The sequence below is a fragment of the Macaca nemestrina genome, chromosome 17, assembly GCF_043159975.1.
Source record: "Macaca nemestrina isolate mMacNem1 chromosome 17, mMacNem.hap1, whole genome shotgun sequence".
NCBI lineage: Eukaryota > Metazoa > Chordata > Mammalia > Primates > Cercopithecidae > Macaca > Macaca nemestrina.
This window is the reverse complement of record NC_092141.1, coordinates 43,342,612-43,414,039: the sequence shown is the minus strand read 5'-3', so window position 1 is coordinate 43,414,039 and position 71,428 is coordinate 43,342,612. Positions and strand designations below refer to the sequence as shown.

Here is a 71,428-nt window from a genome sequence, read left to right as displayed (position 1 = left end):
AAAAAGTGAATTGTGAAGGAGCACTTTGGAGAGATAGGCTTCTGGAACACGGGGGTGCCGAGCGGGGGCTTTGTTCGGGGACACCAAGGCACCAACTCTGTTTTCTACTCTGGGTGAGGATGCGGCTGGGTCAGCTTTAAGAGTCTGGAGTGTCTATGAACAGTCTCTGAAATGAGAGCTCAGAGACTGTCAGGGTCAAGTGTCTGGTTGGTGCCCTCGCATGCAAAAGGGCAGTGCCGTCGCTGGAGTAGGAGGAGGCCTGCCTTTGTGAAGAGGGTCTCCAGCAGCTGTGCGACTGACTAGACATCAGGGTCCAGGGACATGCAAAGCGATGCTGTACCTGCTCTAGCTCTGGATGGCAGTTTAGGTTCCCCACAGTGCACTAGCAGATGTCCCCTTCCTGCCAACCCACAGCTCAGTGAGATGCTGCAAGTCCCTGCTTGCTGCAGAGCTGCAGGTGCTGTTCTGAGCAGATTGCATGGAAGAAGCCATTTAATCTTCGTAAGCCCCCTAGAGGTTGGCACCATTATCTTGATCATACATATGTGGAAACTGAGGCACAGAAAAGTTCCACGCCTTGCCCAAGATCGCAGTGGTGGATGGAGTCAGGAGTAAAATCCCGGCACCCTGATTCCAGAGCCAGAACTCAGAACACCAGACCCGTCGCATTGTGTCTGCGACACATGCTCCAGAAGGTCTTGTGTAATTTAGAAACTTGCATAATTTAGAACAAATCCTGACAAAGGTTGGTAGGTGTTTCTGTTTATCAGCTAAAGTGGCATTGCTGTGCGGTGAGCATGCAGACAAGTGAGTTTACAATTCACTGGACTGCCAGCTTCAACATTCTTCATGCTTAAAAGCAAATGTTTGGGATACATATTATTTCAAATTTTGCATATAAAGTGAGACTTTATTAATATCTTTATATCATAGTGTCAGATTCACATAACGCAAAATCTCATAAAACATGAGGACACTATGACTGCCGAGTGGCTTTGATTTTGATGAGTTTGGGGAGGCTAGACTGTGAGCTGCTCCAGGGAAGGCTGGTATTTATTCAGTGGTGTCCCATGTGCCTAACACGGTGCCTGGCACTCAGCTGCGGGAAGGACCACTCAACAAAAACAATCTAATTCAAAGCAATGCAGTTTGGTTGGCTATGAGTGTTTTTTTTTTTTTTTTGGTGGGGCGGGGCGGGGCTGGGATGGGAGCTACCTTGAAGGTTATACATCTAAATAGTTATGTTCATCCCGAATTTACCCCCTCCTTTTTCTCCCTTAAAAAAGGGACCAGAGGGAAGAGATCTCAGTAGCTGATAATGAAAAAGGGGGGCAGGGGCAGGGAAAAAGCCAAGGATGGGCAGCAGGGCAAGAGCCCCACATTAAAGAAAGAGGACTTCTGTGTCCAGGGAGTGGGAATGACTTATGTATTGGTTGGGGTATTTATCTTTCAACAATGAAAATCAATTCTGGGTAACTTCACAAAAAGGGGATTCAATTTTAGGTTTATGTGTCCTCCCGAGATCAAAATGAGGCTGGGAGGGTAGTCCTGGGGACAGTGTTTAGCGAGGGGGCTACCACAAAGCAGGAAGCCCGGAGATGAAGCAGGGCAGCCTGGTCAGGAGGCTCTACGACGGGTGAGCTTCCAGCCCTGCCCCCAGCACACACAGTGGGGGGGCTTCCTGACAGGGAGGCTGGGTGCTTAAAGGCAGGGGATGTGGCCCCTGGTGTCCTCACTTGCATCACTGAATGGTCAGGTAGCAGGGACAGGGAGGGTCCTGTGTTGCAGATAAGGCATTGAGGCCTTGGCCTCTCTGCAGTAGTGACACAAGCAGGACCAGAGCCTGTCTCCTGGATGCTCTCTCTAGAGGGGGCAGACATGTCTTAACATTTTAAAGGGCCTTCAGAGCACTCTCAGTCTTCATCGTGATAGGCCAAAGGCTCTCCCACCAATACGCCTTGACAGGGCCTCCCTCATTCTCACCCCAATTCTTTCTTAACCCATAGGATGTAGGGTCTGGGACAGTATTGGGAAGTGGAGGGATGGAATTCTGATCAACTCCAGAGGGTGGATGGCACCATTGTACCATGATGGAGGGGTGGTGTATGGGTTGAGGGTACAGGCATGTTGGCCCCTAACCACACCCACCCTGCCATGTTTCTAGGTGAGCAACGAGTAAGATGGTACAATGGCCCTGAAGGGCAAAATAAGGAGAGGAGCTTTCCCAGAAGTGTATAAGCCCTGGACTGGTGTGGGAGGGGTAGTGAGAAGTCATTTTCATCTCCCTTTGTGTGCTTTTGTGCTGCCTGCTTGTGAATATATGGGCCCTTGATAACTGACTGCCTGAGGATATGGCCACAGCCTGCACTTACTAATTCACTGGTCTTCATTCCAGGTAGGGCATAGGAGCAGGGAAGAGAAACTACGATTAACTGAGCACCTACTATGTGCCAGAACTTTGATGTATGTGATCTCATTGGATCCAGTATTTACCCCAACCCCATGAGGCAGTTATGATGACTCAGTCTTACTGGTGAGGAAATCAAGGCTCAGGCAGGTTAAGGGACCGTATAGGCCCTCTCGGCTGAAAAGGGGTATTTTTATTCTGAATAAAGACTACTTTTTCCAGCTTTCCTCACAACTAGGTGTGGCCATATGACCAGGTTCTGGACAATGGAACGAAACCAGAAATGGTTTGTGCAACTTCCAGGAAGCGTCATTAAAGGGAGGAGAGGACCTTCTCTTCTGCTTTTTCCTCCCTGCTGGCTGCAGTGCAGATGTAATGATTAGCACTGCTCCAGCCAGAGGGGGCCACGAGGTGAGGTTAGGGAAGAGGCCATGGAGCAACAAAATGGGTGGAGCTTGAGTCCCTGACACCGAAGGCACCCTGTCAACCCTGGGCTCTCACCTGAAATGTGACAGCTAAGCCCAATTCTGATTTAGGTATGCCAACTTACAATCACAAAATCTGTAAATTTGGAAAGGAGAACTTTATTTCTTGTAAAGGATTGCAACCTGCGGGCCGGGAAGCATAGCCTCCCATAGGGATGGAAAACAGGCACTTAGAGGGAGGGAAGATGTTACAGGAGTTTTCTGCTTGGTAGATTAGCTAGACATACATATTTAATCGGTTATAGGAGGAAGATATGAATATTCATGAGGGAAGTCACGTTCGTGCGGAAAGCAAACATGTATGTTACATACATCCTCTATTTGTTTACTTTGGGGTGGAGACAACATTAAAATGTAGTAAAATTAAGCTGTATACGTCAAAAGGCACAAGGAGGACGCAGAGCACCCTGGACACAGCTTCTGTGAACTGCCAGACCCAGCTTGGGGTTGGTAGTCACTCACAGGGAAGGAATGCTGGCGAGAGGGGAAGGGAGTGGCACCAGGCAGTTGGTTGAAGTCAGCGAAGGACTGAGTCTTCCGTTCTTTGTTTCCAGGGCTGGTTTCTGCTTAACTTTTAGAAAAAAAAGTCTACTGGTGGTTAGCAAGGGACAGGGTATAAAGAGGCAGGACTGACCTGTCTTGTCATGGCTGGAAAACTTAGGTTTTGAGGTTTTTCTGGAATCTTGTTGGCCCAGAGGGCTTCATTCAGTTGGTTGGGAGCTTAAGATTTCATTTGCATCTCACGTGTGACCCCTTCCTTTCTGGGGCTCAGCCTCTCTGGACCTCTGCTGGCTGGACCTCTGCAGTGGGGAGGGGTGACTGGGCAGCAGGGAGATTTCAGATCCAAGGGGACAAAACATGGGAAGGGCCAGGGTCTCAGTTCCTTCAAAAAAGGGAGTTCAGAATTAGCTGTTTGAGAAGAAAATGGTGTAGTGAAGGGGGAGGCGGCATGGGACAGGGTCAGCTCCTGGCCTTGCTACCCACCTGCCAGTCAAGCGCCCTTAAGCAAGTTGCTCCCTCTGAACCTTAGTTTCCTCATTTGTAAAATAGGGACAGTGATACCTACTCCACACCATTGTTGGGACAATCAGAGACAGTGTACAGAAAGGGCCTGTGTGAGACTGGTGCTCCGTGAGTGGTAGCTCTTATTTTTATCATTGGCTGAGAGTCAAGAGATCTAGAATTTTGGGTGTGCCATTGTGATCACGGGGTGAGACACTTAACTTTTCAGACCTTGGTTTGTTTCCAAGTAGAATGGGGGGGACGGTGACAGGTTGGACTCCATGAACTCTGTGGTTCCTTCCAGTCCTGATATTCAGTCTAGTTCACCCTGCCCTCATTTTACAGACAATAAAACTGAGGCCTATGGTGGCAGAGACAACTGGCTGTGCTCCCCTTCCGTGGTGTAGAGTTACTGTTGGGAAGCGGCTGCCCCAAAGGAACTGGATTTTTCCCAGTCTGGTTCTCACCAATAGAACGTGAGCTGACAGGATGTTGTATTATCACTCTGGCCAAGTGTCTTCTCCATCCTCTCTTCTGCTGTCTGCCAGTTGAACATTATGTCCAGGGCCATCTGGGAAGCTACGTGTTGAAGATGACAGAGCCTCTTGCAGCCTGGCTCTATAAATGACACCCTCTCTTTCCTCCATCCCAGTGCAGTTTTGGACTCCAGGTGGTCGAGACACACGCTTGCAGGGAATGAAGGCCCTGGGATTTCAGGGTTTACCTGTGTAGCAGCTAGTGAGATCTTAACAAACACACTCAAGAGGTAGAGTGGGTTGGACAGCATCTGGGCCTCCTCTCTGATGCTTGGTGGCATTCTATGTGACAGTCTAGACCTCTCAATCAGTTTGCCAGGTCTTTGAGAGCCCGGATAGCTGCTCATACTCCTGTAGGCTCATAACAGTGGGCACTGGTCACTTCTCATCCACCCCACAGGAATGACCTGCTGGGACCAGGCACTGACTAATCAAGCCTAGTTAATTTGAACTGGGCATCCACAAGGCACCGCCTGAGGTCTTCCAGGCTGAGAGCTGACCCTGCCCATTGGGTCCCACTCCCATATCCTTGGAGGCACTAGGGTTTGGGAACCGCAAAGCCATGGCCAAGGGAGCAATGGAGTTAAACTCTCAGAAGAGGGTGGGGGTAGAGGAAGGGCAGGAACCAAGGTGATGGGGTCTGGAAGAGGTGTCTTTGAAGTGGAGGCAATGATTCTTCGTGGAATTGGGGCCAAAGCCCTGATCTCAGTCCAGCTCTGCCCCCAACTTGTAGGTGACCCCACACAAGTCTAAGGTCACTGAGGAGTTGGTGGCAGGAATAGAGACCAGAACACAGGCTCTCCACCTCCAGCTACAGATGAGCTATTTCTGGAAACACCATCCTTTCTCTGTCTTCCCTGGAACCTGGGCATCTCTGATTAGGATGCTAATGGAGGGAGGGGAGTGAGGAAGCCAGGGAGCTGCAGAGCCAGAGAAACACCCAGGGACTGGGAAGCCAGTGGCTAATTAAAGGCTCCATGTCAAAGAGGAATGCCAAGTAGGTAATTTCCATGCCATTTGAATAATGGGGAAAATGGTTACCATTTCTCAAGTTTGCTTGTTGAAAAGAGAGAGGGGAAGAATGAAAGGAGAGGGGAGATTGTGGCTGCTGGGATCTCCACTAGCTGTTGAGGAAGCTGGGGAGGGGAGGGGCAGAAGCAGACTTGCTCCAAGAACAGGGAGGAAGGCAGAACCAGAGGGGACGATTTTCTGCCTTCTTCCCAGAAGGTCCTAGGAAGTTCCCTGAAACCTGGGCTAGGGGAGAGAGCAGCCACGCAGAATGGCAGTGATACTAGTTCCCAGGAGAGTTAAGGAAAGCCCTCTTCATGGGTGCACCACACTTCACAGTTTACACAGCTCACATATCTTCTTTGTCTCACTGCATTGCTATGACAAGCTGTGAGGTGAGCAGGGAAGGGATGGTGATCAGGATGATGCTGATGATGATTCTGATCTTAAAGGAGAATCACTGAGCCCCAGAGAGCAGGAGTGAATTGCTCAAGGCCACATTTACTTATTCATTAATTTAACAAAGCTGTTTACTGGGAAGGCCAGACTGAATATCAGGTCTAGTGCCATGTGAGAAAGGCCCAAGGATGATGAAGGCCCAAGGTTGATGAAGACCCAGGATGAATAAGACGCGGTCCTGCCTGGCAGGAACTTGGATTCCACAGGGAGAGACGGAGGAGGTGAAGCCACACATCACTAAGTGCTGTGGGTGCTGGGTTGGAGGGACCTAGCCTGCCTGGAATCATAGAGACTTCCTGGAGGGACTGCCTGCAAGCTGAGGTTTCAATCAGGAATTTGCCAGGTGACAGGGGAGGAGCACATGCCAGGCCAAGGGAATAGCATATGTAGAGCTGGGGAGTCCCGGGAGGGCTTGTCTTGTTCAGGGAATATGAGAGGCCCAGTGAAGAAGACAGGAGAGGTCATGGGCTGGGGCAGGATTGAGAGCTGGGGCTAGAATGCTTGGTGGGAGAGGGATGAGACCACAGAGGCAGGCCCCAGATGGACTATGGCGTTGGGGGGCTCGTGTACTACACTAGGATGTATGGACTTGATCTTCAGGCCAAAGGACCCTAGAGGGTGGCTGCTGAGGAGCTGGTGGAATGGAGATCACACCATGTCCAGGGCTGCTGCTGTCTCTCTGGAGCCAGCCCTAAGAACCCAGCCTCCCACCCCGCTTCCCCTGCCCCCAGCCTCCCCAGCCCAGTCCCTTGAGCCTCAAGTCATGGACTCCCAAGAAGAGGAAGCCAAGCTGTGGGATGGAGGGTCCCTACTGCTCTGGCCTATCTTCCCTTTTTGTTTTCTGTATTTCTGATGCTTTGTGGTCCGGGGCCTGGCTGACCTTGGAGAGACTGCCTCTCCCATTGCCAGCCAATTCCTAGAGGGTGCATTTCCTACGCAAACCAACCCATAGAGAGTCCCTACCCCAACCACCTTCTTTATTATGCTGATATTCCTCTGCCCTAATCACCCCAACTGTAGATGGCCCCTACATCTCAGAGCTCGCTGAAATAATGCAAACCAGCCAATCTTGCTGCTTGCCCTGCCTCACCCACCCTTCTCATAAAGACCACAATAAAGGCATTTGCCCATGTTTTCATCTTGCTCCCTCTGCCTGCCGAATAGCCCTTGCTTCCCATGTGGTCCCTGCATGGCATGGCATGCCCCCTCCCCTTGGGAACTGTAACAAACCATCTTTTCAATGGTAGCCGCTCCTAATCTGTTAGCCTCACCACACCTGAATAATAATGAAATGCACATTTTAAAACACCACCTTGCATTAGTTACCTATTGATGCATAACAAATTACCCCAGAACTGAGTGGCTTAAAAAACAACAAATACTTATTGTCTCTCATAGTTTCTTTGGGTTAGAAATTTGGGAACAGCCGGCTGGGCGCAGTGGCTCATGCCTGTAATCCCAGCACTTTGGGAGGCCAAGGCGGGTGGATCACAAGGTCAGGAGATCGAGACCATCCTGGCTAACACAGTGAAACCCTGTCTCTTCTTAAAAAAAAAAAAAAAAAAAAATTAGCCAGGCGTGGTGGCAGGCGCTTGTAGTCCCAGCTACTGGGGAGGCTGAGGCAGGAGGATGGCATGAACCCAGGAGGTGGAGCTTGCAGTGAGCCAAGATCACGCCACTGCACTCCAGTCTGGGTGACAGAGTGAGACTCCATCTCAAAAGAAAAAAAAAAAAAAATTTGGGAATGGTCTAGCTTGGGGTTTCTCCTGAAGTTACAGTCAAGATGCTGGCCCAGGGCTGCAGTCTTCTGAGGGCTTGATTAGGGCTGGAGAATCTGCCCCAAGATATTCCATTCCAAGATGACTCACTCAATGCCTGGCAAGGTGGTGCTGATACGGTCAGAAGACCTCAGTCCTTTACCACTTGGATCTCTCTATAGCTGCTTGAGTGTCCTCACAACATGGCAGCTGGCTTTCCTGAGTGAGTAAGAGAGAACGAGGTGGAAGTGCAATGACCTAGCCTTGGATGTCACCCACTGTAATTTTGCAATATCTCCTTGGTTACACATTGTGGAAGAGAACCACACAAGGGCATGAATGTCAGGAGGTGAGGATCAGCCAGCCTGTCTTGGAGGCTGGACACCACACCCCTCCTTCCAAGGAAGAGCAGACAGAGGTCCTCCTGTAGCAGGACGGTGAGATAAAGTGGCCTGCTTGGAGGAGGGCAGGGCTTCCTAGGTCGCTAGGACAGGGCAGGTCTCAAATTGCTCTGCCACTAACCTGCTGTGTGCCCATGCTCTTCAGGCCTCTGTTTGCCATCTCTGTGCTGTGGAAAGAACTTGTTCTGCTTTGTGGGGCTGGGAGAGGGATGGAGGATCCAGTTTCTAAGGGAGTGGTCCTGAGATTTGCAAAACATAGTCTTTCCCCCTTTCATTCTTTTTTTTTTTTTTTTTTTTTTTTTTTTTTTGAGACGGAGTCTCACGCTGTTGCCCAGGCTGGAGTGCAGTGGCGCGATCTCGGCTCACTGCAAGCTCCGCCTCCCGGGTTCCCGCCATTCTCCTGCCTCAGCCTCCTGAGTAGCTGGGACTACAGGCGCCCGCCACCGCGCCCGGCTAATTTTTTTTGTATTTTTAGTAGAGACGGGGTTTCACTGTGGTCTCGATCTCCTGACCTTGTGATCCGCCCGCCTCGGCCTCCCAAAGTGCTCTTGTTTCTTCACATAGTCAGATAATCAGTTTCCCTGGAAGTCTTTGCAGCAATCAATTTGCATAACCGCCCAAATAAGCAACATTCTTTCCTTTAAGTTAACTCTTGGCCTATGTTTCCAATTAACTGTGCAACTAAACCAGGGTGAGGCTTTGCTTTCCCACCCCCATGACCATGTCTTTCCTGGATGGCTTGGAGCAGAGGCAGAGGCCTGTATCAGCTCTGCTCACCTCCCCAACATTACCCCACACAGTGCGTGGCCAATGCCCAGGGGTCAGTCTGGGCCAGCTCTCCTCTTCTCTCCTTTTCAGCTTCCCTTGGTGGTGAGGGACTCAGGATGTTGGAGCAAAGAAGGACCTTAGGACCGTCTCGTGTGATCTTACATTTTACAGCTAAGACTCAGAGACGGCCAAGAAGGGGTCAAGGTCACATGGCAAGTTGGTGGCAGTAATACTGGGGCGAGAACCAGGTCTTCTGACTCCCCTCCTGGGCTCTTGTTTTCCCTGCTGGGTATGCCCAGGAGATGCCCAACTGTGGTTGTTCTAGATGGTTCTTGGACCACTGTGGCTTAGACAATCCCGTCTCTCTGTGAAAGGTAGGGCGGGTGCCAGGGTGGTGGGAGGGAGAGTGGAAGGGAAGGGAAGCTGTCAGTATGAAATGGCCAGACCCCACACTTACCTGGTGGAGCGTGTGTATGTGGAAGAGAGGAAGGTTAGGGCGGGGGGCATATATAAGAGAAGGGAAATGTGAACTGAACCCTCTAAGCCTATCGTGCTCAGGGGAGGAATGACAGAGCAGGAAGTGCTCAGAAAGCTAGCGCAGAATGACCCAGCCTCCGTGGGTCTGGAGGCCTGAGAGGCCCTTGAAGTTTGGTTGAAATCTGAGAGGTGCATGTGAAGAGGAGGGTGGGCTCCCAGCCCCCAGCCTCATTCTGCAGGACACAGAAACAGGCCACCCCAGGAAGGGACGAAGAGGCATGGAGCTACTCAGTGGGCCCCCAGCTGCTTCTTCCACCGTGCTAGGGATGGACCTTGTGCTCGTAGCAGGGTGAGAGGACCCTGCTTCTCTCTGGCCTGGGCTGATGACCAGTTGTATGGCCCTTGGTCAGTGAGGCCCAGGGAGGCTCTGATATCCTGCAGGGTGGCCTCCTCCACTCCTCTTCGGGGTCCTTCCACTGCCTACACTGCCCCATGGGGTGGCAGGAGCGGGCCCGCTCCTGGCCAGTTTCACTTAGTAATTTCTAAGTCTTCAATTTTGGCCATTCCTCTCCCCTCAATTATTCTCCATTGTGAACTGAGAAAGGCAAACACGTTTTGATCTTGGCTTGAGTAAAGCTGAATCTCAGTTTAAGAAAAAGAAAAGAAATCTGCTAGAGCTAGGAAAATATCAGCCCAGGTCCCCAAGAGTAAGTGGCTTCTGAATTATTCAAAGACTAAATTTATCTCCCCATTAGACTAGAAACGCTCTGAGGGCAGGGCAGGGTCTGTGTCTGTAACATCGGATGGCTGGGAAGTGGGCAGGAAGCCACATATGTTGAGGGCCTGTTTGTGTCAGGCACATAGTACCTTGGTGGATGGGTGAACGTTCCTGGTGTGGTACCATTTCTGTTTCCATTTTATAGCCAGGGAGCCTGAAGACTAGAGTCACACAAGCCAGTATGTGGCAGAGAGGGTTTTGGAAGCTGGGCTTGGGTGATGTCAAAGCCTAGGTGTTTTTCCCTACACCACGCAGGCAGGCAGAGGTGGCAGTTGGGGTCCCACCCCCATCCCCAAGCCCTGCAGTTGTTAGCCTTGCCAAAACCCTCAAGGAGCTGGCGAGGAGCAGGGCCCCAAGGGAAGCCAGACTTGCCACCTGCATGAGACTGGGTAAAAGCAAAACACTGACACTAATTGGGGAGCAAGAGTCCCAACACCCTTATTTCCTGTCTTGGCTGCTTAGCCCAACAAAAAAGTTTCATGTAAGTTGGCCCAGTGACAGCATCTTGTCATGCTCTTCCTTCCTCCTTCAACCTGGTTCCTTCTTAGATTTTTTTAGTGCTCCTTCCACTCTCTATTGCCATTTGATATAGAGTCATGGACAGGAGACCCGGAGTACTGCCTGGAGGGCCACCAACTTGCTGTGTGATCTTGAGCAAGTTGCTTAACCTCTCTGGGACTCAGTTTCTCCACCTGCAAAATGGGTGGAAGAGGATTGAATTGGATGGTTGCTAAAGTTCTGTGATGACTTTCTTCCCATCTTGAGGACTGGTATTTGGGAGGGCAGCAGAAAGCCAGGGCCAGGCCCACTTCTCAAGCTGCAGAGATGAGAGACATCCTCATGGAAGGGTGTCTTTATCTGATCACAGTCTCATTAGAGAGAAATGCCGTTTGATTATAATTTACACTTTCTTTGAATGTCAAAATGTTGACATACTCACCCCAATTCCTACCTCCCTGCTCCACTTCCTCTCCCACTACCTGCTTTCTACGCCCCGCTGCTGACCAATGTCAGCCCTGGCTTTGTCTTGCTGAGTTGCCTTATTCCAAAAGGATGACTGAGTTCTCCAGGAGGGTCATGCTGGGCCTCAACTGCAGCCCCTGCCTGGCTTTAGAGTAAGACTCAGGTTTGTAGGATCCATGATATGCCTGGAACTGTGCAGTGTGACCCTCATATTCACCATTTCTTTTTTTTTTTTAATTCTTTAAGTTCTAGAGTACATGTGCACAACATGCAGGTTTGTTACATATGTATACATGTGCCATGTTGGTGTACTGCACCCATTAACTCATCATTTATATTAGGTATATCTCCTGATGCTATCCCTCCCGCCTCTCCCCACCCCATGACAGGCCCCGATGTGTAGTGTTCCCCACCCTGTGTCCAAGTGTTCTCATTGTTCAATTCCCACCTATGAGTGAGAACATGCGATGTTTGGTTTTCTGTCCTTGCGATAGTTTGCTGAGAATGATGGTTTCCAGCTTCATCCATGTCCCTACAAAGGACATGAACTCATCCTTTTTTATGGCTGCATAGTATTCCATGGTGTATATGTGCCACATTTTCTTAATCCAATCTGTCACTGATGGACATTTGGGTTGGTTCCAAGTCTTTGCTATTATGAATAGTACCACAATAAACATAAATGTGCATGTGTCTTTATAGCAGCATGATTTATATTCCTTTGGGTATATACCCAGTAATGGGATGGCTGGGTCAAATGGTATTTCTAGTTCTAGATCCTTGAGGAATCGCCACACTGTCTTGCACAATGGTTGAAGTAGTTTACATTCCCACAGACAGTGTAAAAGTGTTCCTATTTCTCCACATCCTCTCCAGCACCTGTTGTTTCCTGCCTTTTAATGATCGCCATTCTAACTGGTGTGAGATGGTATCTCATTGTGGTTTTGATTTGCATTTCTCTGATGGCCAGTGATGATGAGCATTTTTTCATGTGTCTGTTAGCTGCATAAATGTCTTCTTTTGAGAAATGTCTATTCATATCCTTCACCCACTTTTTGATGGGGTTGTTTGATTTTTTCTTGTAAATTTGTTTAAGTTCTTTGTAGATTCTGTATATTAGCCCTTTGTCAGATGGGTAGATTGCAAAAATTTTCTCCTGTTCTGTAGGTTGCCTGTTCACTATGATGGTAGTTTCGTTTGCTGTGCTGAAGCTCTTTAGTTTAATGAGATCCCATTTCTCAATTTTGACTTTTGTTGCTGTTGCTTTGGTGTTTTAGACATGAAGTCCTTGCCCATGCCTATGTCCTGAATGGTATTGCCTAGGTTTTCTTCTAGGATTTCTGTGGTTTTAGGTCTAACATTTAAGTCTAATCTATCTTGAATTAATTTTTCTATAAGGTGAAAGGAAGGGATCCAGTTTCAGCTTACTACATAGGGCTAGCCAGTTTTCCCAGCACCATTTATTAAATAGGGAATCCTTTCCCCATTTCTTGTTTTTATCAGGTTTATCAAAGATCAGATGGTTGTAGATGTGTGGTATTATTTCTGAGGGCTCTGGTCTGTTCCATTGGTCTATATCTCTGTTTTGGTACCAGTACCATGCTGTTTTGGTTACTGTAGCCTTGTAGTATAGTTTGAAGTCAGGTAGCATGATGCCTCCAGGTTTGTTCTTTTGGCTCAGGATTGTCTTGGCAATGTGGGCTCTTTTTTGGTTTCATATGAACTTTAAAGTAGTTTTTTCCAATGAAGAAAGTCATTGGTAGCTTGATAGGGATAGCATTGAATCTATAAATTACCTTGGGCAGTATGGCCATTTTCAAGATATTGATTCTTCCTATCCATGAGCATGGAATGTTCTTCTATTTGTTTGTGTCCTCTTTTATTTCGTTGAGCGGTGGTTTGTAATTCTCCTTGAAGAGGTCCTTCACATCCCTTGTAAGTTGGATTCCTAGGTATTTTATTTTCTTTGAAGCAATTGTGAATGGGAGTTCACTCATTATTTGGTTCTCTGTTTGTCTGTTATTGGTGTATAGGAATGCTTGTGATTTTTGCACATTGATTTTGTATCCTGAGACTTTGCTGAAGTTGCCTACAGCTTAAGGAGATTTTGGGCTGAGGCAATGGGGTTGTCTAAATATACAATCATGTCATCTGTGAACAGGGACAATTTGATTTCTTCTTTTCCTAATTGAATACCCTTGATTTCTTTCTCCTGCCTGATTGCCCTGGCCAGAACTTCCAACACTATGTTGAATAGGAGTGGTGAGAGAGGGCATCCCTGTCTTGTGCCAGTTTTCAAAGGGAATGCTTCCAGTTTTTGCCCATTGAGTATGATATTGGCATGGGTTTGTCATAAATAGCTCTTATTATTTTGAGATATGTCCCATCAATACGTAATTTATTGAGAGTTTTTAGATGAAGGGCTGTTGAATTTTGTCAAAGGCCTCTTCTGCATCTATTGAGATAATCATGTGGTTTTCGTCTTTGGTTCTGTTTATATGATGGATTATGTTTATTGATTTGCCTATATTGAACCAGCCTTGCATCCCAGGGATGAAGCCCACTTGTTCATGGTGGATAAGCTTTTTGATGTGCTGCTGGATTTGGTTTGCCAGTATTTTATTGAGGTTTTTTGCATCGATGTTCATCAGGAATATGGGTCTAAAATTCTGTTTTTTTTGTTGTGTCTCCGTCAGGCTTTGGTATCAGGATTATGTTGGCCTCATAAAATGAGTTAGGGAGGATTCCCTCTTTTTCTATTTATTGGAATAGTTTCAGAAGGAATGGTACCAGCTCCTCTTTGTACCTCTGGTAGAATTTGGCTGTGAATCCATATTCACCATTTCTACAGAAACTGAAGCTCAGAGAGGCTGAGAAACTTGTCCAAATCACACAGTGAAGTGATGGAGTCAGCATTTAAATGTCCATCTATCCATCTCTGAAACCACGCTCCGCTCCCTGCTCCAGGCTGTTCACCTGTTTGGGGATGTGCTTTGGGGCAAGAGCAGTGGCCTGGCCAGAGGTGATGACAATGATGACGGAGACATTACAGTTGGTACTCAAAGTGTGATCGATGGACCAGGAGTGTAGACATTACCTGGGAGCTTTCTGGAAATCAGGCCGCAACCCAGACTCCAATCAGGATCTGCATTTTATCAGGACCCCTGGGAGATTCGAGAGCATATTCAAGGTTGAGAACTGTAGAACTCGTTCTAGCACATTGGCGTCTAGGTTCCAGCCACGGGATGCTTTCTGGAGGCAGAACCTCATGGTATCAAAAGGGCCTTAGAGGTCTTCAGGATGGTGGTTTCATAAACTGCCCGTTGGAGCAGTGGGGCTCTCACAGATGTCTCTGTGGCTTCTCTGGTGTGGAGTTGGGCCAAGTCTAGTAGGAAGGACTCCAGAACTCCCACCACCTGCCACCACATGAACCCTGGATTCGGTTTTATTAACTTCTCATGGGACACAATTTCACTGGGGAGTGGGGTGGGGTTGTTAGGGTTTATTGCCTAAAAAAAGATTTTTAAAAACATGCTCTATTCCATCCTTCTAGTTAGAAGGTAAGGAAATTGATAAAGAGAGCATCAGAGACTTGTCAAAAGTCATAGAGAATGTAGGACCAGAATCCAGGGAGATCAATTAGGATTGTTTTTGGCTGCAAAAGTAACAGCAAACTCACTAACAGAGTCTTAAGCAAGTAAAATTTGTTTCACGCAACAGGAAGCCAGGCATAGACTGATGAGTATTGGTACCTTAGCAGCTCAAGGGTGCATCTCAGGCTCAGAGTCTTCCTCCGTTTCCTTTCTGCCACCCTTAGCCTGGGGCTTTTATCCTCATGGCAGAAGACGGCTGCTACTGCTCCATGTCTTACATCCATGTTCCAGACATGGAGAAGAGGGAAGGATGAATGGACAGAGATCATTCTTCTAGTTAGTTTTGTCTGTTTAATTGAAGGAAGGATGCCCTTCTCAGAGGCTTCTTCCTATTGCTTGTAGTTCTGAATGAATGATCTGGCTACTCCCATCTGGAAGATAGCCAGAAGGGGAATGAGGAACAGGTTTGGGTCAAACACCCTGATGGTGAATGTCTAGGGATCCTGTCCCAGTGTCCTGAAATTCTTCAGGGTCCCAGAATTGCATCTTTTGGGCTGAGATGGGGTATGTCTGGGTCAGACAGGCACCCGCTCAAGGCTCAAGCTTGTATCTCTCATTACCACAATGGTCTTTATGAGAACTGTTTGGTGTGGGCACAGGAGCTTTGCTAAACAAAGACCTACAGACTTGGGGGCTTAGAGAAAGAGGAATTGGATTACAGAGAAAACCACAAGGGCTAATTCTAATTCTCTGAGTATCTCCACTGCTCACAGCCCCTAATGAAAACATGTGTAAGAAACCCGCAGGGTTAATTTTGCCGAGAAAAATTCCAATAAAGCTCCATTAGATTTTCGCATTAAATTAATGTAATGGATGCTTAAAAGCCATGCTAATTAGGCTTTGTTATTAACAGGAATGTCAGGTGGATGGGATCTGGCCCGGAGCTGCTGACATTTTATTCGGGCAACCTATGGGAGACGGATTTGCCAGTGGTCGGGAGACACCACATCATCCGGCCCAGCTCCGACTCCACTCATGCCTTGGAAAGTCTTTAGTCATTTAGGTTCATTTGCCTGGAACTGGCATTGTTTCTCCAGTAAGATGACAGATAACAAACTTCATTTAGTCTTGGCTTTTATTTTTAGTTTTGGATGTTTCCAACTTTCCCATCTTTGTTTCTCTGCTAGGGTCATGGCTCTAACAGGTCACTGCCTTGCTCAGAAACCTTCAATGGCTTCCTGTTTTCTGTCCGATAAGGAGTCTCTGATCTGGTATTCAAACACCTTCTGGGATTTGGCTCCAATGCACCATTTCGGGCTCCCTTATTTCTCTCCATTTATACAGATGGCTGATTCCTCTCTGAGCAGAACCTTTCCAATACCCCTTAGCTTTGGTTATAACTCCCAAACTCTATCACCTCAGCCTTCCAACACTTTTATTACTCTTTCCACTGTGTAAATGAGGAAACAGATGCTCAGACTGTCAGACCCCTGCTCACTCAGACCCCATGCCTCCCGTATGTAAAAGCCCTGGCATGTTTTGGGTGCTCAGGCAATATCTGTCTCCCACTCTTCCTCATTTCCCTCAATCTCCCCACTGGGCCTGGTAGAACACCTTCAGGGTGGCTACCAGTCCTGCACCAGGGCTTGGGAATTCCAAATACCAGAAGGCATTTGGGATGAGGCTCCATTTGGGAAAGAGGACTTTTACAAAGCTAGGGATGAGTAAAAGGGAAGGCCTGGTCCCTCCCCTCCCATCATCCTAGGACTTCTGGCCAGGCTGTGTGTTGGATACTGGAGTGAGTCTGCATGCCTGTGGGAAGATACTGACCCTCCGCCCCAGGCTTGTCTCAGTTTGGACAGGGGAGAGACTGAATCTCAGCAGTCTGGATCTGACTGCCAGCTGTCGGTCGCCCAGCATCGTGGGGTCCTTGGGACCCATGGGAAGTTGCAGGTCAGAGATGGGCTGAGAGAACCACGAGCATTTTAGGAAGCTAACCTCAAGTGCAGCCACCCTGTGGGAAGAAGGGGACCTAGTTTCCAACAGTCCTATTCCTGCATCACAGTCCAACCCCAACCCTGGAGATTTAAGGATATAAACCCTTTCACCAGGGGAACTGGCCTCTCCAGATATGAACTAGGAAGACAGGGAGCTCATTTATGAGACTGCAGGCTATCTACAGCACTAAGGAGACACCTGAGAGAGGTCATTTATTTTTTCTTTTTCTTTTCTTTTTTTTTTTTTTTTTTTTTGAGATGGAGTTTCACTCTTGTTGCCCAGGCTGGAGTGCAATGACACAATCTCGGCTCACCGCAACCTCCACCTCCCGGGTTCAAGCAATTCTCCTGTTTCGGCCTCCTGAGTAGCTGGGATTACAGGCATACGCCACCACGCCCTGCTAATTTTGTATTTTTAGTGGAGATGGGGGTTTCTCTTTGTTGGTCAGGCTGGTCTCAAACTCCCAACCTCAGGTGATCCATCCACCTCGGCCTCCCAAAGTGCTGGGATTACAGGCGTGAGCCACTGCGCCTGGCCTATTTTTTCTTTTTTTTTAAATTTTATTTTTCCACAAGTTATTGGGGGTACAGGTGGTATTTGAGTACACCAGTAAGTTCTTTAGTGGAGATTTGTGAGAACCTGGCACACTCATCACCTGAGCAGTGTCCACTGCACCATATTTGTTGTCTTTTATCCCTTGTTCCCTCCCACTCTTCCCCCCACGTCCCCAAAGTCTTTTGTATCATTCTTATGCCTTTGCATGAGGTCATTTAAACCTCTTCTTTTTCTGTTCTTTGGGATCTGTCATGTTTACATTCAATCCATGGGCCATTTCCCCTTGGGGGGTGAGTCAGATTTTCCCTTTGGGGTCACCATCCGCAAGGTACCCAGATTCAGGGTAAATTCCCTGGCATCTCACAGGAGTAGCCTTTGTTGGGAGAGTGAACAAGTGGCCCATGGCTAGGGTTGGCAGGAGAAGAGAAGACTTGGATCTTGGGAGCCTCATTAATCATCTGAAGGCTTTTTTTTTTTTTTTTTTTTTTTGAGTCCTAACAACTCAGACACAACAAGGAAGAAGGAACAGAAGAGCTCCCTATCCCCTGAGAAGCAGCTGGAGAAGCTTAATACTTTCTAAACCACCCAGAGGCGTTCTAAAAACCCAGCAGCGATGGAGATGGGACAGCACAGGGAAAGTAAATGAGGATCCTCTGGGCCAAACCTCCGGACTAGAGGACTTGCTGGAGGCAGAAATGTTCATGTTCACTGCCATCCAGGGAGCCAGTCAAGTCAAAGGGCCAGCAGGCACTGTGCATGTGTGAGTGTGTGTGTGTGCACGCACCTGTGTGTGGTGTGTGTGGTTAACGCAGGGCTCCCACTGCAGAATAACTTGCCCAACTGACCCAAGGTAGGAGGCACGTTCCTCCTCTCTCTTGCACCATGCAGATCTCTCCGAGACTGAGCTTGTCAGCAACCTTGTCTGAAATGCAAACCTATACTGGCTGTCAGCACATGGCCAGGCCCCAGCACAATGTCAGTGGGGATGACAGGAAAGAAACTCAGGTCTTCCCTTGCTGACCCCATGTACAACCCCCCTCGCATAACTCTTCTTCATTAGGCAGGTCACGTGGCCATGTGGGATTTACCCCTGAGCCTTGCATGACAGGTGGCACCCAGATGGGACCCACCTTGCCTGACACCCTTCTCCTTGAATCTTCTTTAAATGCCTGAGTGACCTCTCTGCCTCACAAATCCTGCCCAGGTGGCAGGAAGGAAGTCCTGGCAAAGGTGTGTGAACCCAGGTGCCCAGTGTCTAAAATAAATGAAGTGAGTGTGAGAGTGTGAGTGTGCATGTGTGCATATTCAAGACAGAGAGATACAAAGAGAGAGAGGCAGGGGTGGCGGGGGGGAGAGAGAGAGAGAGAGAGAGAGAGTCTGGTGGGAATCTAGAAGCAAAGGATATGAATAGCCAGTTTGGGCAAGGATGGAGGGCAGAGGGACCTCATATCATGGAATGTGCCCCATCTGGCTGGGTCCAGGCCATTGCCACTGCCACTTTGGTGCTGGCCTTTGGCACAGGTGGGCAGGGGGTCTCAGAACCTCTCAGAAAGGGGAGCTTGGCCAGTCTAGCCCACCACCTGGGGCCTTGGTGCACAGCTTATGACTGTGAGTTCACTGAACACTGGGGTTAAATAACAAGCACTAAGGAGGCAAAGCTGCAAAGGAAAATGCCCAGGAAACCTTTGCCTTTCTGGTCTGGGAGATGAGTTAGGGGAAGAGAGGACCAAAGGTCAGTCTTTGGGAGAAATTTGTGCCTATGTTATGGGTAGATTAGAGGCCATCCTGCTGGGGAGATTGACCCTTCCCTTTGATTCTTCCCTTCCCTCTCCCCTACCCCCACAGTCAGAGGAAGCATAGGGCATTGAAAAAAGGGGAATGGGGACTAGGTGCGGTGGCTCATGCCTGTAATCCCACCACTTTGGGATGCCAAGGCTGGCAGATCACTGGAGGCCAGGAGTTTGAGACCAGCCTGGCCAACATGGTGAAAACCTGTCTCTACCAAAAATACAAAAATTAGCTGGGTGTGGTGACATGCACCTGTAGTCCCAGATACTTGGGAGACTGAGGCAGGAGAATCTCTTGAACCCAGGAGGTGGAAGTTGCAGTGAGCTGAGATTACACCACTGCACCCCAGCCTGGGTGACTGATTGACACTCCATCTCAAAAAAAAAAAAAAAAAAAAAAAAAAAAAAGAGAGAATGTGGGCTATTTCTGCTCCCTGGACCTCAGACTCTCCATGTGAACAACTGGAACAACCCTAAAGTTTCTGTCCATTGTCTTCCCAACAACCCACTCACCCAATTCTTTCTTGGTATCAGAACTCAGATACCAGCAGCCATATTTTTCAGGGGAGTCTGGGACTCTCCCTACCCCAGGAATGAATCCTGATTTATCTGAAACAAATGTAATAATTCCATTTTGCTTGCTGTGGGGAAGTGGTGCCTGCTAGGAAAAGCTTTCTGAGATCTAAAAAACTGACTTGGCAGAAGTAGTTGCCCCACCCTGCCACCTTTGGATATTGCTGGGTGAGGATGTGATGTCTGGAGTTGTGGCAGCCACATTAGGATTACGGGGCCGGTGGGTGGGGGGTGGGGTGGGTAGATAAGATGCCAAGGAAAGGAGAATAAAGACATAGAAAGAACCTGGTTCCTGGCTGCTATCTCAGGACCCGGCTGAATTAACCACATTCAGAATTGCCTTACTCTTGGACCTGTTATGTGAAATAATAAATACCTTATTTTAAAAACCATTCATACTTGGGTTTTCTATTGTTTGCTTGTGAAAACAGTCAACCTGATCAAATTTCAAAGTCAGGGTAAAATAATTCAGATTCATCTGTCTGCCGTGATTCTTTCCTTGGGGTAATAAAGACATTTTTGAGCTTACTGGAAACTGAGCTTAGCTGGAACTGTTCCCTTTCCTTCTAGGCAAAAGTTGCTGAAGAGTCCAGTTTTGGGGCCAAAAGGACTAGGTTCAAGTGTCAGGGCCTCAGTGCATGCACTGTACGACTTTGTATCAACGATTTAAACCAGGGATTGACAAACTTCTTCCGCAAAGGGCCAGATAGCAAATATTTTAGGTTTGATGAGCCATACGGCCACTAATGCAGCTACTTAATTCTGTCGTTTTAGTTTGAGAGCAAGATATAACACAAAAATAACAAATATTTATTTATAACACATACATAAGTGGCATAGCTGTGTTCTAACAAAATTTTATTTACAAAAATAGGGGGCAGGCTGGATTCAGGCTGTAGATCATGGTTTGCCAACCCTGATTAAACTCTCAGCTTCCTCACCTGAAAAATGAGGCTAATAATTTGTTTTCCTCATGGGGCAAATTTGAGCATCAAATGAGCTGATTTAAAACTATCACCCTGCCGGGCGCGGTGGCTCAAGCCTGTAATCCCAGCACTTTGGGAGGCCGAGACGGGCGGATCACTAGGTCAGGAGATCGAGACCATCCTGGTTAACACGGTGAAACCCCGTCTCTACTAAAAAATACAAAAAACTAGCCGGCCGAGGTGGCGGACGCCTGTAGTCCCAGCTACTCGGGAGGTGGAGGCAGGAGAATGGCGTGAACCCGGGAGGCGGAGCTTGCAGTGAGCTGAGATCCGGCCACTGCACTCCAGCCTGGGTGACAGTGCGAGACTCCGTCTAAAAAAAAAAAAAAAAAAAAACTATCACCCTATAAAATATGATGTACATGTGAGCTGCCCTTTCCCGTGAGAACCAAAGGTCCTGGTGCTCAAGAATGAAATGCTAGATTTTGCCACTTGCTATCACTGTGTGACTTTGGGCAAGTCACTTAACTTCTCTGAGTGTCACTTTTCTCTTCTGTCAAGTGGGGATGCTAATACCTACTTCTGATAATGTTGCAAGGGTTAAGTGAATAATGCACGTAAAGTGCTGCACAGACCAAGTCCTCGGCAAACAATAGTAAGAATAGTAAGAAGAAGAAGAATAAGGAGGAAAGCCCCCTGCTCCTGACCTGTCAGATTCCATCCCATCTCAACCACCTGTGCCTTGACATTTCATAAATCAGTTTCCTCCCTCAGTTCCCAAGGGCCCAGGAGCTCTTGGGGGCTCCAAACCTCCCCCTGCCATGTGAATTCTCTTCCCCCACCACCCACCCAGTGCCCTCCCCACCACACCCGCTTCCCCTTTTAACGGAACGAGTAATTAACAATGTTAATTCTAATCTCATTTGCTAATGAAGGCAGTCTAATTGCACCATAATTGGCAACAGCAGCAGCAGAAAAACACAAAATAAACCCTGCGTGTGTAATTTGGTTTAACTTCATTATAATTACCTTGCAGGCTGGGACTGGGTGGTTGGGGTTGGGACTGGGAGGTTGGAGAATTAAGAGAGCAGGGGAGTCAAGAGCTGAGGGTAGGGGAAGGGGTTAACAAACCCTTTCTCCTACCAGACTCTCCTGATTATCCCAAGACCTCAGAGATGAACCTCCACAGAGAAGTTTCTGGAAGTACTTGGCAGAGGTTCTTGTCTTGCTAACCTGTTCTTTGACCTTGGGTAGCTCCTTCTGTATAGTGAAAGGCTTGTTCTCCATAATTTCTCATTTTCCACCTGCTCTCAGAGTCTAGGACTTTTTGCAATTTCATGGTTGAAATTCTTTTAACATTCTAAATTCCAGGCCTCTCTCTTTTCACCAGAAGTGAAGTTCTGCACCTAAATTTCTTGCACAGCCTTCTCCCAGCTCCACCAGGTAACCTTACTCTGATGTGGAAGATCCTGAAAAAATAAGTAAACATCTTCTCTAAACCTTAATTTAATGTCTCCCACATCTTACCCAAGTAAGCACTACTTCAATAGCTTCCCCTGCCCAGTTTTGGAAAGAAATGAGCGCCCAAGGTATTTGTTCTGTTTATACGTATAATCATTTCCATAGCAACCAGCTGAGATTTACGATAAGCTACAAACTGCTTTTGGTTAAGGGGTGGTAGGTGAGGAAATTTTGCGTCTTATGTCTTTTAGAAGACATGTCAGAGCTCTTCTTCTGAGCCTGGAGGCTGCAAACACTGTATCAGATGTGCACATCCGCTCCCCCTGTTTTCAACGGCATTATGTGGTCTTTCGGTTTTATTTTTTCCTTGAAAACATCCCTCATGGAGCCCTCCATCCTTCCGCTCTCTCACGCCCTGCATAGCTGCAATCCTGGGGTTTCTTCAGCACCCTCCGCGAAATCCCCTTAGCTTCTCTCCTGTTTGGACATCATGTTTCCTGGATCCCACACCTTCATTTTTTCTTGGCTTTTGCTTTTATTCTGGTGGAGCATGGGAGATAACATTTCTGAGACTGCTTATGAGAAGTTCAATGCTATTCAGCTTCCTGATCCTTAGGATTGGGTCAGATTTTGTTCTTTCCTTTCTGGTGTCTTTAATATCTTTTCTTTATCCTCAGTGTTCTGAAATTTCCCAATTAAGTGGCTTTGTGTCAGGAGGCCCACTAATCTGGAAACTCACATCCTCCAGTACTAAGACATTTTCTTAAGTTACTTCGGTGATAATTACCTTACCTCTGATTCCATTCTCTTTCTGGATCTTCTGTTAGATGTTGGATCACCTGGACAGATTTTCTGAATTTCTAATCAATTTTCTCCTGTTTTTTTTTTTTTTCTATTCTTTTTGTTTGTAATTTGTAGGAGATCTCCTCAACGTTATTCATTAACTTTCCATTGGAGTATTTTCTCTTTTTAATTCTACAAGTTCTTTTTCATTGTCTCCTGATTAAAAAAAAAATAGGATTCATCCTTTTTTTTCCTGTCTTTTTTTCATAGATACAGTATATTCTCTTATTTCTCCAAGGGTAACTTTATGGTTTTAAAATATTCCTCTGCTTCCTGCATTGCTTTTGTTTCATCTGAGCCCCCTTTGCCCCGTTTGTTTTGTTTTGGTTGTTTTTGGTCTCCATCTTTCCTGCTGGATGCTCCAGCTGCCTGGAGCTCGTTGTGCACGTGCCTGGTGTGTGGTGGATAGGGGTGGAAGGTGATCAGGGTAGAGGACGTCATTAGGGGACAGCCTCTCTCCATCTGTCCCTAGGCTGTACTGTTTCATCGGAGAGGAATCCCTCCAGCTCCAGATTGGATGGTAGAAACTGGAGGATATTCAGCACCTTACCCTCAGCCAGATCTTATTTGTGTCCTGGATTTTAAAGTCCTACAGATTCACTTTTCTTCTCTCTTGTGCTGGGGGAGTGGGGTGGTTTCTAGAGGATCTAACTGCTTCATATGCAGAATTTCAATCAATGCTTCTATTTCTATTTTTAATTTTTTTAGAGATGGAGGTCTCCCTATGTTGCCTAAGCTGGCCTCAAACTCCTGAGCTCCAGGGATCCACCCCCTCAGCCTCCCGTGTAGCTGGGACCGCAGGTGTGCATCACTGTGCCCAGCAACGCTTCCGTTTTCAGCCTGAATTTGTAGCCCCTCTTTCAGAAGCAGCTGATGTCACCAGTACATGAGACTTTCTGGGCTCCTGCCCTAGGAACTTGCTGGTTCCTGGGCTTCCCCCACTGCTAACTTAGGTTTCAGCCTTCTTGGGGCTCCCAAATCAGTTATTATTCGTCCATCTGCTTCCCAGCCTTGAAAATTTTGTTGCGGGTTGCCTCCTTTTCTGTTCTCTCTGTCTTGTAGGTTTACTTCTTAATGAAATCCCTTTCAGTTACTAACTGAGAGATTGGGAGGGAGAGAGGTAGAGGGTGCCTTCCTCATGTGTGCACAGCACTTTTGAGTTTACACAGTCCATTCACATCCATTCTGTCATGTGTCTCCACAAGACCCCACTAGTCCAGGCAGGGGAGGAGGTTTTATCTGCCGTGTTTAACTAGAAATCTGAACATAAATCCTTAAGTGGCATTTGAACAGAAGTGGACAAGAGTTGGAAACAGAGGTGAGAGGTGATTTCACTACTGTCTCCTCTGCTTCCCCATGCTCCCCACATGGAATTTAATGAGAAGTGAAATGCCATTGGCGACGAGGGCCCAGTGGGAAGGGGAATTTGGAATCAGGGCTGCTGGAAACAGTCTGGGTCCAGGGCACCTGCAGTAAAATTGCTTTGATGTAGTAACTGATGATGTGAAAATTAAAAGTAGAAAATCAAAGGCAAAGCCTGATAGTGGACGGTAGGCATTGAGGGAAGCCTTTAGAACTCCTTCCCTCTCTTCTCAGTTCCTATTTTTCTCTTCAGTCCTATCATTTCTGCTCATGTGCATGCATGTATGTGTGCATGCACGTACGTGTCTGCGTTCCATGCACCCATATGTGCACAGGGATCCGTGTGTGAGCGTACCTGCATGTGATATGTACATGCATCCATGTGGGTTCCTATGTATGTTTGTGTGTATCTGTGTGAGCACATGTATCTGCATATGCATGTGAATGTACTTGTGTGTGGCGAGGTAGGGAGCAAAAATTACAGCTTGTGAATTTCAACTTGGCATAGTAAGGAAAGCTAAGGATTTAAATTAGACCTAGATTCAAGGACGCCTGTTGTCTTAGGCCACTTGAGCGGCTACAAGAAAATACACAGACTTGCAAACAGTATAAATTTATTTCTTACAGTCCTGGAGGCTGAAAAGTCCAAGATCAAGGCACGGGCAGATTTGGTGTCTGGCGAGAGCCCGTTTCTCAGTTCATAGATGGCGCCTTCTGTGTCCTCACATGGTGGAGGGGCAGAGAAGCTCTCTAGGGCCTATTTTATAAGGACACTGATCCCATTCATGAGGGCTATGGCCCTATGACCTGATCACCTCTGAAAAGGCTGTACTTTCTTTATTTTATTTTATTTTTTGAGACGGAGTCTCACTCTGTCGCCAAGGCTGGAGTGCAGTGGCGCATTGTCGGCTCACTGTAATCTCCACCTCCTGGGTTCAGGCAATTCTCCTGCCTCAGCTTCCCGAGTAGCTGGGATTACAGGTGCACACCACCATGCCCACCTAATTGTTTTTATGTGTTTTTAGCAGAGACAGAGTTTCACCATGCTGGCCAGGCTGGTCTTCAACTTCTGACCTTGTGATCCGCCTGCTTCCTAAAGTGCTGGGATTACAGGCATGAGCCATCGCAACCTGCCTAAGGCCTTACCATCTAGTACCATCACCTTGGGGGTTAGAATTCCAACATGAATTTTGGGGGGAACACGAACATTCAGACCACACTACCCATATACTTTTAGGCAAGGCTCTTGCCTTATCTGAGTCGCTGCTTTCTTACCTGTAAAATGAGGCTTATGATGTCAAAGCTGGCTACCACGTCATGGGGGTGCTTTGAGAGTTCCTAGAGCTGTCTACGGGAGAACGCTTTGTAAAGTGTCCAGGCTTATGCAAGTATCATTCATTCATTCATCTGAGAAACACTTACTGAACAGAGTCCCCGTCCTGAGGAGCATACTTTCTCTTGGAGACAGAGACAGGCATGTAACCTACGCTGCGCAGAGAACCTGGAGGAGCACAGGGGAGGGGAAGATGGGCATTAGCTGCAGGAGGAGGAGGCCCTTTAGTGGTCACGGTTGGGAGTGCTGGACATGGAGTCAATATTGGACAGGCAAGTGGAGGCAAGCAGCCTGGATTAAAACCCCTTCAGGCAGAGGAACACAAGTGCAAAGACATGGATGTGAGAGAGAGTGTGACCTGTCAGTGATGTGCCACAAGTGGGTCTCGGGGCAGTGGTCTAGCCCTGAGTGCCACGATGCTCTGGCCCACTGCCTCCCCTTCCACTGGGGAGGGGTTCACTCTAGAGCCCATTCCTTTATTTGCTGTTGAATGTAACAAGTATTTATTACGCTCCCACCCTGTGCTGCTGACCCAGTGGCAGGCTCTGGGGATGCAGCAAGGAACCCACCCGGTGGCGCCTGAAGCCATGAGGAGCCCCTGTTAACAGCCCCAGCTCCCATCACCCCTCCACCTGCTCAGACCGGCTATGAAGATTCATGCAGAACAATGTCAGTGCAGAATTTTATGCTGTTTTTTCCCCCTTCCAGGGGAATGTCTGCCAATGGCTTTTACGATGCTGAATAAAATGCTTTTTTTCCCCTTTAGATATTTTTACTTCACCTTTAAAGGATGTACAGTAAGGGTGAGAACATCTCGATGAAATATCTGCAGTAAATAACTCTTGGATCCCTTTCCCAGACAAGTAAAAGGACAAAAGGACGATATGCTGAGATGGCCTCTTCACCTGCATCAATGCCAAGGCCAGAGTGGGGCTCAGCTACCCACCCCCAGGTACGGAGGGTCTGGAGGAGAGGGTCAGGGCCCTCTATGGCCCCTGGGGTCCATGTGTCCTAGCCACTCTCCCCATCTATGGGAAGGGGCTAAGGGTCCTTGGCCTGCTAGAGTGCATGCCACATGCTATGCTGGGTACTTCACGTTGGTGTGAGTGTTAAGTGGACAGGACTGCGGATCTGATCTGCCTGAATCTGGCTCCTGCCTCTTTCACTTGGCCAGCTGAGAGAACTTGGCCAAGTGAATTGACTTTCTGTGGCTCAGTTGCCTCATCTGTAAAATGGGAATGAATGTGTCTACTGATTAGGGTTGTTGGGATGAATACATAAATTCATACCGGTAAAGAACCTAGAAGAGTGTCTAGGATATAAAGAAATGTCAACACATGTCAGCTGTTTTATTATCCTTCTTATTTCCTCGTTGCATCAGCTGAGCTGGCCTTGGCTGCGTGCCTGTCTTACCTCTCAGCTGATGGTGTTTACAAAGCCCAGCCAAGGTCCAGCCTTACACCAGCCTATGAGAAGGGTGAGGCTTGGGAGAGTTGAGTGACCTGTCTGAGGTCACCGAGGGGAGAGTTCAGGGGGTTTTCAGGGTTCAGTGGACAGTGGGGCTGAGGGAGAAGTCTCCGTATAAAGCAGGCCCCGGGAGACCTGCACAGCCCCTGAAAGTTCAACTCCAGAAGAACCATTTGAACATCTTCCCCTTGGAGCTGGCAGGCAGATCCAGAAGGGGCCGGGGGTGGGTGACTTCCCCAGCACAGAGCCAGGGTCTGCACACACCTGTCTCCACTGACTCCTGGGCCTGGTCTCACTCTTCTCTGCAGTGAATCCATTGAGGGAGGGTGGATTCATCCCCTTGGGGGCCTCAGACTTAAGAGGTTGCCCCTTGATCCCCAGACCCAGGAAGGGGGGTACCCATGGTCATAACCAGTGGAGATTCGAATGCTTGACTCTAAGCTGGGCTGTGCTCTGTGTCGTGGGTGGCAGGGGTGGGGACCTGGCCAGGGGGCATGGGGTCAGCTATGATACATGCCCGCAGGCTCTGCTGGACTGAGAGGCACTGGCTGCTACTGTTTTTAATGAAGCTGTCAGCTGGGCCCCTGGGGCACAGGAGCTGGCTGGGCAGAAAATCATCAATTTACACAGATGATGAGTCAGAGGCTTGGGTGGGGCAAGGGCCCGGGGGTCAGCAGGGCAGCACTGGAGGAGCTCTGTCGGGAGATCATGACATAAACAGGCTTGGCTCCACTCTGGTGGCCCTGACCCCACTCACCCAACCCCATTGCAGAGGCTCCCCTTTGATGTTCAGGTCAGTTCAGCAAACCTGGCCTCAGCCTCAGTTCCATGCCAGGAACTGAGCTAGTGCTGGGAATAGAGACAGACCGCAGTCCCTGCCCTCAAGGAGCTGGGTCTGATGGTGGAGATGAATACTTACATAGGCAACCCACCATGATATGATATTCATCATGAGAGAAGCACAGGAGAGGGCTGGCTCCGGAAGTGGATTGCCTGTGTTTAAAATCTTGGCTCAGCCTCTCCCTAGCTTTAGGACAGTGTGCACGTTATTGAACCTCTCCTTGCCTCAGTTTTCGCATCCGTGAAATGGGATGAACTGTAATCTATTTGTGACTATTTTTGGTAGGTAACAAATACCTCACACTCAGAGATGTAAAGAAACAACCATTTTACTATGCCTGGACAGATTCTGTGGTCAGGAATTTAGGAAGGGCAGCGGGCGGTTTGTCCCTGCGCCACGATGTGGGGGGGCCTTGGCTGGAGGACTCAAATATCTAAGGGGAATGTGAATGCCTGGAATCATCTGGAGACTTCTCACTTACGTGTGACTCCAAGGCTGGACTCAGCTGAGACTACCAACCAGAGCGCCCATGAGTGGCCTCTCTGTGTGGCTTGGGCTTTTCCCTGTGTGGTGCACTGGTTCTGGGAGGCGCATCCTGGGAGGAAATGTCTGGAGGGTGAGCATTTCGAGAGACCATGGTGGAAACTGTGTGACTTTTTATAGCCCAGCCTTAGGCACTACATTACATCACTTCCACTGCACTCCTGTTGGTCTAGGCGGTCACAAGCCTGCCCAGGTTTATGCGGAAGGGATGGTTTTAAAACTGTCACTCTGCCTCATAGATTTGGATAATTAAATTAAATGAGACATATGCAGGGTCCAGGGCAATGCCTGGCTTATAGTATTATTATAGTTGTTAACAAATGTATTATGGTAAGTTATACTTGAAGGTTAAGTTTTATATAATTAGTAAAGTATAAATAAATGTTAAGTATTATACTTAGTGCTGTTGGAGGGAGGAAGTGGTAAGGAAAGAATTCAGAGAACAGGTGCTGTCTGAGCAGGGTTTTGAAGGATGAATAGGAGTTTGCTATGAACCTTTTAAGGAACACAATTTAGGTAGGGGAAACAGCTTGGGCGAAGTCATAGGAGGCTTGAAACAATGACGTGCTTGGGGAAACCATGAGTAGTTTGGTGTCCTTGCAGCACTGAGGGCAAGGAAGAGCATGGCTGAAGTGAAGTCGGAGGGTTGGTGAGGTAACAGTGTCTTGTGGGCCTGACTGAGAACTGAGAAGTCTGGGTTTTGTTCTGAGAGGATCAGGGAACCATGGAGGGTTTCAAGCAGGAGAGCGACACGGCCAGGTTTGTCAGATCATTGTGGCAGCATTGTGGAGGAAGGGTTGGAGGGAGTAAAGTGAAGTCTAGGGGCCAATGGGGAGGCCCTAACAGAACAAGGACCTGACCTAAGGGTGTGGCAGTGGGGACTGAGGGAGGGAGATGATGCAGAGCCATCTAAGCCATGATGTTCACTGAGCAGGGGATCACGGGAGGTGGGAGTGGTCCAGGGGAGGTCGAGGTCTGTGGCAGGAGCGCCAGGTTGGATGACATCGTTCTCATTACTGAGCAGAGGCAGGGGTGTGTGGCCACCACTCACCCTCCTCCCGCCCGGGCCCTCAGCCTGCCGCCTCGCTGGAGGACACCTTCAACCACACCTTTGTCTCCTTCCAAACTGGGCCACACCGCTTGGGATCCGATGGGCCATGGAGGCGAGGGAGAAACAGTAGAGGAGGACTCTCTCTTGACAGCAAGGTCAATGTCTTTTGCCTCCAGTGCCCCAAGTTTGTGAAACCTTTCCCAGGAGCAGAGGGGCCTCTTTCCTCGGAGACTTTCCCTGGGCTGAGGGCCAAGTGTTGCTCATCTTGGCTGGGGGTGACTTGGGCCACAGAATGGCAGAATCCTAGAACGTTGGAATGGGGAAACCCTGAAGGGAAGCCCCGAGTCTGGTACTAGACAAGACTGGGTTTGAGCCCTGGCTGTGCCTCTTCCTGGCTGTGCGGCCAGGGCGCTGTGCAGAATGGAGGCCACACTCCCACCTTCCACACAGACTGTGGGGTGGGGGGTTAAATGGGACCACAGACAGGAATATGATTGAGAAGTGCTTGTTACAGCTGAGATGCCATCCAAGAAGAGAAATCTGGGGCTCAGAGAGGAAAGGAATTGCTCAGTGCCACCCGGTAAATGAGCAGCGAAGCCAGAGCTCCAAGCTGAGCCACCTGATTCCCTTCCAAGGCTCCTGTCCCCTCCCCAAGCATGCAAGGGGGACAGGACTATTCACCTGTATTTCACACTCCTCCCCAGTGTGGTCATCTGGGAGAATTAGCTGCCTGCCTTCTGGAGCCATCTCTCACTCGTGTCTGAAGCCCCAGTTATACAGAGATGGGAGAGCATAGAACAGAGATTTCTGCCAGTATCCCTACCTCTTGGCAGGAGGACAGAAGTGGACTCTTTCTCAGAGAGAGTACTTCGTCTTCAACCACTAGATCTGGGTTCTAGTTCTGGCTGTGACACTTTCTAGTGGAGCGACCCTGGGCGATCACTTCTTCCTGGCCCCCAGGGTTTCCTCCTCTCTGCAGATAAATGTTTTGTAAGTCTATGATTTGTGAGTGACCATGCTGCATGTGACAGCATAAACATGGAATCTGGGCCAGGAGAGCAACGATCAGCAGAGTATAGCACAGAGGTCAAGATGCGGGTGCTGGAGCCAGCATCCCGGAGCCGGCCGCTCTGTGACCCTGCACCCAGCTCTGTGACCCTTCCCACCCCCACACCTTAATTTCCTCACCAACAAATGGAGATCCAGCGAGATAATACATCCCAAGTGCTATCAGAGTATGGAGCCATGACAAACCCTCAAAGAATATCAGTCATTAGATATGCTGAGAGCCTATGGCATGCATGCATTTTATTTACCGAGACTCCTCAGCTGGTCAAATCATCCTGACAACCCTGAGAGGTGGTGGGGCAGAGGCGTGACTATGTGCTCCCCAGACCCAGGTTCCTTTTCCTCCTGGACACACAGTGGACTACACTTCCCAGCCTCCCTGCAGCTGGGGCCATGTGACCTAGATCTGGCCAGTGAAAAATGAGCAGATGCAACACACGCTATGGTGTGCAGGCGGGCCCCTCAGACCTCCTGTGTGAGGCTTTTGCACTCTTTCCTGCTTCCTCTGCTGGCTAGCTGCAGAGGATCCCGCAAAGGATCTAGAGCAATGATTCTCGTCCGGGGGCAATTTTGCCTATGGGGCGACATTTGGCAATGTCTAGAGACATTTTTGGTTGTCACAACTTGGGGGAGTGCTACTGGTGTCTAGTGGGTAGACTAGACAGGGATGCTGCTAAACATCCTACCATGCACAAGATGACCCCCACAATAGAGAATTATCCAGCAGATGTCAACAGTACTGAGACTGAGAAACCTTGGTCTAGAAGTGGAGTTAAAGCCCTGGGATGGTCTAAAGAGAAGCTCCTGGGTCCTTGAGTGACTGTATGGAGCTCAGCCCTGCTGCCACCTCCATATTAGACTGTAAGAAGAAGAAATACGGTGTTATAATGTTAAACTACGCAGATTTTTAGGATTTTTTGTTGGAACAGTTGGCCTACCTTGATGAATGCAGGTTGCTATTATTATGTCCATTTAGTTGATGGTAACTGAGATATAAAGTTACCGGACTTGTAAGTGACAAATGGTGGGTTTGAACCATGTTTGTCTGGCTCTAAAACCTGTGCTTGCCTTGGTATAGTGGTATAGTGCAGCCTCTTTCCATCTCCTGATTCTGTCCCCTCTGTCTGCATCCCCTGGAGGATTTCACGTAGAGCAGCTGCAGAACCAATCACCAAGTTGCTGCCAGGGTTTCCCAGTATGGGGCCTCCTGCTATTGGGTGGAGTATACTCCCCAGAATAAGCTGGTTGTGTCCTTCATGGTCCCATCCCAGGCAGCTCATGTTGGTTATCTGTGACACCCAGCCCCTTAAAAAGGGTTGGCACAAACTCCCTGCATGTGCCCACTGCCCCACTACAAGGAGCCCCCTTATCCACTCTGTCCTTCTCCCAAGCCAGCCCCCAACCAGCTCCTGGTTTGAATTTCCAGGCAGGTGTCTGGAGGCGTCTTGGCTCCCAGTTAATTTCCTGATTTGGCTTCCTGAAAGGCAGGAGGGCTTGGAGGTGGCTGCCTGGAGCGATGAGGAGATAGTGATGTCTGCTCTGGTTTCCTGCCTGTCTGTGGGGACACCCTGCCCATCAGCCTACAGAGGGCCCCTCCCTGGCAGTCCCCGCCATACAGAGGGATTTGAGGGTGGGGGCTGGGAAGCTGAGCTGCAGTGGGCTGCAGAGCCTCATCAGGGAAAAACATGGATGTTCAGGCTTTGAGTGTGTGTGTGCCTGCGAATATGTATAGATGCCCAAGAGTTGTAAGAGCCTCCAACATGTCATTTGGCTCAATCCTCTGTGTCCACACAAGTTAGCACCTTTCCAGAGGATTTTGATCTTTTGAAAAAGTACCAAGAGTAAAAGACCTCTTTTACTTAAGTAACTTTCAAGGGTGAACTCAAGCCTGAACCAGTTCTTTGACACGCAGGAAGTCCTTCCTTGAATCTGCTCCAAGTTTCTCTTGCTGGTCTGAGTCCATTGTCTCTATTTTGTGGAACTAGTGACCTTTTTTTTTTTTTTCTTTTTTTTTTTTTTTTGCCTCCCTGATGTAAACCCTTCAAGTACCTGTAAACAGAAATTGAGTGCTTCCCTCAAAATACTTCCAGATTCTCTTTTGCAGACCAAGCAATTCCACCTACCCACCTTTCTTCATGGAGGAGGATGACGACTGGGGACGTGTACAGTAGGAAAAATGTGCTTGCAAGTTGCCTCTTCTCTCCTTTTTGGAGGTTTCTCTCTCTTCCTTTAAAAGTCCTCACGGCTGCAGAAAAAACACAGTTTTGGGGGGCCTAGAAAGCGTGGGCTTCAATCTCAGCCAGGTTATTTAACGGCTCTGAGCAAGGCTCAGTTCCGGCACTTTGCACAGAGCAAGCCACGGAGCAGATGCTCGATCGATGCTTATTTCTTCCCGCTGCCTTCCTTCAGGTGCCTGTGCGCTCCCTACCCTTCCTACTTTGTCTCTGGCTGCTGCTGTCTGAAAAAGGACCAGAGGCGCTCATGACCCACACCAAACCTGGTTAGCTGGGTGGGACCGGCACGTGCCATGTGCGTAGGAACAGGCAGCAGGCCCCAGCCACAGGGGAGGGAGAAGGCTTTCCTCGTTGCCTCTGCTCTTGGAGTCCACTCTCCACCCCTCTGGCTGCTGAGTCATTCTCTCAGCACCTTCTCTCTGCATCTGTGTTATTGTGTCGGCCCCAATGCCTCGTCTGCTGAAGCACTGACCATTTTCCCAGGTGTGACATAGGGTCCCTTCATTCCCGTACAGCGGGATGCCCCAGGTTTCTTAGAATCCTAGAGTGCTGGAGCCATTTTCCAGATGGGGAAACAGAGGCCCAGAATGGGGTCCTCATCTACCCGAGGCCTCCAATCAAGTGGGGGTGAGACCCCACGTATCTTGACTGCAGGCCCAGTTTTATCTCTGTTAGAAGTGGAGCTTTGCTGTGAATCTAACTGCCTAGGAGGGTCAGACCTTTCAAATGCCGGGATGCAAAGGTCCCTGAACACAGCACGGGCACGAGGGGTCTGTCTAAAGAGTTGTCTCTCTCTTTTTCAGGAGGAGGAGGAAGAAGATCCGGGATGCCCTGAGCATAGGAGGCTTCCGGGGGATCACAGCTCATTTTCCTGAAGGCTGGTGTAGCATTAAGTTCTTATGTCTGCCAGCAGCCTTTCAGATTGGCTACTGCCACTCCTGTCTGTGTGTTACATAAATCCTCACCGCGAACTGCAGAGACAGGAAGCAATTAGGTGAGTGAGGTAGGGAGAGAGCGAGAGAGTGAGAGAGCGAGAGGGCGAGAGAGAGAGTGCACACAGAGATACACCCATAGATTCAGATAGAGACAGAAAGAGAAAGTGAGAGACAGAGACAGAGAGGGAGAGAGATGGTAGGACTCAGGCAGAAACATAGTCATACAGAGACAGACAGTGAGGCAGAGAGATGGAGTCAAAAGAGAAACTGAGAAGAGGGAGAAGGCAAAGAAGACAGACAGAGGATCCGAGACAGAAAGGGACACACAGAGATATACAGAGTGAGGCAGAGAGAAAGGAAAGCAGGAACAGAGACACTCAGAGACAGAGGAGGGAGAATTGTGGACACACACACAGACACAAAGGGAGGCTCAGTTAGACAGACATAAAATTTGACTTAAAAAGAGAGATTTAGCTGGGTGCAGTGGATCACACCTGTAATCCCAGCACTTTGGGAGGCTGAGGTGGGCGGATCACCTGAGGTCAGGAGCTTGAGACCAGCCTGGCCAATATGGTAAAATCCTGTCTCAAACATTAGCCGGGTGTGGCGGTGGGCGCCTGTACTCCCAGCTACTTGGAAAGCTGAGACAGGAGAATCACTTGAGCCCAGAAGGCAGAGATTTCAGTGAGTCAAGATTGTGCCACTGCACTCCAGCCTGGGCAACAGAGCCAGACTCTGTCTCAAAAAAAAAAAAAAAAAAAAAAAGCAAGAGGGAGAGACAGAGAGAGAGAGAGACAGAGAGAGAGGCAAAGACACAAAGCAAGACAGCAAGCAAGGGGATCCAGAGAGACGAGTTTTCCTTTTGCAAAATTTAGAGATTAAAGGGGACTAGAAAAATAATTGTGTAGAAGTTTATGTTTTCACACACACTTGAGCTTTGCCAAAACCCGGTGGGGTAGAATGGATGGTGACTATTATCACCCACATTTTAAAGGCAGGAAAGCGGAGGGTCATTGAGATACAGTGAAATCCGGAGCCCCATGAACCTGCCAAAGGCAGGGTGGTTGCACCTGGACTGGCCTCACTAACAAGGCTGATGTTGCTCTGTGCGTCTTAATAGCATAGAGCACCTTCATTGAGTGGCCCAGGAACCAGGGACGTGCTAAGGTGCTCTGGATTCTGTGTCTAGTATGTCTTCTCACGCTGGGGTGGGGGTGGAGGTCACTGGGGAAGTACAGCAAATTTGTGATTTATGCCAGCCTGGTATAAATCTTGCCCCTGGTTGGAAACTTGCCTCTTCCCATCTGAGAGCCAGAATGCTCACTGCAGTTAGTTTTGAGCATTGAATGCTCAGAATTAACTGTATGCTTCTTGTTCACCTAAAACCCTGACCACAAATGGATACTTACTCTTTTTGTTTTGCAAGAGTCTTGCTCTGTTGCCCAGGCTGGAGCGCAGTGGCGCAATCTCGGCTCACTGCAACCTCCACCTCCTGGGCTCAAGCGATTCTCCCACCTCAGCCTCCCCAGAAGCTGGGAGTACAGGTGCATGGCACCACACCTGGCTAATTTTTGTATTTTTTTGTAGAAATGGGGTTTCACCATGTTACCAAGGCTGATCTCGAAATCCTGGGCTCAGGTGATCTTCCTGTCCTGACCTCCCAAAGTGCTGGGATTACAGGTGTGAGCCACTGTGCCCAGCTGACACCTGCTCTTATATGAGATGCCCAGTGCCTCTGATAGCAACTAGGGACTTTAAGAAGCAGCAACTTCCTGCCTCCATCCCTCCCTTTCTCTCTCCTCTTATTCATTTTTCAAATGTTCAATATGTGTCAGGCAACCGCACTAGGTATTGAGTAATATGACAGTAAACCAAACGGATAAAAATCCCTGCTCTCAAGGACTGCATTTTAGAGGGCAGAGACAAAAAACTAACTAAATAAGATATACAGCATTATTAATGAGGACGAGTGTTGCGGAGAAAGAAGTAAAGTACAGAAGGGGGTTGGGGTATCTGCGGTGCAATTTGAAGATGATAGCTGGGGAAGGCCTTACCTAGCAGATGACATCTGAGTAAAGAACTGAAGGCGGGGAGGAAGCCATGGGAGTATCTGTACATGTGCAAAGGCCCTGAGGCAGGAGCAGGCCTGGCAGGAGTGAGGGACAGCAAAGAGGCCAGTATGGCTGGGGGAGAAAGAATGCAGGGGAGAGTGGGAGGTGACAAAGGCAGACAGACAAGGAGCAGAGCAGCCTAGGCCCTGTGGACCATTCCTCCGACTCTGGCTTTTATCCTGAGTGAGACCACTGGGGGGTTTGGAGCAGAGCAGTGCCATGACCTTACATCTTAACACCATGGCTCTGATGGCTGGGTGGAGCCTAGTGTGAAGGAGGCAAGAACTGGATCGGGGAGATGCATTTTTTTGTTAGTGAGGTTCCATGAGGGGCAAGATGAAAAAGCTCAGTACCTACTCTGGCAGAGAGTCGTACTTAGTAGGAGGTAAGGGGTTCAGGGGGGTGGGTGACCTTTGCCGCCACACTGTACGCCCCAGAGGGAAGAAAGGGCTGAGCCTGCAAGGCAAGCTTCTGAGCTAGACATAGAAGGGAGGGCAAGGAAAGCAATTTTGTAAAGTACATATTAGGTGCCGAGCACTGTTCATACCAATACAATTTAATTTAAATCATCACACCAGCTTAGGAGGCATTTTCCCCTTTTTATAGACAAGGCCCCTGAGGCTCACAATAGTTAAGGAGCTTGACTGAGCTTATGCAGAAAGTGGGAGCTTCGGTGTCCAAACAGACGCTGCCTGCTTGTGCAACCCCCACGTGCGCTTCTGGGCCTGATGTCTCCCCAGGTACCCTCTCCTTATTCCCGCATCTAGGAAATTCCAGGGCCTGTTGGTTCCTCCTAAGGATACAGCATCTTGGTTCCCTCCTTTCCTCTTTGTCGCCTCTGCCACCACCAGGGTCTGAGCTGGCATTGCCTCTCTCCAGGACTGTTCTCATGGCTTCCTTTTCTGTTTTTGTTTTTCTTTTGTTTTCTGAGACAGGGTCTTGCTCTCTTGTCTAGGCTGGAGTGCAATGGTGTGAACCTGGCTCATAGCAGCCTCCACCCCCCTGGTCTCAAGGTGAGAGAATCTCACCTCAGTCTCCTGGGTGACTGAGACTACAGGCGCGTGCCACCATGCCCAGCAAATAGTTTTAATTTTTTTTGTAGAGATAGGGTCTTGCCATGTTGTTCAGGCTGGTCTCAAACTCCTGGCTTCAAGCAATCCTCCCACCTTGGCTTTCCAAACTGCTGGGATTACAGGCACGAGCCAGCATGCCGGCCCTCTCACAGCCTCCTAACAGGTCTCCTGTGTCTGCGTTCAGGCTGCAGCTAGAGTGGGCTATTAAAGATGCAAATCTTCTCCAGTTTCTCCCTGTTTGAAACCCTTCAGTCACTTCCAGCCACTCTCAGGATAAAATTCAAAACCTTTACTACCACATTCAAGGACCCGCACCAGCAGGCAGGGGCCTGACCCTTTGGCCGCACCTGCAGAATCCCCATCCCCACCCTGGGGGCTCTCTTTAGTCCTTGAGAAAATGAGTCAAGCCATTTCCTGCCTCAAGGCTTTGAATAAGCTATTTCTTCCCCCTGGAACACTCCTCTGCAATCCTCTTTCTGGAGCAAGCCCCACTCACCTTTCAGGTTTACTCACCTTTCAGGTTTCAGATACCAAGTTGCTTTCTCAGGGGCCTCCCCTGATCACTGGAGAAGTCGGTGTCCTGAGCACATGCCTTTTCTAGCACTCAGGATTTTCCTTCAACGTTCATCATGGGGCAAAGATAGGACGTGGGGAAGGAAAGAAAGATGCCAGTGGAAGGGGAATAGAATGTGAGGCGTCAGGGCATGCAAGGGTCAGGAATAAGCCACCACTACAACTATAGGGAAGACTGGCTCCAAGGACAAGTGGACCCGTCCAGGGTCATGTGCGTAGTGAGCTGCAGGCAGCACCTGCACCCTGTGCTTCTGACCTTAAGATAGTGACACTTCCTTGATGTCTCTTGTCCACTTCTCATCTTCCTCCCCTGCATTCACCAGAGAGATGGCCAGGGGAGAAAATTAGGGACGTGACACTGAGAAATGAGCCATTTGTTCCCAAGCATTCAGCGAGGGTGGAACTTAGACAGAAACACCAGCACCCATTTCCCAATGGGACCCACTCCTGCCAAGCCACCAACCGGTTCCCATAGGTGGGGCGGGGATCCGTCTTTGCCCTCGTCACTTGCACCCTTCCCAGCAGCTGGAGAGAGAGACAGACCTACCCAGTCCGGTCCTCTACACCTGCTGTTGCAGTGGAGTGGGGAGGGGGCTGGAGCCTGCTGTCCCCTCCCTCATTTCACTCTTCACTCACTGTTTGATCAGAGCCCCACCGCTGTCAGCTCTCTAGTGGTAGACACATTATAAGCAGAGGGCTGGGGGGCCAAGGCTGGGGAGAGAATGGTGTTGGCGGTGAGTGATCATGACAGCGAGTGACTCGAGAAGCGGTCAGCGATGCCTCACTTTTCCTCTGGGGAATCTCACCTTCAATACAGCCTTGGAAATGGAATACATTGGCTTAAGAGAAATAAGACCTCAGGCCAAATGAAATCAGGAAGCAAGCTCAAAAGAAGCAAAATTCCCTTTTCTTCTGTTTTGTTCTCCTGTGTTCAGTACCCACAGGGCTCTGAATTTTGCAGGTGCCTGCTTACTCTCACTTAATCCTAGAAAGTGAGGGGTGTCTTGGGGACCAGGACAGGGAGACAATGACAGCGGGTAATGAGGAAGGTCACTAGTAGTGAAACACAATTTTTCCTGTCCTGATCTCTGGGACTTTGATTTTATCCTGACCTTGTTGGGAGCAGATCTGGTCTGACATTAGGCTTGTTATTTGTCTGTCTTCATCGTCTAGCCTCCTGTGACAATTCCCACTGGTGCTGGCTTCTTGCAGAAGGCATGAGGGTGGTGCAGTGAAAAGGACACGGACCAGGAGCTGGGAGCCTGGACTGAAAAGCTGTGTGATCTGAGGCCCTCACTTCTCCTCTCCGGTATCCATTTATGACTACAGGCCATCAGGGCCCCTGGGTAGATGGCGGCAGGACAGTGTGGCCAATGCATGTGGCCAGGCCCTCTGGGAGGTAACTGGATTCAGCGGGGATAAGGCCTTGGCTGCCACCAGACCCTGCAAGTCTAGTCTTGTTGCACTGGAAACTCCAGGATGGCCTTCTCTTGCCTGGCTCCTTCCCCACACCTTGGCATCCTCATTGGGGTCCTGACCCCAATCTGCTTCTCACTCACTGATGGGAATTTCCCTCCAATGTAGCAGTGGCCTCCATGAAGCTCATCTCCTCCGGGGTGCAGGACACTTTATTTAGCAGACACAGGGCTGCGGATCCCTGTCTCTTTCTTCCTGACACCCTGGCCAGAGATAATTGTGAGACCAGATGGAAATGTGGGATTTGCGGAAGGATGCTTCTCTTCTAGATCTGGGCCTGCCTGTGTGGTGGTGGTGGGCATGGGCTCCCCCAGGGGAATGTGGGCTTGCAGGGGTGAAGTCTCTGTTTATCTGTCCTGGGGTTGGTGTTAGGAACCAGAACCAGGGAGTAGAAGACAGGATGCAGCTCTGGCTTAGGCTCTAATTCACTCTGAGCATCTCTTCCTCTCTGTGGGCCTCAGTTTCCTTATCTGTAAAATGAGACCATGGGACCATGGCAAATGATGGTTCATAGGCTCCTGCATCCGAACCATCTGGCTGCTTGTTTAAAATGCCAAGGACCAGTGCCCTTTACAGACCTTCGGAATCAGAGCCCCTGGGGAAGGGCCTGGGAATCTACATTTTCATAAATCCGACCGGATGTTCGGATGCATGTGACGTTTGAGTTGACCACGGCCTGAGCAGGTGGTCCCTAAGCACCCACGGGCATGAGTGCCATCCCAGCTGGACTCTTCATGCTTTGGCATGTGATTGGGTGTTAGGTGCCGTGTGCCAATGTCACATGTCATGTGAAGTCCTAGAAGACAATCGGGGGAGTTCCAACTCAGAGAAGAGACTATGAAGAAGGGAACAGTCATCACGTTCAGGGGATGCCAGGGGGAGAGATTGGGCTTGTTCTGTGTGACCCTGGAGTTGGATCTAGGGCTCTGGGTGAATGTTGCAGGAAAGAAGTACTTCTAACAATCAGAGCTCCACGGGGTGTCTTCCGTGGTAGTGAATGCCCCATCAGTGTAGGAGTGTGGGCAGATGTTGTGTGCTCTCCTGGGGAAAATGTTGTAGAAGAGATTCTAGCAGCAGGTGGGGAGACACTGGGTTTGAAGATATTTATGAAGGTGGCTTCTAAGTCAGAGCTGCTAGGATTCTATAAAAATCAAGGAGCTTTACTTGCCCAGGGTTTAAAGCAATGTGTATACACCCATGCACACTCCTACTCACATATGTACAAAGAGACATTCATGTGTGCAAACCTTCAGACACGTGTGTACATGCACAGCGTACATGTTTACCGACATGATACAGAGCATGTTTTCATATATAAGTGCACACAAACACAAGCACAAATACGGCATCAACAAACACGCACATACACGGCAGTTCACACAGCACACATCTGCCTCAGTCTCTTTTCTCTGGCTGTTTATTTTGCCCCACTCCAGAGCCTGGGCCTCCCCGTGCAGCTTCCACGCTGGTCTCTAGAGTCAGAGCCTTGTTTAATCTCCATTAGCTCTCTTATTTCCTGCACCAAATTAAAAGTGTGACCAAAAGTTAATTATTCTAATTCAATTTGGCCCTAATGTTCTGTACGTGGCGATGGGGAGGCCTGCGTGGAGGTGAAGCTGGCATAGGCAGGGGGAGGAAGCGTCAGAATTTAATATGTCTTAATGACTCTTACAGGAAAATGCCCTGAAGCTTTCTTCTCTGCGGATTTTCCCTGCCACTTCCCCAGGCCCAGCCCCCAGATTTTCTGGAAATCTCAGGGTGCTTTTGGGAGCTTGGCTTTGGGAAATATTTGAGAAGAGAGCAGGCCTCTCTCTGGAGGCCAGGACCGAGGTGAAAAGTCTTGTGTGTGTGTGTTCGTGTGTGTTCGTGCACAGGTGCCCATGTTGATAGAACACAGACCAGACGGTCAGGTCAAAAGGCCTCCAGAGAGATGAGCCAAGGCCTCTCTTGCTGAGCCTTCATCCTTGGGTAATGCTGAGAGAACTGAAGATCACAGATTTTGCCGGACATGGGAACAGCCAGCCCTCCTCTCCTCCACCGCAAATTAATTTTCAGATCAAGCCCCTCCCTCTGCCTCCCCACTACTTAGACTTCTCCACATATTCTTGCTCAGGAGTGTAGAATCTTGGGGGCTCAAATCCAGCTTTCCCCAGTAGCCAGGTCTTTCCCAAACACTAAGCTTGGCCCCCACTTTTGAACATGGGGCTCTTAGCGGGTGCTGAGGCCAGGGGCAGCTAGGGCAGATTCTGAAAAAAAGTTAGTCCTGTCTCTACAAAAAATACAAAAAAAAAAAAAAAAAAGCTGGACATCGTAATGTGTGCCTGTAGTCCCAGCTACTTGGAAGGCTGAGGTGGGAGGATGGCTTGAGCCCGGGGAAGCAGAAGTTGCAATGAGCCAAGATGGCGCCACCACACTCCAGCCTGGGAGATGGAGCCAGATCCTGTCTCAAGAAAAAAAAAAAAAAAAAAAAAAGAAAAAGAGTTAGGATTCTTGTCCTGAGGGCTTTTTGTCTCCTGAGAGTGTCGAGCCCAGGCCTAGGGAGATCCTAGACTGGTGGAGGAGGCAGCATCCTAGTTGGGGATGACAGATCATAAGATCACAGAATCTAAGGTCTTGAGGATGTTTTTGCGATATGTCACTGATGTCAAGCTGCTAGCTGATGCTCGTGTGGCTTCTGCAACATTCTCACCTGTTTGCACAGCCAGGAATAGAAGCTTGCTGCCTCTTAAGGTCACCCGTTCTACCTCTTGGCAGCTCTGTTAACATTACCTTCCTGTGTGTGGAGCTGTAATCTACATCCCCGGAAATTTCCTCCCACTGGCCGTAGAGCTGCTGTCTCATGTCACTTGGCTCTATGGTGATGGATAAAGTATTTAAGGACAATGTACAATGTTTTCTGTGGAACCTCCTCCTCTACAGGGCAACAGTTTCTCAGCTGTTTGTCATGTGATGAGGTTGTGAGCTAACCTGTGTTAGTTGGGATAAGCCAGCTGCTGTAAGAAAGACACTGTCTGCAAATCTCAGTGGTTTAATTACCAGCAGTTGGTGTGTCACTCACGTATTTGTCCAGTGCGGGTATTCAGTGGACAACTTTCTGTGCAGTGATCCCACATCCCTGTTTCCTTCCATCTTGGGGCTCTTTCCTCTCCATTTAGACAGTGCATGGGGAAGAGAGAACCTGAAGGTTGCCTGCGAGGTTTTTATGAGTTGTGTCTGGAAGGGACGCACGTCATACTTGCCCACACTCCTTTGACCAGCGCTTAGTCACATGGCTGCCCTACCTGCAAAAGAGGCTGCAAATAGAGTCTGGTGGCGTGCCCAAGAGGAAATGGGACACGGTTTGGTGAATAGCCAGTCTACCGTTGCATCCTTAGGTCATCCTTCTCCAAAATGCTCCAGCTTGTTCATATCCTGTTTGAGGGTGATGTTCAGACATTTGAAAAAATAGGGGGCTAGGTATGTCCTGATCAGGTACTAATGGAGCTCACCATTTCCTGAGCATATAGTATGTTCTAAGGGGTGAAGTGCTGGGGCTGGCTCACACCAGCTCCTGAAAGCCAATCTGGCACACCTCTTCCCTGCTGCCTTTTCAGGGACATCACGTTGGTATCTTGGAACGAGTCTTGAGGGGAGTGTTGAAATCAAGGAAATGGACACATGCTGCAAGCCAGGGCTCCTCCCCAGCCCCCCAAGCTTGTGTCAGCACCCAACCCTCTGGCTTTAGCTGTTGTTTTGCAGGAGCCTCACACCCTGAAGAAGCAGGCTCTGCCATTTCCATTTTATGGTTTAAAAAACTAAGGTCACAGGACTTGCCCAGCCAGTGCAGAAAGGGGCCAGACCCTGCTTCCCTGTTCTGGATGCATCCATCTCTTAGCTGTTTCCTTCAGATGGCTGTCAGGATGGGAAGAGCTGACCCCGACCTCAGCTGCTGGTCTTATGCAGGGTGCCGTGTCTCCTCTGCATTGTCACCTCCTTGTGGCCAGGACCAGGTCTCAGTCTTTGTTCAAGGAAGTGTCCAGCACATCAGCACACAGTGGGAGTTAAGCAAATACCTGTTTAACCAAATCTAGTAGGCCTTGTCCTGGGGAAAGTTCCAGCCTGTGAGAGAGAATAGACCTTTTCCCAACAGAACTCCTTATCTGATGGGGGAGGAAGTGCCCTGTTGTGTGGGTTCTCCAGCCTGAAAAAAGGGATAAAGGCCTCCACTCACAGAAGCCCCAGTCTGAAGGCATGAGGAGTCTTGGGGGCTTGGAGTTATTTGGGGAGCCATAGTTCTTTCCCATCAGGAACTCCTAATCAGGTGGAGAAGGATTTAGATCTAACCCCCCTCACCAGAGTGTATTGGTGGCTATGGATGAACTTTGGCTGGGAATCAGGGGAGAGAGGGGGATTAATCTGTAGGGAATGTGGGTGGTATCCTCTACCCCTATAGCCCAGAGCTACTCGAGTCTATACGCCCCAGCAAAATGTCTTCCCTTCCAAGAGCTCAGGGATGTGACTGCAGGTCAGGGGAAGTGAATGCTCCACAAAGAGGCCTAATGCCTCTCTTCTGTCCCCTGCAGTTTGAGCCTTCATTTTTATCTTCTCATGAGAATGTGCCCTAGATACAGGGCTGGGCAGTGGATAGGAACAGGGGCTTGGTGCTGGCCCAAAGAGAGGGAATGTGTCTCCAGATGCAGCCCACTGGCCTCCCTGTGTTCCTGCATAGTAAGTGCTGGGGTCTAATTATTAGGAGCACTGATCTGTAGCGTGCATTAGGAAGAAACAAAGGGGAGTTGTATTTTGTTCTTAATCCAATTAGGGAAAAATACCAGGGGTGGTAGGTTTGTCCGTTATTCACTGGCTTAGCCAGCCATTCACCTGGGCTTTCTGCCTTAGCTGCCTCACTCGAGTGAAGCAGAAAGGCACAAGGAATAAGTTAGCAGCCTGAGTGGCTGAAGGGTGAACCAGGAGGGAGGATGAGTGGTGCATGGTAAGGGCAGGGGGTCATCTCCAGGATGAATGAGAAGTTGCCTGGACTTCACCTTTAGCCGACCCCAACACTGACCTTCTCAGTGGACAGCAGGCATCTAGATCCTAACCAACAGGATAGAGTTTGGTATAGGAAACTTCAAGGTTTCCTTATACCCTTGAAGATCGGGCTGGATTTATATTTTCTGATAATCCTTTCTCGTCTTCCACTTCCTCTTCTCTCTCTCCTTTCTTTTCTTTCTCTTCTTCATACTCTAGGATTTATAAGGTTGGGGAAGAGTGGAGAGGGGTCCCCAGCAAAGGATTTAGCATGAGTAAAATCAAGGAGGGATAGAAGAACCGTCCTGAGCTGGAGGAGGTTTGAGAAGGAGAATACTGAGAGGTGAGACTGGACCAAATGTAAATGACCTTGAATGTCAGCCTGAGAGGTCTTTGAAGTCAGGGGCTATGACTGATTCATTGTTGCACCTCCTGTACCTACCACCATCTAGCACATAGTAAGTGTTCAACAAATATTTGCCAAGAAAATGAATGACACTATCCTGTAGACAGCGTGGAGCCTGAACCTCACCCAATAGAGGGGGTTGAAGGGGAGGGTGGATCCAGATGCTTACTAAGTACAGGTGCACAGCAGGGCACAGTTTCTACAATGTAAAGGCACTGGTATGGGGTTATAGCCCTGGAGAAGCTTGCTGTCTGTATTAGTCTGTTCTCACACTGTTATAAATAAATACCTGAGACTGGGTAATTTATAAAGAAAAGAGGTTTAATTGGTTCATGGTTCTGCAGGCCCTACAGGAAGCATTGTGGCTTCTGCTTCTGGAGAGGCCTTAGGAAGCTTCCAGTCATGGCAGAAGGCAAAGAGGAAGCAAGGCATCCAACATGGCAGGAGCAGGTTGTTAAAAAGTGCTATACACGGCTGGGCGCGGTGGCTCACGCCTATAGTCCCAGCACTTTGGGAGGCCGAGGTGGGCAGATCACGAGGTCAGGAGATCAAGGCCATCCTGGCTAACACGGTAAATTCCCGTCTCTACTAAAAAATACAAAAAAAAATTTAGCCATGAGTGGTGGCACATGCCTATAGTCCCAGCTACTCAGGAGGCTGAGGCAGGAGAATGGTGTGAACCCGGGAGGCACAGCTTACAGTTAGCAGAGATTGCCCCACGGTACTCCAGGCTGGGTGACAGAGCGTGACTCCATCTAAAAAAAAAAAACAAAAAAAACAAAAAAAACTGTACTTTTTAAAAATTATTTTTTTGAAATGGAGTTTTGCTCTTGTTGCCCAGGCTGGAGTGCAATGACATGATCTCAGCTCACTGCAACCTCCACCTCCTGGGTTCAAGCAATTCTCTTGCCTCAGCCTCCCTAGTAGCTGGGATTACAGGTGTGCACCACCATGCTCGGCTAATTTTTGTATTTTTAGTAGAGACGGGATTTCACCTTGTTGGCCAGGCTGATCTCAAACTCCTGACCTCAGGTAATCCGCCTTCCTTGGCCTCCCAAAGTGCTGGGATTATAGGCATGAGCCACCGCGCCTGGCCAAAATTACTATACACTTCTAAACAACCAGATCTCATGAGAACGCACTATCACAACGACAGGACCAAGAGGGATGGTGCTAAACAATTCATGAGAAACCCCCCATGATCCAATCTCTTCCCACCAGCCCCACCTCCAACATTGGGAACTGAACATGAGATCTGTGTGGGGACACAGATCCAAACCATACCACTGTCCAATTAGAAGGATAATCCATTTATGCATGAAGGATTGTAAGGCAATGTGTGTGGGAAATAGCACAGACTTGCTGGGGAGCTTCCAAGTAAGTAACACATAGTTGTGGGGATAATTAGGGAAAGGTTCTTGGAGAAAACTGGGCTTTGATTTGAATTGGTGGAGGGCAGGTGGGAGGGCATTTCTGGTAGGAGGAACAGTAAGAGCAAAGGCAGGGGGCAATAGGTATTTGTTGGGAGGGGGCAGTGAAGAGGCTGCTCCATTTTAATCAGCTCCTAGAACTGGAAAGACCATTTTTTGTTTGTTTATTTGTATTTTTCAGATCAGCAAACTGAGGCTCAGAAAGTGGAAATAGGAAGCCCAAGGTCACACAGCAAATGCTAAGAGGACCAGAACCTTATGGATCCCAGTCCAGTGCTCTTTCCTGTACACCACACCACTGGCTACCCTTTCAGACAGAGCATAGAGCAGACATGTAACCAACTTAGTCACAACATGTCAAGGGAGGAGAAAGAAGCCCATATTGTGGTGTCCTTTCTAGGCATTTGCATTATTCTAAATGTCTTGCGTCTTTAATATGTTTCCATTTGCAGACACTAGAAAGGTCCTGGGCACCCCGTGGGGTGATGAGGGAAGATGATGTGCACGTGTGTGTGTGTGTGCGTGTGTGTCTGTGTGTGTGACGGAGAGATGGCTTGGGTGGGTGCAGAGTTCCAACTCAGTTTTCCCTACGGTAAGCCTGGGTGCCTGTCTCCTTGACTTTTACCTTGACCGGGGAGGGTAAGCAGTTTCTGTTCAGGGCAGACTCACTGGATCTCACTTTGAGATTTGGGGACTTGGGCTGGAGCTCTTTATTTGACCTGTTCCTCTTTTTTTCTTTTGTGGTCAAAATCCTCCCCACAATGACGGCTTTGGGGAGAGTTTTGCTTTTCCTTCGACTGACTCCCTGCTGTCTCAGACTTTGCAGTGTGCGCATCAAGTTTCTTGGGGCCAATCCTGGCTTTGTTTCTGGGACCTCTGCTGTTCAAAAAGAAAAAGAACAAAGTTGTTCTCTTACTTCCAGAGACCGAGTACAATTTGCCAGGACCTTGGAAAGATAATGCTGTGTAGGGTGGTAAGGAATAGACTATGAAGACTGCTAAATTGCCCCGATAGTGTAAGAAAAATATCAGAGTCAGGCCCCAGAGCCAGACCTTGCCACCAACTCTCTCTGTGACCCATTCTTTGAGCCTCAGTTTCTTCCCTGGGAATATGGGGAGTTGAGCATGCTTTCTTTAAAATGTGTTTTAATTTTAGCCATCTAAAATCCCGTATTTCTTTATACTGCAATTTCTCCCTTAATCAGATATATTTATTGAAAACTCCTTTTGTACAAAACACTCTGCAATTCCCTCCTCCTTACCTCCTCATACGGAATGTCCTAAAGCATAGTCGCACAGTAATGTATCTCATTACACATCTCATTACATAAGCAATGAGAGGGAATTTTAGCATTAGCATCATGGCTAAGGGCATGGGCTCTGGGGCGGACCTCTCTGGTTAGAATCCTGGCTTCACCACTTATTAGCTGTATGACCTTGAGCTAATTACATAATCTGCCTGGATCTAAGTTTCCTCATCTGTGAACCTGGGGATACTAATAGTACTTATCTTACTGGGTGGAGAGTAAATGAGGTTATCTGATAAATTGCTTAGCACCAGTCTTGGCTCATAAGAAAGCACTCAGTAAATGTTAGCAATGATTGCAATCAGAATTTCTGTTTTGTTATATATCTTTACTCTCCTGACTGAAATTCCTCACCCCCATCCCCTCTGTTGCACATGCCTACAGTACAAACCACTTAGTGTGGCTCACAGTGTTCCCTCTGACATGGACCCTGACCACATCTTGAGTTTCCAATCCATTCTTTTGCAAAAAACAAACAAACAAAAAAAACCCGTGAAAACTCTCTCTCCAACAATACCCATCTGCTAAGAATTCTCTTAAATTATGACATGGATTCCTCATTCAATGTCCTTGTATAGGAGAGTACCTTTGCCCAGGGATGTCTGCCCTCATCTCAGCTTCAAAACTTGGTCCAGATGCACCCCCATCTGTGATGACTTCTGTAACCCTGCAGGCACCCTGCAGGTTTTACCAAGGACAACCACTTTCCTTGGAAAAATGAAGCACCCAGAGCACACTATCATTGGATGGATCCCATGGTGCTGACAATATTTGTTTACTAATCAGACTTCTTTGCTGTGAGCTACCTGAGGTTGTTCATTGCTCATTTTCATTTTTATTCTTGGTGTCTAACACAGCGCCGGAGTTAACTCTGCCCCCATCAAGCCATCTCTGTCACACACAGAGCACAGAGTTGGTTCTCAGTGAAATTTGCTGAGATCTACATGAAACAAGAAAAGCAGATGTTGGGCATATCAAGAGTATAGAATAAATCAAGTGGTTTTGGGGTGGGTATGCAGGAATAATCCAAGAAGATTTACTGAAGAGATAAGTCTAGAAGTGTGTTTGGAAGCTAGTTCAGAGTCTCCTGCATGGGAGCAGGGGCCTCATACCAGGTATTGCAGTCCCTACTTGGAAACAAGGAACAGAGTATATGTTCACCTAACCTAAAAACCCCATCTAGGTCCCACCACTACCCCTTTGCTCATGTCTGGAGCCAGGAAAACCCTAGGACTCGTTATCTCTAACCCCCTCGTACTCTCTCACAAACACCAAGTCATAGAGTTAACCTCCAAAATATCCCTCCAATCCACCCACTTTTCTCAATATTCACTGCCACCATCCCAGTCCAAGCTACCATTACCCTTTGCCTGGATTCTTTGCCTGTGATAACTTTCTAACTGATGTGTTGGTATTCACTCTAGAGCACTGTGTCAGTTAGAATTAGGTTAAACTGTGAGTAACAGAGACCCAAAATTACATGAAAAGTCTGCAGGTGAGAAGTTCAGGGCTGGCATAGTGGATTTCCTCTATGGTGTTGTCAGGTACTGAAACCCCTTTTTATTTTAATGCCCTGACTTTTTTACCTTGTCACCTCATGGACCAAGATGGCTGCTCCAGCTCCAGCTATTACATCCCCAGTCCACCTGCAGGAAGGAGGACACTCCCATCAAGGATACTTCTTGGATAGCACCCACTACTTTCATTCACATCCCACTGGCCAAAACTGAGCATTGTGGCTACTCCTAGATGTAAGAGAGACTTGGGCTGGAGTCCTGTGCCCATTGAAAGATGAGAGGCACTCAGGAAGACAGGGAGTGTTGATATTGGGTGACAATTAGTGATTTGTACAATAAAGCTCTACAATAAGTTCTTTGTCATTTCACTCTCCGGATTAAAACACTTCAATGGCTCTCAAATTATTTCAAAGCAAAATTCAAACTCTTAATATGGCCTACAAGATTCTTTATGATCCTCTTTTGCCTCAAGTCCCTAACCCCCAGCCCCCATGCTGTAACCATCTTCTCCCTCACTTTCCGTTTTTTTTTTTTTTTTTGCATATTCTATTGCTGCTATCAGAAACATTTGCAGCAGATCTTTTTATTTTTTTTATTTTTATTTTATTTATTTATTTTTTTTGCTTCAAGGCATACCCTTTCAGCCCATCTGATTTCAGCACAGCTATTGAGGACACTTCCAGGCATTCCTGTCTCAAACACAGGCTACATTGTTTTTCTGTTTTTCTGATGGAGGGCTTTCTCCAAAGTGGTGGAAAGTCGCTGAGCAGGATAGTTTACATCCTCAGGGGAACTAATGGGGGATAGTAGTTAGTGAGCAAGTGTTTCTGTCCTCTGTTCCTAGAGAAACAATTTTAAGGTGTGTTCTATGTAGTTCTTCAGAGGATCTGCAGCAGGACTGAGCTCCAGTTGCCCACAGTGGAATTAGACCAGTCATATGCATTTTATTGGTCTTTCTTCTTTTTTGTCTTGCTGTCCTTACCCCGTTACTCCAGTTTCCTTGGATCATCTCCCAAGTCAACTACCTGCATCTCTGACCTTGTTTCAGGTTCTGCTTTTAGGGGAAGATCAACTATGACAGCTGATATTAGAAGTCACTCTAAAAAGCTCCCCTTTAGTATGGGATTCTGGAACTGGATCATTAACCAGTCAGACGGCAATAAGGACTGCTTTGCAGGCATCCAGTGGGGTGTGTGGCAACTTTTAATTTACTGAGCATCTAAATTCCTGAGACTTTCACTTGGTGGACTGGGTGTGGAACAGGACCAGCAATGCTAAAAACCAAGACTAGGAATGAATGATAAGGAAGGCAAAGCTGCAAAGAGGGTTGAACATGCAGCTTTGACAGGTCTTTTAGGCTCAAGTCAGATCCCTGTTAGAGAAGGAGTGGGACTATGAGATATGACCTGGGGATATTTGGGTGGATACATCTGAGAACATTGAACTCCCAGCTTCCCCTGAACCCTCCTGGCTGGCAATAGCAGCCTCTTCCCCGCTGTTAGAGTAGATCAGCCTCTCCTTGCCTAACGACCATGCAGAAACCTCTCCTGTGGTGGATGCCTTGCAAGATGATACTTGTCCAGCTTCAAGATCTGCCCCTACCTACTTCTAGATTAATAACTTGCGTCAAGCTGGGCGTGGTGGCTCACGCCTGTAATCCCAGCACTTTGGGAGGCTAAGGCAGGTGGATCATCTGAGGTCAAGAGTTCGAGACCAGCCTGGCCAACATGGTGAAACCCTGTCTCTACTCAAAATACACAAAAATTAGCCGGGTGTGGTAGTGGGAGCTTGTAATCCCAGCTACTCAGGAGGCTGAGGCAGGAGAGTAGCTTGAATCCAGGAGGTGGAGGTTGCAGTGAGCCAAGATTGTGCCATTGCACTCCAGCCTGGGCGACAAGAGCAAAACTTCATCTCAAACAAAACAAAACAAAACAAAACAAAAAAATAACTCGGGTCAGGTCTTAGCATAGCTCAAAAGAGGGAGTAGAATCCCTGTTAAGGGAGGAAATAGCTTATTCACTGAAAGAGTTGCAGGAGAACCTGGCTACTACGTGGCAACTGGAACTGGGAAATATGTGTGAGAATGGAATTCGAGAAGTTGGACTTGGGTGGGGTGGAATGTAGACTGGAAATAAGACATTTATTGACATGGGGACACTCTTCCAAGACTCAAGATTTAATGTTTTGGCAGGGAATCCTGGAGCCTTCTTATGCTGCTGGGACAGGTCCTTGGAAATGTCAGAACTGTTAGAGAAGTGAGGGTATTAGAACAGATTTTATTACACAAAACCAGAAAACCTACCCTGAGAAGGCCAATAGGACACTCTCACCATTAGAATGATAAGCAATGCACTAGTGAGGGAGGCTCCAGCTTCAATGAATGGCTCAGTGGTGGCTGTCCTCTATAGGCCGGGGCGGACAGGAGATGAAGCCATGGGGTTGAGTTCTCTGTGTCAATGGGGATGAGAAGAATCTGGACTAGCAGAGGTCTGGTGGTGTCATTAACAATCAGAGACAAAGTGGACATAATTACCATAGTAGGAAGCAAGGTCAGAGTGACCACCAGTGTGCCTTGACACACAAGGCACTGAGGTCCTGAAAAACACACTGTGGTGTTCCCAGGGTCTAGACAGATAGGTGGCCAACTAGGGTATTCCATGACTTGCATAACCACAGGAAAATTAAAAAAAAAAACAAACTGATTATCTAATGGCTGATACCAGCCACTGCAATAGAAAATCATGATTCCTCATCCTTTGTCCAGATCTGAGCTAGTTCTTAGACCCAGAGCCCATTCACTGATGGAAAACCAGGTCCTCTTGAGGAAGAACCTGAAATGTTACCACAAGTATATATAATAAATACTCCCTTTCTTCTTCAACAAAGGGACTCTTGACCATTCACCAAAGACAGGGGATCACCCAGACTTTTTGAGCACTGTTGAATACAAGGTCTGACTATCACTGCTAGGGGACCTGGCCTGTGGTGCCATCAAAGTTCCCCAGTGAAATCGGGAGTATGTAAAGGCAACGTGATAGAGTCCTACCCTACATTCACTTTCCAGTACCTCTAATAGTCCCTGGACTATTCTTCCCTAACCCTTGTGTGCATTACTGAGATGGATATATTTTGATGTTGTCAGACCCTCACATTGGTGCCCTCACCCATGGAGTAAGAGGTTTTATGGTAAAAAGAGCTAAATGGAATCTCTTGAAACTGCTCCCCTCTCTAGCCAAAATAGAAGGTCAAAAGCTATCTAGGTGAAATTGCAGAGATTAGAGCCACCCTGAAAGATGTAAAAGATGCAGAGTGGTTGTCTCCATCATATCTCTACTCAATTCACTTTTTTGGCCTTTACCCTCATCCGATTTGATTTGTTGTTCCTGTTTGCAGTGCCTCTGCTAGTATGACTACCTGAGTTCTCAAAATATGACTGATTTATCTGCATGGGATCCCACAAAAACACAATCTCAGACCAAGAGATTTATTTCATGGTGCAGACGGTCAACATGGTCATGAGACATGTAATTCACTGATCCTATTATACACCACACCACTTGGAAGCAGGTGGGCTGATAGAATATTGGAATGGCCTATTAAAGCCTTGGAGAAGATGCCAGTTTGTGGAAAATACCTTGCAGGGTTGTGGTACTGACCTCCAGGTTGTGGTATGCATTGAACCAATGGTTCATGTATGGTGCTGTGTCCCCCGAGAGCTAGAATATACGTCTGGGAAACAAGGGATGGAAGCAAGTTGGGTCCATCTATCATCACTTCCAATAACCCTTGAGAAGAAGATGTGCTTTCTGTCTCCCTAATTCTAGGCTCTGGTGGAGGCCAGGTTCTGGTTTTACAGGGAGACACAGCAGAGTTCTGCTGTGACTGACCCTGAGTGATCTCTGGTCACTTTGAATCCTTCATGTCAGTGGACTAGCAGGCAAAAAGAAGGTGGGGGTAATTGACCATGATTTTCACAAAGAGCTGGGGTTGCTGCTATCTAACCAGGACAGGGAAGACTCTGTCTGGAACTCAGGGGGTTCACTGGCGCATCTCTTAATGTTTCCATATCTGATGATAATAGTGAGTGGGCAATTGCGGCAAAAACAGCCTAATGGGACTGAGGCAACCCCCCTTACCTCTTTCATGGATGTTGGTCTGGGTACCTCACTAAGCAAGTGACCCAGGCTGGCAGAATCAGGTAGGCTGAGGGTAAAGGAAATATAGAGTAAGTGGTAAAGGGCGTAGGGGATGGATATATCTCAGGACCTGCTGTAGCTCTTGGAACTGTACCCTGACCCACTAACATTCCTGTCTGAAGAACGTTTTAGAAAACAGAGATTAAGGCCTGCCTTTTCTTGAAAATTCAGTGACAAGGTGAACTTATTTTGGATCACAGGCAGATCTGAGCTCTACAAGGGGTGGACTGTAGCAGACACTTTTTGTGCCCCACATCACATTCCCTTCATTGACCTGATTTCAGTGCAACTGTGGTAGACAATTCTGGGCATGCTGCCAGCATCTTATCCCAAGCATGCAAAGTGGTGTCTCTCTGCTTTTCTGACTCAGGGCTTTCTCAGAAGTCTGAGAAGGCTGCTCAGCCTGCAAAAGCAGCATGAAAATGCAGGGAAATGAATACCACTGGGGCTAACCCTCAAACAATGGGGACAGGAGTCAGAGGATAATGTCCTATCCTCCTTCCTTAAGGGATAATTCTGTGGCATATTCAATGTGGTTACGCAGAGGGTCTGGAGTTTTCTACAGAAGTAATTCACTTAATCTATCTTTATTGATTTCCCTTTTTCCCTGTCTCACTCCCCATGTGACTCCCTCCCTTTGGTTTCTTGGGATTACGTCCCAAGTAAATTATCTGCCCCAAAGACCTTGTTTCAGGCTCCTTTTTAAAGGGGGAACCCAAACTAAGACACTTGTTTTCTTCTTTGAGCTTATATAATTCCTATTCAGATCTTCTTCTATGCCTCTTCCTTCCGAATTCTTTCCTGGCCACTGGGCCTGGGAGAGAGACCCCTCTTTATTATGACTGTGCTCCCAGTGCCTAGTAGGGTGACAGGTGAATAAAAGGCTCTCCAAAAATATGTGTTGAACAAACAGCTTTCCCAGTGGACTCTTCCCAGCAAGAGAGGAGTCACTGACGACAATTGTAAGTGTTGCCACCCTCCGACATGATGCCGCAGTACCCGAATACGCCAATGCCAGCTCCCTGTGTGGGGACAGAAGTCCATTATCTGGTCTTATCAGACTCTAATACACCTCAGCGAGGGGCCTTGGTAACTAGGCTGGATAAGTGCTGCACAGACACCATCTCCCTCCCTCGTCTTCCTCTGCTCCCCCTCCCCCTAACCCGCCACATTAAGTGAGTAAGTAATGAGAATGGCTAGAAATTGAATTTTATGAAAAAGTAATCTGTGGCTTAGAGAACAAGCAGGAGGAAGGGGGAGAGATTTGATGAGATGGGGGAGATGATTTCAGGGCCGTCACGGAGAATGAAGGAACATGGGAGCCGACAGGAGAGTCAGGTAGGAGAGTCATTCAATTAGGGAGGCTGAGACGGTGGGGGGACTTGGTCCCCTTCTTTTGCTCTGTCCTTTTTTCCCTCCATCCTTTTCATCTCATCTATGGGTATTTTGTCTTCGTGCTCATGGGGTGGAGAGGAGGGAGACCAAGACGGAGACGGCAGCAGGGGGGAGCAGAAGACGCTCTGACCACGGAATACATTACTCTGCCTGCAATTCAGAGAACACTGGTGACTGGAATGAACAAGGAAGGAAGGCATGGGGCTGGAGGAGGTGCAGGGATAGATGAGGACACGGAGTGCTAGCATGGCCACCACCTACCCTATCCCTCTCCACTAGTCCTGGGCCAACCACAATGGGTGAGCCCTGCTGTTGGGCAAGTTGTGGTCAAAGTAGAGAGCAAGCGAGGCTAAATAGTTGTTACAGGTAGGAGAGCATGTTTGTTGTGCATCCTATGGTGTGTGAAGCCCTCCCTGAGTGTGTATATGAATGATCTTGTTATATACTGACAGCAACTTTGCAAGCATTCCCATTTGCAGGATGAGTAAAGTGACGCCCATAAAGATTAGGGGAATTCCCAGGGACTCTCAGCTGGTGAGATAATCGGCCCACTCATAGAAGGCTGAGAGCTGCTTAGAATGTACCATGGTGCCAGAGCCTGTACTGACCAATGTCCATGCTTGTGATCCGAAGATGGTCAATTTAGGGATTGATTGTGGGCAGGGCAGACCTATGCCCTGGTGCATTCTTTGCTCACAGTCAGCCAGTCTTCATCACAAACCTCATCTTCTTCCCCAACAGACCTCCTACCATTGTGTTTTCTCACAAACACCCTGTTTCCCCTCCTTGGACTACAAGCCGTGGCTCACCCTCCACCCACCCCACTGCCATTTGCAAACAACTAAGTGGAACTCAGTTTGAGCTTGATGCTTGGTGATGATGAGTTTCCCAGCAGGGGAAGGGTTTGCTTTGCAGAGACAAAAGACCACAGCAGCAACATTAAATTTTCCTTCTCGTCCACACTCAGAGCTACCGAGGAGGCCCAGACAGACTCTCTGGGAAAGCAGCAATGGGGTAGAGACAGAGCAAACAGAAGCTCCAGGGGGTTAAATGCCATCAATAGCAATGCCCAAGCAGGGCTGATGGGATAATGGAAGTGGGTATGTGTGTGGCCATTAACAGGCAGATAAACTAACAGAACCGCAGGGGGAAGAAGCCACAGTGAGACTGGGCTGGACTGGAAAGCTAAGGAGCTGGATTCTATCCCTGGGTCCATCACCTAATCATAGAATGATTTGATGCTTCAGAATCTTTATTCAACTTCCTTTAATTGGGGTGGGGGAATTAGATTATTTTTAATTCTAGTCAAACTGGAATTTAACTAGCCAATGAAACCATAAGTTATTCTATGAAAGGAACTGTATTTTAGTATAGTTCCTGCATTCAGAAGGGGCCCACTAATTTATTCATCCAACAACTGTGTAACCAGGTCTGATGTTAGGTCCCGGATATAAAATGGTAAACGGAACTGGTCTGAACCCTGCCCCTGGAGTTCCTATTCTAATGCAGAAGGAGACATTAAAAATCACACAAATATCTATATATCATGACAGCCACAACCTGTGCTAGGAAGGAATGAGATAGCATCTGTGGAGATTTAATTTGAACTGCAGTTTTGATGCAGCCCTCCCTGAGGAAGTGAGGCTGAAGCTGAGATATTCAGAATGAGCAGGAACCCTGTGAAAAGTGGGATTCCATCCAGGGGATGGAATCGGAAGCACCTGAGATGGGAAAGGGCTTGGCAAGCCTGAGGAATGGACACAAAGCCCACGTGGTGCACAAGGAAAGGGGAGGAGGCTGGGGAGGTAGGTGGGACAGAAGCGGCTAGGCCCAGATAGTGCAGTGATGGTCCTGGGCGATGGTTGGAGCTGTCCCAGGTGCTGATCAGGAGAGCTCACTAAGCCACCAGTCAGACCTCGGGAACTGTGAGAGGGAAGCTCAGCCTGGCTGTGGCTTCGAATTAAGTGGGCAATGGGTCCCTCTCCCTCAACCCCACAAAGACCACTCTCCCCTTGACCTTTGCGCGATGTGATACTTCAGTGTTCCTGACAATTTTCATTATTCTGAATATTTTATAAACTCTCTTCATCATCTTCTGAGGGAGCAAGGAACAGGAAAGATATTTCCTGCCCTAGGAAGTCAGAAAACTGAAGAACCTTGTGATTTTCTTATAAAGAAGGTGAGGCTAAGAACCCACTAGCCAACCATCTTCTTCATCTTTTCACTCATTCATTTGAAGAATCCAGAATCATAGGACACAGGGAACCTCCTGACCAGGTTATGAGATAGGAACCTAAAAGCCCACAGGAAGGTAGCAGAAATGAGTGAAGCGGGTCAGGCGCAAGGAAACTAAGGGATACACAACAGAGAAAGGTGAGGTCTGGGGCATACTGGAGGGGCAATAGTTATGAAGCAACACATGACTGTTGCCATGGAGGGGTGTGAGCCCAGTGCTGTCACAGCTTCTGATTTTTAAAGAGAAACTGAACATTTGGATTTTTTAGGTAAAATTTCCTGATGTATGTGTATCTTAAAACAATTGAATAATTAAAAACCCCTCCTTGTGGTTCACAGGCTGTAATTCCAGCATTTTGGGAGGTAAAGGTAGGAAGATTGCTTGAGCCCAGGGGTTCAAGACTAGCCTGGGGAACATGGTGAAACCCCATCTCTACAGAAAATACAAAAACTCTCTGGGTGTTGTGATGCATGGCTGTAGTCCCAGCAACTTGGGAGGCTGAGGTGGGAGGATCACTTGAGCTGGGGAGATTGAAGTGGCAATTGAGCCATGATCACGCCACTGCACTCCAGTCTGGGTGACAGAGCAAGACTCTTGTCTCAAACAACAACAAAAACAACAACACAACAACACCCCAAACTCTCCTCTTGTGAGCCATACAAAATGCACCTGTGGGGTCAGTGGGCCTCTGATTTGCAACCTCTGTAGTCTATTCTCCTCATATTTTAGAGGGATAATTGGGGTCTATAGAGAGGGTGAAACTTGCCCAAGGTGTCAGGGAATGTACATTATTATGAAGTAAAACGTACATTCTCTAACTTGCAGTTTCCATGATGTACGAGGCCCAGTGGACACAAAGACATTTTCAAAAGTTCCCAGCCCTGCACAAGCACATGGTCTAGTGGGCAAGCAGTCCCGTCCTCTCCAGGAACAGTGCGATGGATGTTAGAGATTGTACAAGGGATCTCTAAGGAAGCACAAAAGTGGTGCCCCAGAAATTTCTGGCACTAAAATACCAATGGGGCAGAGCCATTCAAAGAGTTTGATGGTTCCTTCTGGCCCCAGCAGGCAAAAGGCTTTCCGGTGCTCGGGGACCCAGCCTCAGAGGGTAGTCCCTGTGCAGGTCCTGAGGCAGGACACTACCACTTGCTGCTGGAGCCTGGGATGCGGAAGGTTCAGGCAGGGGATCCTCCCTGTGCCTGGTGGAGGGATGTCTGTACCAGCAATTTACAGCCTGCTCTCTGCTGCCTAATTGCACCGTCAGTGTTTGGTGTCGCAGGGCCAGGGTGAGGATAGATGGACCGCTGTTATGGGCCTAATGGCTGCAGTAAAGTGTGGTGTTTACAGCGTTAAATAGCCCGGCCCACCCGTGCGTTGTGGCCACCTTCCAGCTCCATGTTGGGGCTGGGAGCTCAGTGCATCTGGGTTAGGTTTTTTGAATGACTTGAGAAGGGGCTCCCCATGAGCCCCCTCTGTTCCTTACATCTCCTCCCTGGTCTAGGCAGTGGGGCTCTATGTTGGAAATACAGGCCTCCCTGATGTTTCCTTTTCTCCTCCTCTCTCCAGGTCTCTGAGCCAACTTTGAGAACAACTTCTCAAAGGGTAGCGGTGTGCCTTTACTGATGGACCAGGGGTCCCCCAAGACAAAAGCAATGTCTCCCTTACAAGACTGAGTGGTTCCCACCAGGCAGGGCGGTGTCATCCAGTTGGGTGTGTTCCCAGAATAAAGTTATATCTCCCTCTTTGGACTTGGCCCTCTGAAGACGGGGCATACCCCTGCTCCAACAGACTATGTAATATGTGCTCTGTCTCCCCACCAGGGTCTCTGGGCTGAGGACTTCATTCTTTGATTCTTTACCTTGTTAAGCCTCAGCTTCCTAATCTGTAAAATAATCTCTCAACACCCTTCTGCAGGTTTTTCTTTCTCTTTTTGTTTTTGGTAAGGATTCAACCTTGTTCCTCAAAATATGGTCTCCAGATAGGCAGCCTCGGTGTCATCTGAGAGCTTGTGAGAAATGCAGAATCTCAGGCCCCAACTAAGACCCACCAAATCAGGATCTGATTTTAACAAAATTGCAGTGACTCATGCACTCTAAAGTTTGAGAGACGTCAATTCACAAAGCGCCCAAGAGAATGCCTAATGTAAGTTGGCCTTAGTACGTTTCGTTTCTCCTCCATCCTTATTTTTTTTTTTTGTTTCCAGTGTCACTGTAGAGGCAGTGCAGCTGCCATGAGTGGGTGGAGATGGAAAAGCAATTCTAGGGAATGGTGTGAAGTAGGTGCTCAATAAATGTTTGGACAATGCATGAAGAGGTCATTGCATCTGAACTCTTGAAGTCATCCACCCTGGTCACTAGACGTTGGCCTCTCTGTTTCTCTCCAGATTTTATTCCCCTTCTTCCAGCTTGGGGGAGGAAGGATTACAATCTAAGGATCAGCAAAGCTCCATGCTACTATGGACAACAATGTGTGCTGAGGCCACATCACTTGGGGATCGTGCAGAGGAAGGGTAGTGGCCAGACACCATGCTGCCCCCAGAGAAGGGACTCCAAGTCCCTGGACACAGTCTTAATCCACTGTGGGGAGAATCCTAGGCCAGGTACCCATCCCCATCCCTAAGGGGACTTGTTATGCAGCCCAGGGTAAGTGAGTCTTCCTCTCTGTGGAAAGGAAGACTAGTCCGTATAATATATGTAGGCTTAGAGGGTGACCTAGAGATCCAGAGAGTAGGAGCAGACATAAGCATGCCTCCTGACCTCATACTCAGTTCAAGACTCCCCTCTGCAAGGTCTCTAATGAGGGAGCAGCAGTCCTCTCTTGCATTCCCAGTGCTGGGAATTTCCCCCTCACAGGGCAGCCTTTCCATGTGTGGACAGCTCTCATGGTTAGCAGGAATCCTGATTACAGCCTCCCTATATTTCAATTCAATTAGACTCAACAAACAAAATCAAAGCCTACTCTGTGCAGGGCAAGGGGCTAGGATCTGGGAAGATAAAACATAATCCCTGCTGTCAGGGAGTACTTGGGGAGGATAGGGACATGTGCAGACTTCTGTAACATTAGGCAGAACATGATGATCAGTTTGATAGAGAGCTTGGCGATCTGGGATCACAGAGGGAGGAAATCACAACTGTTGTGGATTTGGAGGAAATCAGGGAAGTTGCATGGAGGAGGGGGTTTTGAATTGGGCTTTGAAGACTGGGTAGAATTTCAGTGGATGTGTTAACTATTCTTCTTGGATGTCTCTCAAATCTGCCCCTTCTCTTTATGCTCACAGACCCTCCCTTGGTTCCAGTGGCCTCTTAACACTTGCTTATCACTCTGTCTCTCTCATACCCTCACTCCCTGCCCCCATCCATCCTTTGCTCAGCTGCAAGCATTTGCTCACAGCTGTCAGTGGCCCTGCTGCATACTCCTTGGCACTCAGACCCTGAGGTTCCACATCTCAGCATTATTCTCCTAGCCTACACTCCTCCAACCTCCCCATGCATGTGTGTTCTTTGTGACTGTGAGCCATTGCACATGCTATTCCCTTTGCTTAAAACACCTGTCCTCCAGCCTTCTTATGCACCTGCTAATCTTCTATACGTATACTTCAGGACCCCACTTGTGCTGCAGGTGCCGTTTGCAGCCCTCCCTCTACCATAGCAGCCACTACACTATATTTTAGTTATTTTTTGGTGAGACTGTCTTCTCTTGTTGCATCAGGCAGAGGCTTATTAATCTCGTCTTATTCAGCATTTTATTAGTAGTGCTAACGTAGCTACTTAGTGCATGTTGAAGGAACAGATGTCTAAGATACTAAGCGGCATTCCAGGCAGAGAACACAGACTGGGCAAAGGCATGGAGGATGGATGAGATGCTGAGCTGCTCACTGTGGCTGGAATGGGAGGTCAGAAATGAGGTAGGAACAGGTGGGAATCAGGGAACAGGCAGGTAGGAAGAGGCAGGAGCTATTAGGTCCTTCTAGATCCTAATCCTACTTTTTGAGAGGGACTGTCAAGCCCTGGGTCCTAGGTTTGGATGGAAGGAGAAGCTGGGCGCCTGTCCAGAATTTCCCAGCCTCCTTGGGCTTTGCCTTCCTCATTGAGATTCCTCCCCAGAGGCAAGGGGGAGGGGAGATGACTTAGGGACAGCAGCTCTCAGATGCGTTCTTATCCAGCACAGGGAGTCCGCCAGCCGCCAGCCGCCCGTATATCAGGGCCAGTGTTGTCTTGTTGCTTGCTGGGAAGGGAAGTGGGGGAGATAATTGTGTCTCCTTGGGAAGAAATATGGGTGCAGGCAGAAGCATCTTTCTTTTAGCTTTGGGAGAAGAGATGTCTAGTCAGCATCTTCCTCCAGAGTAGGGTGGGGTAGGGGAGAATGTTTAACCCTTTCCCCTTAAACACCCTCTGTAAAATCAATTCCCAAAGGTTAATAATGCATAATTACACAAAAGGAATTTGGACTAATTCAAAGAGGTTGACTGGAGAAAAGTTCTTGGGGCTAGGAAGGCAGAGAGGAGGTAGGAGAACCATAGGAATTCAAGGGGGCTGTAGGCAAGCTGGAACAAGTATCACTTTAGAAAGTGGCTGTGGTGGCCGGGCGCAGTGGCTCACGCCTGTAATCCCAGCACTTTGGGAGGCCAAGGCGGGTGGGTCATGAGGTCAGGAGATAAAGACCATCCTGGGCAACATGGGGAAACCCCACCTCTACTAAAAATACAAATATTAGCTGGGTGTGGTGGCATGTGCCTGTAATCCCAGCTACTCGGGAGGCTGAGGCAGGAGAATCGTTTGAACCTGGGAGTTGGAGGTTGCAGTGAGCCAAGATTGCGCTACTGCACTCCAGCCTGGTGGCAGAGTGAGAGTCCATCTCAAACAAACAAACAAGCAAACAAAAAAAAAAAAAAAAAAAAAGAAAAAGAAAAAGAAAGAAAGTGGCTGTGGTACCCATTTTAGTCTTTTATGTCTATTCCAATGTCTATCTATCTTTTTCTTTTTTTGTTCTTTTTCTCGTTTTTTTTTTTTTTTTTTTTTTTGAGACAGGGTTTCACTCTGTATCCAAGGCTGGAGTGCAGTGGCACAATCTCAGCTCACTGCAACCTCTGCCAACCCATGCTCAAGTGATCCTCCCACCTCAGCCTCTTGAGTAGCTGGGACTACAGGTGGGCACCACCTGCCCGGCTAATTTTGTTGTATTTTTGGTAGAGATGGGGTTTCACTATGTTGCCCAGGCTGGTCTTGAACTCCTGAGCTTGAGTAATCTGCCTGCCTTGGCCTCCCAGAGTGCTGGGATTCCAGGCATGAGCACTGTGCCTGGCCAATGTCTATCTTTCTAGATGCTCCTGTTTCACCCAGCCCGAGGCATCTCCATTCATCACCCTCCTCTTTCACTCATGGGGAATCTGAGCCCTGGTCCAAGGCCAGAGGCTGGCTCAGCAGGTACAGAAGGGACTTTTGCTCCGGACTAGGCAGCCATCCCTCTCCATCACTCGATTAACTTGATTTCAAAATGAGCTTAATCACACCATCCTCCTTTCATGGCCCCAATCTGCAATTTCCACTAATTAATGATTGCAAATTGCTAAGTAACGAACCACTCCATGGTGCTGCTATTATTAATGGCTGGGAGTGGACCTCGAGTGGGGAGAAAGGGCCATTAGCTTTGTGTGGAGGGCATCTGTGCTGGGGACAGGACCTGCAGCCCATGGGGAGGGCAGAGGAAGGGTAAGAGAACCTCAGGTCCTGTCTGCTCCTTACCAGCTTGGCTGGTGGGCTGACTTGCAGCTAACCGACATCCCCCTGGTGGTGGCTCTGGGATCTTGGGTGACAGGGTTGGGGACTGAGGGAGGTAGGGGTCAAAGCTATGCTAGAAATGGCAAATTGGGAGAAGGTATAGGGCCTAGAGAGCTGGAACTATGAAGTGATCTCCAAGATAGCTGGTGGCAGGGGGCAGGGTTGGGATAGAAGAGGGCTGGGCCATCAGAAGATGCTGAGAGCGGACTCTAGGTGCTCCAAGTTGGCTCAGCCATTGACAAAGCATCCACAAGGCAGCTGGGTTCCCAGGAAGACTGCATTGTGTGCTTAATGGAGACATGACATAGGGCCAGGAGAGGTTGTGGGAATGGAATAGTTGATTGTGCCTGGGGGAAGCTTGGAAATCTCATGGAGAAAGCATTACTTGAATAGGACTTTCTGATGACAGGAAAGACCTAACTGCCAGTGGGCAAGGGAAGGTTGTTTCAGGAGGAGGGGCCAGCATGAGTTAAGCTAGGATACTTTGGGAACAGCTCGTGGTCTGATGTGCCGTGTGTGTGCACATGTGCCCGCATGCACACATGGGATAACTAAGGAGGAACGAGGCAGAGACAGTAAGGCTGGAGAAGTGGGCAATGTCAGCTTGGAGCTGCAGCCTTGGGGGTGTTGTTAAGAGTGTAATAGGCTCCAGAATTGGAACCATATAGGTTTGAATCCCAGCTCTGCCACTTATGGATTATGCTTATGCCACTTATGGCATGTTGCTTGACTTTTCTGAATCTTGATTTCCTCATCTATAAAATGGGGATAACAGCAGTGTCCACTTTATAATAAAGATTTCTGTGAGATTCAAGTGAATTAATGCATATAAAGTGTTTAGAATAGTGCCTGGCATACAGAAGGTGCTCCATGGATGTTAGTCATTATTATCATTATTAGAGGGAAGGGGTCTCACTCTGTTAACCAGATTGGAATGCTGTGGTGTGATCACAGTTCACTGTAACCTTGAACTCCTGGGCTCAAGCTATCGTCAGGCCTCAGCCTCCTGAATAGTTGGAATTAGCCAGAAATGTACTGCCATGCCTGGCTAATTAAAAAAGTTTTTTTTTTTTTTTTTGGAGAGACATCATCTCACTACATTGCCCAGGCTGGTCTCCAACTCATGGGCTCAAGTGATCCTCCTGCCTCAGCCTCATAAATTGCTGGGATTATAGGTGTGAGCCACTTGCCTGGTCAGCCATTATTATTACAATTATTCTATAAAAAACATAGCACCATTGCAATATTTTCCAAGAGAGTTATACATGATTAGAGGAACTAGAGACAAAGTGCCTAGAAGGGCATTCAGAAATAGAAATGCATGGGGTGTTTTGAGTTTTCACAGTGGCCGGGACTGGGGGGGATCTCCTGGTATTAGGAGGGGACCAGGGATGCTAAATATCCTGCAATGTGCAGGACATACCAGCTGATGAAGACCATTTTCCTCAATATAATAGTGGTGCCCAATGAGAAACTCAGCTTGGATGGCTAGCTCTGGCTCAGGGAGTGATTAGTTTGAAGAGAATGAAGGTCAACTTCAGCTCTTGGTCCATGTGACCATGTGCAGGGCTGGGTGTTAGCAACACAAACTCATGTGTCACTTTTCTCTCCCTCCCTCCCTCCCTCTCTCCCTCCTTCCCTCCTTACCTCCCTCTTTATCCTCCCTTCCTTCCTTCCTTCCTTCCCTCCTATCTTTCCTCCTTCATTTGCGCCAGATACTGTTAGATTCTGGGAATAAAATGGTGGATGGGTAGCATCTCATGGAGCTTAGAGTCTAGAGAGAGAGACAGCCAGATAAGCAGGCATTATCATACTGGCCTATGATGGGGAGGTACGCGGTGCTGTGGGAATGTTTGGAAGGGCATGTAATCCAATTCTGGGTTCTGTGTTTAGACCTTTGGACTGTAAAAACAGAGACATTCACTCAAGTTTCCTCAAGAAATGGACCTTAATGTAAGGCTCCAACAGCAGGGTAAGCAAGAATCCCATGGGAAGTACAGGATTCAGGCATCAGTCATGGGATCCAGGAAAAGAAGTCAGGATCCAAGGTGACTACTGGCTCTGGTGTTTTCTTGTTCCCCCAGCAGCACTGAGCCTGGCTGTGTGTCTCTCTGCTAAGTGAGACATCATGAATATGGCTCAGCTGTGCCCTGCATGGTGGTGGCTCCTTTCTGGGTCTGTCTGCTTCTCCTGCTATCAACAGCTTTCTCTTCTTCTCGATGTTCTAGTAGTTTCTATTTACTTGTAACTTCTAGTCACTCCTGGTCCCTTGTGGCCCCTGGCAGCCTCATGGCCTTGGCTTGCACTTCTTTACCTCCTTGGTGTATTTTCCAGTTAAAATTATGCAAAGAAAGAATCTGACTAGCTTAGCTCAGCCCTGTTAGGACTTTCCCAGCTTGCCCACCTCCAAGGAGCCTGCATCTGGTCCAATCAGCTGTGACCTGGTCACATGGCACAGGTCTCCTAGTGCTATGGCCAGCAAGCATGGTGGTTCCTTCATTGGCTTGTCTACAATGTTGGGCCTTGTGTTTCAGATACACATACCCTTCTTTCTAAACAGTCAGCCCCAAAGCTGGCCCAGCCTAACAGGGTCCAACAACCACATTCACAATGGTGGGTACTTTCCTTTCTTTCCAAGAATGACTATGACCTAAGTTGTAACTATAACCAGAGGTGAGTTCAGATGGCCACTTTAAGAGCTCCCCCTCCCTCCAGAAGCTTCTTTCCCCTATAACTTGTCTAATTGCTGCTGTTACCAATGGTGAAACTCTTGATGGTTATTCTGGCCATGGTTAGCCTTGATTCAACTGGCACAAAGGCCTAAAGAAGTGGGCCATATCACGATTTTCCCAGAATCCTGCCTACCCTTGGTAGGGTTATTTCTTTTCCTAGAATGTGGTATGGTGAGAAACGGAGTGGCAAGATTGAATCCAGGCTCCGTCATTTACCAGTGTGACCTTGATTATCTTCTTGAGCCTCAGTTTTTCCATCTGTAGAGTGGGGATCACAGTATGGATATCACAAGTTATGACTGAGTGACTGGCTCACAGCATTGCTCAAAGTACTGTTCCCTCCTCTGCTTAAGGACATTGGTTCTCATAAGTTTGATGTGGTGGTAGTGGTGGAATGACTAAAAGATCTTGGATGATAGGGTTGCACCAGGTTCACACCCATGAATTTTGGTATGATTCCATTGGAAGGAAGGAACTGAGGGGGCTACAAGGGGATGATCTGTCCCTCTCTCAGGACTTCCCCAATGCATTCCCCTTGTTCTTTACTCAGCTTAACCAGTGCCTGTCACTGTCTTCCAATTCTTCTGCAAATATACCACCTCTGCTCGGCTTTGTAGGCTGCATATCTCTGCTTATACAGGCTCCCTCTGCTCAGAAGGATTTTCATAATTCCTCCTGGGCCTGGAACCAACTATGCATCTAATTTCCCTCAATTGCACTTTGATGAAGCTTAATATTCACCATCTCCTCCCCGGTTTCTCTGTCTCACCTTCTCTTCATTTCTCCACTTTTCTCTTACCTTTGGTTCCATTTCTTTGGTTCCATCTCCATGGCCAAGATGCTTCAGTAGAGCCTATTTTCACTCCTGCTAGTGTCTCAAGGAGATGGCTAGACATCTAGAAGAACTCCTAACACCTCTTATGATCAAAGCATTTTGTTGACATCTTTCTGAAAAGATAGTTCAGGGGAGACAGATGCTGATTTCTCTGCAGGTCTCCAGGGAAGTTGTTGAGTATGGGAGGGAGATGGGTGAGATTTAGGACTCTGCTGGGTGGATTTGAATGCAATATTGTTCTCCGATTGCTAATTCTCCTCCATCACTGTTGGATAACTTTAAAATCTTTAAAGATTTTTGACACTAAATAACGTTCGGTGGAAAAAAAAAACCCAATTGAACAATAAGCCATTTTCATCTCTCCTCATCTCTTCCAGCCTTTGTTAACACACACACTTGTTTTGGTTCGTTGTAACCAATGTGTGAAGACGGTTTCTGCTTTTCCCACTTACTGGTATCTTACATGAATGTTTCTATTGTACCCACTTAGTCTACAGAGCTGTCATTTTTAATAACTACAGCACATTAATATAACCACCGTTTGCTTACTGCTGTTGTTGGGCATTTGGGTGGTGGCCAAATTTCCAATTTTGCAAACAGTGCTGCCATGCACATCTTTGTCAAATTACCCTTTTTTCTTTCTCTTTGGATTATTCCCAAGGGTTTATTCCCAAAAGGAGAATTAACAGGTCAAAGGGTATAAACGCTTTTGTAGCTCATATTCCACATTGCCAGATTGCTTTTTGCAAGGAGAGACTCAAGCTGTAGCACTACCAGCAGCATGCACAGGGATGGAACTGAGCGGTGGGAATGGGTGTTTCTGTTTCTTGGGACTAGGGTCAGCCACCAATTTGCTGTGTGACCTTGGACCAGTCACTTCCCCTCTCTGGACCTAGGTTTTCTTGTTTGTAAAGTGAGGGAGTTGGGCGAGATGCTCTTAAAAGGTGTCTCCTGATCTGATCTGGGATGGGATCCCTCGACAGTGGGCTGGTTTGACTGCGGGACACTGGGGTCTCAGACTCATTGGGTTTTGAGTCCTTTCCTCATCAGTGCAGACAATGCCAGGATGGTTTGCTGTTTGTATTTTAGATGGGTTGTGCTATATGTTTGGGGGTGGAGATTGTGGGGAGGCTGGTGTCTCCCAGTTCAGCTGTACGTGTTGTTTACATGTGGCAACCATTTTGCTTGGTTGACATCCATGCTGGTTGTTAAGTGATTGGAATCTCATTCCTGGGCACGCAGGAAATATGTGGGAGTTGAACAGAACTGGATTTGAGTCCAACCTGGCTACTTGTTGGCTTTGTTGGATGCAAGAAGATGATTTAATACATCTTGGAACCTCAGTTTTCTCATCTGTAAAATGGGAATAAAACACTCACCTTATAAGGCTATTCCAGAGGTGTAAATGAGATAATACATGTAAAACATGATGGCAGCGCCTGGCCCTCCGGAATACTCAATATTAGTAACATTTTCCAAGAACTTTGTGTTCTCCCAGTCTGGTGTGATGCTTCTCAAATGGAATGTTCACAACACGAGTTATTGCTGTTTCCTCTCCTCTGAGGAGGATAAATGGGGCAGGGTCCTCCAAGCTGTCCAGGAAAGGCCTTATCTTCCTTGGGGGTAGCCCTACCCTGATGTCTTCTGGATTCTGTCTGTCTGCTCACTCTTCTCTTGACCTCCCTTCCCTCTGTACTCACTGGCCCCTTGGCAGAACCTCTTGGCTCTGGGGCATTTGGAGCAGTCTGAGGCTAGCAGGGCCCATCGCTAGCATGAAGGCAGCCTGCTGGATTCTCTCCCACCTCTGGCTCTGATTCCAGTCTTTGATCTGTGTTCCATTCATGCCTCCACCTTCTCCTGGAGCCTTTCCTGCAATTATGGCGCTTTTAGAATTGGGATCCCTCAACACTTTGCAGGGCTCCTGCAAAACTCTGATCCCTTCCTCAGAGCCAGGCCCCTGCCAGCGGTGCCTGTCCCTCCCTCCTGCCTTGGCTGCAGGCCTGCAACCAGGCTCTTCTGGGTCCAGCTGCTTGGGCTGTCCCTTCATCCATCGTTCTCTGCAGATTTCTCCAGAGTGCCTGCCCTGCCAGCACTTCTCTCCCACCCTCCTTTGCCATGGGATCATCTGCCTGGGGAGAGAAACCAGTGGAAGAACCTCCCAGAGGCAGCCTGCCCATGGGGAGATCAAGCCAGGGCTGCAGGCCCAAGAGCTTCTAGGCCAGCAGGTTTGAAAAGGGTGGTAGCCTCACTCTGGATGGTCAGCCATGGAGGGTGCTACAGGAGATGACTGTCGTGGGGCAGGGACTTCTGGGGCTGGGCCTCACTGGCCTCTTTGGAGAGTTGCCAACAATATGGGCCCTCCCATGCTGTTCTAATGCCAAGACAGGAGGAAGATTTGGTACCAATGCCAGGAACGATGCTAAGTCCGTGGATGGAACCAAGGGAACATAGGAGGCGTGGTGCTCAGGGCTTTCAATCCAAGAGATGCAAGTGCTCGCTCTCTTCCCCACGTGCTGGCTGTCAGACCTTCTTTTACTGTCTGCTTCTCTCAGGGAGCAAACCTTTCACCAGTGCTTCCCTGTGCTAAGGATGGGAGGATTCACAGGAGGCATTGTCTTGCTGCTGCCTCCAGGCAGTTTTCACTCAACCAGGAATTGGAAAACTTCAGCCTGTGGGCAAGTCCAGCCCACTATCTATTTTGTCCATAAAGTTTTATTGGAACACAGCCCATTTGTTTCTGTATGGTGGACACGGTGTTCTCTCTACAGCAGCAGAGTTGAGTAGTTGGTGTAGAAATTGTATGGCCTGCCAAGTGTGAAGTATTTCCTACCTGGTTCTTTAGAGTCTAGATGGAGCAATTGGAGCCCAGCTCCTGCTCAGGGACTTGCTGTAGGTTGGCTGTGAAGGGAGGGGTCTCAGAGCCACATGTTCCCAGAAGGGCCGGGCTGAGACAGCTGCCCAAGCACAGATGCCCAAACCCTTCCATTGCCTGCCGGGCTTCCTAGTGAGGTGTGCAGACCCCAGAGGAGAAGGTTGTAGCCCAGGTCAGGACGGTAGTCCCCCAGGAGGCTTTCCTGACTCTCTGTTGGGGCCCAGTGCTGGGGTCCTTCCCCACTTCTTTGAACACTTCCTCCTTCATAAGTTGCCAGAACTTTGGGGAAGAATCCGCCCTAGTCCAGCCCTGTCCTTTCCACATTCCTTGTCAGATTGAGAGGAAGGGACCATGGAAGGGAGTCCAAGCTGCCAAGCCACCAGATCTTTGTGTCCTTTTTGATCTCGCTTTATCCACCCATACCATGAGGACAAGAAGATTCCTGGATCCTTGGCTATCCCAGAAAAAAGTGGAGGGCTTCATTCTGCAGTCAGTTTGGCTGTTACTGCAGTTCATTTGTGGGGGAGGAGGGGAGATAGACCTCTTCAACAGAGAAGCATCGCTTTTCCTAATGAGCCCAAGGCAGGAGACTCCCATTCCTGAAAAATGTCTTCCCAAGTCCTGGAAGCAATGCAATTAGCAGCCTCTTTGTTCACAGTGTTAATTAACTTGTTTTTTTTTTTTCTGAACACACCTTCTTCCAGGTACAGCCCGTCATCTCTGGGGTGCTGGCAGGGGGAAGGCAATTAGATCCTCGTTACTGTGCAATTAATTATGGCTTAAAAACTACTTGGGGAGGCTGGGAGAAATTCCTCGACAGCACCAGCCCCAGGAAGAGGCCTGGCTTAGGTGCAGGTGGTGAGCTGATTGGGAGATTAGAGAAAAGACAGTGGAGCCTGATTCAGGAAATTGCAGAAAGGCAGATCTGGACACCTCACTACCTTGCTCAAGAACTTTCAGTGTCTTCCTAGTCCCTACCTAGTCCCTCGGATCTTGCCACAGGATCATCTGCCTGGGGAGAGAAACCAGTGAACATTCAAGGTCATCCATCTATTATCTGGTCTACACCCATCTTCCCAGAGTTATCTCTCATTACAGCTACACAGAGTCTATGCTCCCAGAAAAGCTAGAGGTCATGCTACTTGAACACAATTCCCATGCCTTTGTTCACATTATTTCCTCAGCTGGGATGCTGTTCTCCTTCCATCTCTACCTACTGGAAAGCTCTTTGTCCTTTAGCTTTTTCAAATACCCTCTCCTCCCTGGAGCCTTTCCTGAAGGCAAGTGTGGTCTTAGAAGACAAAGGGGATTGGACCCAGATAAACTTCAATTCAAGTTACTCAACCTGCCAGATCCTCATCCTTCTGCATTCGCTACCTGGCAAAGAGTGTCTCACGGCCTGCCTCACAGATAACGTGTGCCAAGTACCTGGCTTGGGTGCTTGGACATTTACACCCCCTCAATGCTTGAGCCATAGCTTCCAGCATCAGTCTCAGCAGTAATGACCTCACCCTACCTGGGTAATGGGCTCTCCTGCTTGCAAACCAGTTTCCATCCTTCATCCCCTGTGTCCTTGGTCTCTGCCTGCTGAGGGAGGTACTAGGACCCTGGACATGAGCCTCAGAGAGAGTCTGAGGCTTTAGATCTCAGTGAGGGTTCCATCCCCAGGGAGCATTTTGTGCCATCATCATGATTTGGGGGTGTCCCTGGCTTTTAGTGCGTGGGACAAAAAATGTTACCTGTCCAGTCAGTTGTCACATATGTGAAACACCAGTGTATATTTGTCCGAGGTGAGAACCTCAGGCTGTACAGACACTAAGCTGAGGCTGTGCTACTTAGGTTTCACTATTTTTTGGCATGATTTAATATATGTAACATTCTCCAGGAATGCAACCACCAGTAAATTGAGGGAAGATTGGACTTGGTTTTGATAAAGATTTTACTAAGAATTGCTTACCAGCTGGAAAACCACTACATGGATGGCAATCCTGATCATGGTGCCCCAGTCCCTAAAAGAAGCACCTGATCGATCATCATTTGTAGGTGTTCAGATGCCCCAACATTTAGGTGCAAGCTTCTCACTCCTTCCTGTGTCGTCTTGGGGGGGTGGTGCTCAAGCATTCACATACAGAAATACACAGGGTTTTATCATAACCTTTCACCCCTGTTTATTTCTCTTTGATATTACAACTGGGCAAAATTATGTATGCAGGTACACAGTGTATGGAGGTAGTTTACATACTGTATAAATTTCATTACAAAATGTTTATTATGAATGGGAGTGGTAATAACCCCAGGCTGGAAAAATTCCCAGCTGTAACCTCATCCTGGCTTGGTCAGGGGCAGAGACAAGGTGGTGGTTCTGGGGGCTGCTGGGGGTCGTGTTGCAGCTTCAGGTCCCCCAACCCCTACTGCTTTTAGTGTGTGTGTGTGTGTGTGTGTGTGAGAGAGAGAGAGAGCGAGAGAGTCAGGCTGATGGTCTCCTGAGTGGCAGGCATGTGTCTGTGCACAGCATGAGTGTGCAGAGCCATGCGTGCTATTGTGTGTGTGTGTTTGTGAAGACATTCCCGTTCAGTGGTGCACCCACGTCTGGGCGTGCCCTGGGGGCTGGGTTGTCAGCAGCTGCTAGGTGCTCCCTCTTGTAGCCTTCAGTCTTTTGAATGATAAGGAAACATTGTTCAACTTTAGGGGAGCCTGCCTCCCAGCCTCCCTGGTCTCTGCCTGAGATGGGACAGCCATTCCAGCTAAGGGGGTACCTTCTGCCCTGCCCAGGTCTTGCCAGCCCCACCCACCTCCCAGGATAAACCCATTACCCAGATAAGGGATCATCAGGTCTTCCAGTCTGAGCTGAAGCTAAACCAGGAGAAGCTGT

General features: G+C 48.3%; 1 long non-coding RNA gene across 3 annotated transcripts; it reads left to right on the top strand.

Moving 5' to 3' along the window:
• Positions 1 to 26,139: 26,139 nt before the first annotated feature.
• Positions 26,140 to 48,097, top strand: LOC105485154 (uncharacterized). 3 transcript variants are annotated; one of them, XR_011615614.1, is made up of 5 exons: positions 26,140 to 26,424; positions 33,480 to 33,670; positions 38,542 to 38,677; positions 44,074 to 44,197; positions 45,872 to 48,097. It is a non-coding gene; the product is annotated as an uncharacterized lncRNA (long non-coding RNA). The 3 variants fall into 3 exon arrangements; XR_011615615.1 differs by having other exon boundaries at positions 32,533 to 33,670; XR_011615616.1 differs by lacking the exon at positions 44,074 to 44,197.
• The last annotated feature ends 23,331 nt before the right edge of the window (positions 48,098 to 71,428 follow it).